This window comes from Podarcis cretensis, assembly GCF_951804945.1.
Source record: "Podarcis cretensis genome assembly, chromosome: 8".
Taxonomy (NCBI): Eukaryota; Metazoa; Chordata; class Lepidosauria; order Squamata; family Lacertidae; genus Podarcis; species Podarcis cretensis.
In genome coordinates this window covers 54,510,395-54,582,483 of record NC_137177.1, presented here as the reverse complement: position 1 = coordinate 54,582,483, position 72,089 = coordinate 54,510,395, and the positions used below count along the sequence as shown (strand labels likewise).

General features: G+C 42.5%; 1 long non-coding RNA gene across 3 annotated transcripts; it reads left to right on the top strand.

Moving 5' to 3' along the window:
* Positions 1 to 24,738: 24,738 nt before the first annotated feature.
* On the top strand, positions 24,739 to 56,243 carry LOC307223137. 3 transcript variants are annotated; one of them, XR_013841978.1, is made up of 4 exons: positions 24,739 to 24,895; positions 48,927 to 48,986; positions 54,251 to 54,307; positions 54,583 to 56,243. It is a non-coding gene; the product is annotated as an uncharacterized lncRNA (long non-coding RNA). The 3 variants fall into 3 exon arrangements; XR_013841979.1 differs by having other exon boundaries at positions 48,927 to 48,990; XR_013841980.1 differs by lacking the exon at positions 48,927 to 48,986 and having other exon boundaries at positions 24,739 to 25,145.
* Positions 56,244 to 72,089: the final 15,846 nt, after the last annotated feature.

The window sequence follows — 72,089 nt, the reverse complement described above, 5'->3', positions numbered from 1 at the left end:
AGACGCAAAATGTGTGAATGGGGTGTGTCTGTGTGTCTCTAATTTGTAGTATAGATGCATTGGCAGTGCAAAGGAAGAGGGACACATTTTAATTTAGAAAACACAACACCACAAAACAAGGAGGCAACGCATTTAAGGTTTGTCTCCTTGCAGTTTTTAATAGTAACACTCACCAGGATCAGAAACCCAAATAAACCAAGCCGAATCAATGAAAAAGGAATTGTGTGCCTGTTTAATATAACAAGCATACGGAAGCCAGGAATGAACTCAGCTCAGTGCCAGATAGTGAAGGGACGAAAACAAAACAACAAAGAGAGGTCCAGTCCTATGAGCTACTGTCAGTGGCCAGGTTGCTTAGCGGGGCAAGACAGTTTGAGCCAATCCTGGTCCGACTGCACTGGCAGCCAATTAATTTCCAAGCCTAATTCAAAGTGCTAGTTTCAACCTATAAAGCCAAAAACCGCTCAGGACTGCAATACCTTAAGGGAGGGTGTAATTGTTTGCTTTTTATTATGTATTTTGTGTTCTCATTTTGTATTTTTATGTTGTAAACTGCCTTGTAATCTTTGGATCAAGGGTGGGATGCAAATTTATATATTATTATTATTATTATTATTATTATTATTATTATTATTATTACTCATAGAATCATGGAATGGTAAAAATGATAAAGTTGGAAAGGACCACGAGGCTCATCTAATCCAACTTCCTGCAATGCAGGAATATTTTGCCCAATAAACCCATGACTCTGAGATTAAGAGTCTCATACTTTACCCAATTTCAGTGTCTCTGAGGCCACATTCATTCACCACATACATTCAAAGCATCATGTTACCACAGTTATGGCTTCCCCTAAAGAATTCTGGGAGCTGCCATTGGTTGAGGATGCTGACAGTTCTTAGGCGACCCCTATTCTCCTCACAGAACTACTGTTTCCAGAGTTCTGTGGGAAGAAGAATAGACAGTTGAACAACTCTGGGAATTGCAGCTGTCTGAGGAGAATAGGTGACTCCTAATACCTCTCAGCACCCTTGACAAACTTGAGCTCCCAGAATTGTTTGCAGGAAGCCATGGCTGTTTAAAGCGGCTTCATAGTGCCTTAAATGTATAGTGGGAATGTGGCCTGGCAGCATAGACTGCAACTCTGTAACAGCTGCAGGCTTACCCAAGGACTTCCCCAAGACGAACCCCACCCAGCTATACTAAAATCTTGGATTTCTCCATTGGCTTCAACAGGCAGCTTCCAACATCTATTTCTGGAGACATTTAAAAACAACATCAGGAAAATTACGTGTCCAGAGAATGGCACCCACCTCCTCTTCTCAAGCCACACCCTTCAATGATCAGCAATACAGCTGCAAATAAAACATTTTAAGTGTGTTTTAAGTGCAATATACAATGTGACTTTAGATGGCAATGGTGAGCCTTATGGAAAATTCAACGTGTTTTTTTCTTTTCTTTTCAGAATGGCTTTTATATATGTGTAGATTCCACCTGAGTGTTGCACGCTTCTTGAGTGTTTTTGTGTGGCTAGATGTGTCCTCAAATGCCAATAATGTCTATTCTTTGCCTGGATGGATGGATGGATGAAAGAGCGTGAGGGTGCATATAGAAACTAGCCTACTGTACAAAGATAATGTTTACATTAATTGCTCCACCCATTTTTGCCTCCATCCACACCCAATACTGACCTGTGGCCCCCAGCAAGTTGTCTAGATGGAACTGTGGCCCTCAGGCTGAAAACTGTTCCTCACCCCGATATAGATGAGCTGATCCAGCTGGGCTCCTCTTACATTCTTGTATCCCTTGTTGGATCACAGTCTAGTTTCCGCCCTGTCCTGCTCTGTATGTGGGTTGTTTACGCATGCAGCCCCTTTCTTATGTTTTGCAAGAAGATGCCATTTAGCTGCAGGCAGAGTCTACCTCATACCTATCTGGGCAGATGGCAGGGTGGAAAATGATTCACAATAGCAAGAGAGTTGGAAGACAGCAGAAAAGAGGAAGTTGCTTGGTCCGTGGTGCTCTTTGGTCTTCTGGTCTAAGATTTCAAAGTTCCCCTTGCTTTGAAATTATTAGACCACCAAAAAAGTGACAGGCTGCCAAAAATGACTGTAAAAGGTAATAATTGTTAATAACTTGGCAACCCCTTGCTCATTTGAGCAGCGGGGGTTTGGCATCCAGTAAAGACAACATTGTAAGCAAACAGAAGAGCAAAATGCCTGGTGTGTAATATTGTTAACCACATCATAACTAAATATTAAACTGGAGGCTGCAGCGCAGTTTACACTCTAAATAAGGCTCTCTGCAGCCGCTTTGCAGGGATTAACATGAGTCAGCCTCAGAAGTTGCTAATTATAACAGGGGGAGATGGAGAATTTGGAGAGATCAGAAGTGCATCTCTGACCTTATTTTAAAGCTATTTTTTACTTCAGAAATTTAATTGAGAGTTAAAACAAGCTTTAAGCTTGGATTCATAATGGCATGTATTTAAAGATACATTACCCTGTTTTCTTCTGTTGTAGGCTTTCCCTGGTCCCGGGGAAGACATGTATGATCTCAGTAAAGACTGGGAGAAATATTTAGGGTTCTTCCCTTTTCTTTTAACTTTATGTTCTTGCAGTGGGGAGTCTTGGTGTGAGGAAGAAAGCACTGATTTCTTTTCTGACCTTCACACCCCCCTCTAGTTAATGCTTCCTTCATTAGGAAAGCCAAACTGCCCTCAGCTGATCTTCTAAGAACATTAGGAAGTTGTCTTACACCAAGTCACACCATTGGTCTATTTATCTCAGTATTGTCTGCACTGGCAGCAGCTCTCCAGGTTTTCAGGCAGGGGATATTCCCAGTCTTACCTGGAGATGTTAAGGCTTGAACCTGGGACCACCAGAATGCAAAGCAGAGGCTCTATTCTTGGGCCATGGTCATTATCTTCTTCTGGCATTGGTCTTTTCTTCCTGCAACTACTTTTGTTTTTGTTTTTGGGTGAGTCCCTGATTTGCCCTTCCATCCACGCAGGTGCCATTTCTCTCCATCCAGCTAAACTAGCAGCCACCAGCAAGCGATGCTCATTTAACCATCATCCTCTAGTAATCGGTGCCAATGGAGGAAGCATCTTTTTGTACACCCACGTAGAAGGGGAGAGAGGTAAATTTATTGCCTGCTTCCTCAATTCTTTGTAACAAAGTGGATGGACTTCTGTGGCAGAGTAAAGAATAGGGAAATGGGGGTGGTATCCAAGAAAGACATCTCTTTCAAAAGGAAACACACAGACACACACACACACAGAGAGAGAGAGAGAGAGAGAGAGAGAGAGAGAGAGAAATCAGTTTCTGCTTTCAGCTCAAATGGGAGAGGAGAGCTTATTCACTGGCTTTTGTTTTTATAAGTGGAGCATGCTAAACTGTTTTTCCAAGGCTTGCCAACCAGTGTTAAAACATAATGCCATTAAATTTGAGGTCCTACTGGGAAAAGTAATGCAAACTTCATTAATGCTAACCAGGGTTTCCTCCCTCCCTCTCCACCCTGTCCCCACCCCACCCCCCCAGCTCTGTTTTCTACAAGGGCTTTTTTTTTTTTTTGCTTATAAAGCACTCACTCAGTCAACAAAGTGGCTGGAGCCAGGATGGAAAAAAGGTCAGCCCAGCCCAGCAAGGGCTCAGGAAAACAGCAGGCAGCAGTACAGACACCACAAGCGCAGCATAGGTGCAGAACGGGACACACACAATCACACGGCAAGAGACCCTAAAATAGAATGTTTTGATTTCACTTTCATTTCCCCTGATTAGTTTCCCCTGATTGGAAGGAGTCTCTTCCAGCCCTACCTGGAGATGCCAGAGACTGAACCTGAGACTTTCTGCATGCAAGGCAGATGCCCTGAATGTAATAGCAGCAATATGGCTGAAAATCCAGACAAAAAAAGTTGTTGAGCTTTTTTTACTTTTGCCCAAAGTTTTGCAAAATCTAATGGCCGAAGCCCAAAGGCAGAAGGGCAGGCTTCCCATATTTCCCCATATTTACATCAGGTCTGGCCAATAAAAAGGCTTTATGGTGCCTGCCACTTCTGCAGGCTGATGTTATGCACTCCTAATCCCTTTCTCTGTCTGAAGAGGGCACCAAAACTTGAGTGTGTCCAACCTTAAGTACCTCATTTGACACACAACAACAAACAAGCAAACCACCTGAAACCATGGAATCTCTCACAGAGAGACCAGTTCTGTGCTGAATTTTTGCCCGTGAAGATGCTGGGGTGAAAAGTGGGATTCCTAAATGCCCCCCCCCCCAACGTGCAATTACTTGGAGGCTGGGTTAGATTCAAGTTGTGTCCCTCTCTCCTCCCAACCTTGATCCAGGCACTATTTTCTTCTTCTTTGTAATGTGAACCCAGATAGTCAGGGAACACAGCATGGATGCGATTATGTTGTAACCAATCAGCTTTAGTATGTGCCAACAATATATGAGGGCAAGTGACGGCAACTGCTTTTCAGCATTCCCACATTCTGACTGAGGAGGGAAGGGAATACGTTGATGCAGCCTGCCTTCCAAAACCAAAGCAAATGCAAAATCAGCACAATTTGGCAAAGGCAAATTAGGTAGGTTCACATTAACATCTGAACCAAACCAAATTTATCTCCTCACTCCCTATTCTCCCTGCCCCCAAACTAGCTGGAATTACATGATGGAGAAGAAAAGCACCAAGAATACCATAAATGCAACCTTCCCGAGCTGCCGGCACCAATGAATTTTGTTAGTTAATTAATTAAATTTATATTCCATACTTCCCCTTTAAGGTGTCCAGGGTGGTCAACAACAATCAATAAGATAATTTTTAAAATCTTTAAAACAATTGCAATACAGATGCAGACTGGAAAATATCTCAACTTGTTGCCTATCTGATATTCAAGGGGATGGAATTAGGTGCCACAATACTAAAGGCCCAATTCCTACACTGTGGGGAACTGGCTTTCTGGTAAAATGGTATTTGCAGAAGGCCCTCACCTCCAGAGTGCAATGATCAACTGGGTGTGTAAGGGGCAAGACAATCTCACACTTATCCTTGTCCCAAGCTGTGTAGGACGTCATGCACCAAAACCAGCACCTTCAGCTTTGCCAGGGAGATAATTGGCAGCTATGTGTTAGTTTACACATATGTTTATGATAAATCAATAAAAATGATAACCAAAAAAGTGGGGCAACCCTTTGGTGATACCCTGCCCCTGTGAGCAATCATTTTGCAACAGCTGTAGCTTCTTGATCAGCCTCAAGGGTAGCACATAGGGTTGAACCTCGAACCTTCTACCCCAAGAATGTATGACCTGGCAGTTGCACTGCCTGGCGTAATTGCATTTGACATTGTCCTTCCAGCAAACAGTTGAACAAGTTCGACATCTGAGCTTGCCATTTCTTCCAGGCACTGGGCTGACGTTGGCCTCAAGTGTTTGCTTGCATTTAAGAAGCCCTATCAGGACAGAGTACCCAAGCCTCGTTGGCTGCTACCGTCTGTGCTAAATCCTCTCTACCAGTCATTGTTTCCCCCACAAAAAACCCTTTTGTTATTCAGCATGTGAGTCCCATAGTGTTCTCCCTGCGGTGTCTGCGTTTTGATAAGAGGCACCAGAATAGAATTATCAGTCCGCGGAGAATTCGTATTTGTCTAAAATTCAACAGGTTCATTACCCAGACACTGTTCCCCACCCCCAAACCCTCTCTATTGCAAATGTGAGCTTGATCTAGCTCTGTGATTACTAAAAAGCTATGAGTCTCCCTTCTGTAAGGGCATTTCCGGAGCAAAAATCAGCAGTGTGACATCTCTTTCTTTCCAGTACCCCAGGAGTATAAGTGTGTGTGTGTGTGTGTGTGTGTGTGTATTAAGTGAACTACGCCTACATGGAAAGTTCCCATTTCCTCCTCTAAACAACACACACACAAACACACATACATACAGAAAGGGTCTTTCGACTGCCTTGTTCTACAATTGTGGCAGGTTCCCGCCGGAGCTACACTATAGGCCAGCTTTGGCACCATGCCGAAAACTCTCGTCTGTTTTCCAGACAGGAAATATGAATCAAAATAACATGACAGAAAAAAACAGTAATTAGCTTTTGTGTGAGACTGCTAAGGCCTTAATGAGGAACAGGCCTGCAATAAAAATGTTGGCTTCTCCCTCTCCCTCTTTCTCTCTGTTCGCATATGTGTGCGTGCGCATGTCTCTGCGCGCTTCTGAAATGCACATGCTTTGAAAAAGCAGCCATTTGCTTGTAAAATGAGATGGCTCCCCAATGAGGGCGGCAGCTTTTTGCATCACCAAAACAGAGGGAATGCACTGTCCAAAAAGTACAGAGTTGCATGAAGTTTACATATGCTAACTTATAGATGCAAATTTAGAAACAATTTAAATAGAAATTCAATGGGCCCTTCTGTAGTGTGGGAGACTGCAGAAGGGAGTCCAAGAATCTTAGGAACACAAGAAGAGCCTTTCTGGTTGAGGTCAAAGGTATACCCTCCAACATTTCTCCAGTGGATGTCTTAAGGAAAAGCGAGACATGCCGGGATCAAATCAGAATCCGGGACGGCTTCTGTAAATCTGGGACTGTCCCTAGAAAATAGGCACACTTGGAGGATCTGCAAAGGTTCGTCCAGTTCAGTAGCCTATTCTCACAGTGGTCCAGTGGCATAGCGTGGGGGGTGCAGGGGGGGCCGGCCACACCGGGCGCAACATGGGGGGGGGGCGCTCGCACTCGCAGCTCTCTGCCCCTACCTGGCTCACTCAGGGTTAGGGGGCACAAATTACTTGCCTTGCCCCGGGTGCTGACAACCCACGCTACGCCACTGCAGTGGTCAACCAGATACTTATGGGAAGCCTGCAAGCAGAACCTGAGCACACTCCCCACTTGCAACCCACAGCAACTGGAATTCAGAGACATGATTGGACAGAGGCTATATCCCTTGATAGCCTTACGGCCCCTGAATTTGTCCAATCCTCTTTTAAAGACTTCCAAGTTGATGGCATGTTGTGGTGAGATGTCTGCTATCCAGGCACTAACTGTTGATGGACAACTTCAGGGCCTATGCTCCCCTTTTCTTCTGTTTCTTTATCCTTAAACTTGTCACGGGCCCCTCAGTGCCATCAGGAACTGGCATGGTTTGGCAGCCGCAGGCCAAAGAGGCGGTGGTGGAAGGAGAAGAAACAGAAATCACACTCTCTCGGCCTAACTACCTCCCAGAGTGATTGTGGGGCATGAACTAGTGAAGCAGGAGAACTGTGTATACCACCTTGAGTGTCTTGTAGGAAATGTGAGATATAAATGTAATCATAAACTTAAAAACAAAGGTCCTTGGTCCAATCTCTGGCACCTCTGCTCATCAGAGAACCTGGACAGCTACTGCCAGTCAAACAGAAGAGACCATTGTGGACTAGATGATAATAAGGCAACTTGTTGTTCTCCTGACATGGTAAAAAAAATGCCAGATCTTGCTGTGTGAGGGTGAATTCCAATGGCCCAGGACCGCAATACCTCAAGGACTGCCTCTCCCCATATGAACCAACCTAGTCTCTGCGATCATCATCTGAGGCCCCTCGTCGTGTGTCCACTCCACAAGAGATCTGTTTCGAGAGAATAGGGCCATAATAAAAAGTGGAAACTCTGACAGAATTTGTTGGTTTATTTTCTAAATTAATGGACTCATTATCAGGTATGGCGATAACTTCTCATTGTATCAGAAGGACACCAGCTTTTGCCCACATCTATGGTTTGGCACCTGGAAAGTACCAAGCTGAGAATAGCTGCATAGCAGTCGTATTGTTCTTTCTTCCCTTCTTGCCACTACATCAGTCCCAAATCTTACCATTTCCCCTCTGACGTCATTTGAAACATTTCATCATAGCTGATGTTCTCTTCTCAGACTTCTTGTCCACATGGACTCCTAAGAGATATTCCTACTGACAGCCACAATTTGGACAGGAAACATGGGAGGCAGGGAAGCATGAGGGATGGTGGCGGTGACTATTATCAGTTGACAAGCACTGGCTGAACATATCCTGAATGGAAAGTGAGCCAAGGTTAAAGTTGATACCTTTCCCAGCTTTCAAATTTAAAATTGGAAGCAAAATATTTTTGGATTGAAAGTCTGCAGGAAAGCTTGTCCTGCTGGCGACTTTCTTTCTATAACCTGGTTCAATGGGCCTGGGCACAACTTTGCACAACCTTGCTAACTTTAAAATTTAAAGTGCAGGAACAGGTGATGACACCCTACCTGACCCCACCCCCTTGGCCAAAGGACAGTCCACAGCTACATTCCCAAGGAGACTCCAAACATGCAGGCAGGTCCGTACAATCTTGTGCCCAAGTATTGCCATTGTGATACTGCTATGAAGTAGGAACCCAGACAAAGGAAAGGAAAGAAGAATCTAGCCTCTCTTTGTTTCCCTCATCGTCTGACCTGAACACTATACTGCCACAAGCAAATGCAGAGCTTCATTATTTTGCTAGAGCAAGGCAGCTTCCTCATTTACCAGGGATATTCATACCATTTCATTCAACAAGTGTGCAATCTGTTTACCTGTGTACACAGATGGACCACTTGTTGAATGCACCTCTCTAGTACTGAAGGTGAGAATGAGGCTTAAGCTGTCTTCAGTCAGGAGATGCCATAGCCCTGTTTGAAAAGGATTTTTTTTACCTGTGTTGGGATCCCAGGGCCTATGTACATCAGCTCTGCCCCAAACATCTCCACATGAACCAGCTTCACCCACTCTGTTTCCAGCCTTCCCAGGGAGCAGGGATACCTGTGTTTGCTTGGACTAGAACCTTCTGTGCAGCTGGTAACCTTGATAAATAGGGGTTTCCAATCTCACAAAGGATGCTACTCCTACTCAAGCGAAGGTGCATTGAAACCTCCTCCAGATCTTCACTGCTAAGCAAGGGAAGGTCTGGAACTAAGCAGGTGAGGATGGGACATTTAAACCAAGGTCAGCATGTGTGGTTAGGAATGGAGGACAAATCCAATTCAGTTCTCATTCAGAGGCAAAACTATCAAATTTGCACCATCTGAAACAATTTGAGAATTGAAACAGCCATCCTTCAAAATTCACACTTCTCTAAATTTAGCAATGTCATTCTCCAACCAAACAACGCTTACAAAAATGTGATTATTAGGGGAAAGTGTCATTTCAATGCATATATTAGGGGAAAGTGCGTATTTTAATGCAAATATTAGGGAAGATCACATATAAAAATACATTATGTTATGCTCGCAAAAATTCATCAAAACTGCACACAAAAGCATTTTTATTCAGAGAAATTCAGAAAAAAATGTACTAAAATACTGGTGAATTTTCATGAAGATTCTAGCATTATTATTAAAAACAAAGTTGCAAATTGCTACAGAGATGCAGAGAACTGGATTTAAGATTGGAAAATGATGGAAATGGAAATTTCCTTCCATCCCTGCTCCCAACACAGATCTTGTACCCAAGACTAGTTAGAGGAGACCTACCAAAACTAGTGGACATGGCTAATTGTAGGTCCATTGATTTCAATGGCTCTGCTCAGCATAGAGTTTAGTTTGATGCAACCCAATATTTCCTGATGCTTGAACAGCTGCTGGAGAGGGGGAATCGGTTGTGCTTGGACTTTGATGAAACTCCAGGGGAAGCTTTCATTGAAGTGATCTCAGAGAGCTAGTTGAAAGAGGAGAGGGGAGAGCAACGGGCAGGGCAGATTAAGAGAGAAAGCGGTTTGGTGAATCCTAACGAGGAAGGACTCCCCCAAGCATTTGCAGATGACAGCACAAATTGCATTGGACCCGTAGGACGTGTTCCGCAGCAGCGACTGGTGTTACCACCCATTGAAGGGGAACTGATTTGGGAAGCCTGCCTAGTCTAAGTAGAGAAGGGAGGTGAAAGGAGGGAAAAGCTCTTCTCAGAAAACATTTAAATTGATGTAGACATTTATGACTTGTGAAAGTTGTAAAAGCATCACACAGCGTTCTCATAAAAAGCAATAAACCCTATTTACAGCCTCAGCATTATTGGCCCAGTAACTCAAACCAGAGCTGCCTCCTCCTCCTCCTCCTCTATGCCTTTGAATGGATTGATATGCATTCAAGAAGGCCCTTCTCAACTCGCTTGGAAGCATAGAGAGGAGCCCTACTGTTCTGGGGACAGGCGGAGGGAGGATGAAGAAAGAGAAGGAGGAACAGGGGTGAGATAGAGATTGCTACATTTGCATTTCTTCATGTTGTTTGTTCTGCAGTCACATGGGCACTGTTCTTTTGAAGCTGAGAGGTAGAGTCTTTGCCATTTTGCATGCATGAAATCAGGCCAATCAGAGGCCAATCAGAGGCCAATCCCAGAATGCAATGGGAAGACATAGTCCTGATTTGTCCATAGTTACAGAAAAAACATATTCACAAGCCACACGTTTAAAGCACTATTGTGCCACATTTGTTTACTGAGATCCTGTTAAACAAACAAATCCACCTTAGCCCCATCTGCACTATACATTTAAAGAAGATTCACACCATGGTAAACAGCCAAGGCTTTCCTCAAAGAATTCTGGAAACTGTAGTTTGTTTAGAGTGATGGGAGTTGTCGGGAGACCTCTCTTTACAGAGCAACAATTCCCAGAATTCCCTGGGAAGAGGGATGGACTGTTAAATCACTGAGAATGTAGCTCCATCAACCATCAAATACTATTCCCAAGGTTCTTTAAGGGAAGCCTTGACTGTTTCAAGTGGTATCACGGTGCTTTAAATATATGGTGCAGATGGGGCCCAAGGACGTGCCCTACAGGGAGCCGGGTTCAGGCACCAAAACAGAAGACTTACCCCTGAGTGCTCTTCAAATAGAGGACTGGGCTGGGTGAGGTAGGACAAGAAGGGCAGTAATTGACTGGCAAAGCAATTGCTCTGAATGCAGAAAGTCCTAGGTTCAATCCCTGCCATCTTTAGGTAGATCTGGGAACCCCCAGAGAGTCACTGCCATTCAGCATAGACAGTATTGCACTAGATGGGCCTATGATTGAGTACAAAGAAGCTTCTTAAGTTCCTCTGATGCACAACCACTCTCATTCAATACTTAGAACCTTAAACTGAGCTTGGAAGCAAATTGATGCCAAATCTCAATGATACAGGGCAGCCACAACATTCTGGGCCAGTTGCAGGTTCTGAGCAGCTTTAGGTCAATCTGGAGGTACCTGGACTTTCTAGGGAACTGAAACTGACATTGAGGCATAGATCAGGGCTGACTGTTGGGAAGGGGCATAGCTCAGTGGTAGATCATCTGCTCTGCATGCTGAAGGTCCCAGGTTCAAACCTCAACATTTCCAGGTTGGGCTGAGCCACTGGAGAGCCACTGCAGGTCAAGCTGTCACTCAGAGGAAGCCAGCTCCTTATTTTTCTGTGTAGGTCTACTCTGTTGTGTTCATTCTGTATAAAGAAAAACACCATATATCTTCAGCACTCTCTCATTCAAAATGGAAGAGAGCCCCCTCATGCCTGCTCCTGGATCTTCCCACCAGCCAGGGAAATGAGGAACTAGGAACATAAGAAGCTGCCCATCAGTCCATCAAAACCAGTATTGTCTACACAGACTGGTAGCGGCTCCCTCCAGGATTTTGGACAGGGGACATTCCCAGCCTGACCTGGCGATGCCAGGGTTTGAAGTTGGGCCCTTCTGCATGCAAGGGCTCTTCTGCTCTACCTCTAAGCTATGGCCCTTCCTCAACACAGTCAGATGTTTTAGCGACAATGGCGTATCCCAACATTACAGATGTTAAAGGGGAAAGAGAGCGGGTGGGTGAATTCAGGGGAGCTAGCCTGGTCCAGAGAGTATGAGAGCCATTGATGGAGGTGGTGGGAGTGGGGGAAGGAAAACCATCCAGTCACTTAATTGGGCCATCAATCAGCCTCAGCATCTGTCTGATCCAAGACGTGAGAAAGGGCCGTTCAGGAAGATTTGTTTATAATTCAACTTTCTCAGCATAGCCAAATATATGAAAAGAGGCTACCCCGTGGAGATAGCTGGGGTGTCAAGTTACCGTTGGTGGAAAGCCCACCCCTCCCATTGGCTGCAATCAAATTGTATCTGACTGTTGTCATCGTCCAAATGAACAGAGCTGAGCCTTTAAACCTCTGCCAGAGCATCTACTACTGACTGTATATGTCAAGGAATTATTGATTGATTTATTTTTTTAGCAGCGCCTGTAAAAAATGAACAAGTTCAAAGTAAGTAGCACAGAAAGGCAGCCATCTGGAGGGGAGGGGGGCTCACTCTCAGGATTTTTTTAAAAGACTAGGATTCTAAACAGAGTTAAATTTCAGGATTGTGGACTCCTTGGACGCTGCGTCTAACATGGCAAACTTCCTTAGGTTCCTTTAAGGGTGCCTCCACTATTTGATGTGAAGGCTTCAAGCACATACGAGAACTTTAGGTTTGGAGAGTTAATGCAGTTTCAAGGGCTCTGTTGCCCTAGGGCACCAAATCTGCTTTTAAGACAAAAATCAGACTTTTTTGCTGTAAGGAAAGTGATGGGGAAATGCATTGAAAAGTATGGGGCAAATGAATGGCTAATGGGGAGCTGTGTAAACACCCCACAAACAAACCAGGACGAAAGCAGATGAATGAAATGCTCAGTAAATACCAGATATAATCTGACTTCCACAGAAGCTTTGTGCAAGCCAATCAGGATGAATGATCACCCCACATCACCTAGAGTGGGAGTATATGATTTCTGAAGCCAATGTCCAGAATCCAAAGAAATATTTCAGATGAGCCCAAGCTTTGATGTGCTCAGAGGGACTGATAACCACCTCCCTGGTTGTCATTCCACAAACTTTGCCAGCTTTCCAGGTGTAATGAGGTTGGGTTTGTTTGTTTTTAAAAAAGAGAGTGAGAAGAGGAAGAACTTATCACCATTATTAATTATATTTACACCCTGCCTTTCCTCCAATGAGTTTAAGGCAACACACACACTAACATTTACCGGTATATCATCACAACAATCCTGTGAAGTAGGTTAGACTGAGAAGTGGTGTCTAGCCAAAGGTTGCCCAATGAGCTTCATGGCTGAGTGAGGGATTTGGACCCAGTTAGTATAAGACCATAAGAAGAGCATGCTGGATCAGGCCAATGGCCCATCTAGCTCAAGCATCCTTTTCTCACAGTGGCCAACCAGATGCTTGTGGTAAAACTGCAAGCAGGAAACTGAGCACAGAGCACTCACCCCTTCTGTGGTTTCTAGGAACTGGCATTCAGAAGCATTACTATCTTCCTACAGCTAAATATGCAATGAATGTTTGCTCTTAATTGGGTGAGCTTCCAGCTCTGACATGGCAGACCCCAAACACAGGTCGACCACCACCTCTGCTGCTCATGAGAACTAAATCTTAAGCATTATGGTTAATTAAAAAAAAAAACTGAGTTTGAGGAAAGAGAATGGGGGGACTGCTGGAATAATAAATGGCAAGAATTTATGGTTCAGTCAGCTATTTCCTAGAGAAGACCTTGCCCTGGGAAAGAAACCTGAGTAGGCTTGTACCTTTGAATCAAGGTCTTTAAATAGCTCTTTTCCTTTAACTGCAAATCTCAGGGTGGGGAAGGAGGATTTTCCTTGCCTTTTGCATCAACTGTGTGCACACACAGCAACTGCATCTGTCTTTCGTTCCCAAAGAACAGGACATGAGGAAGCAATATTGTATTATAAAGCCAGAAGACAGGTCCAACCCGCACTGAATTTTCTTTTGACGGACAATTAACCCAGCCTAGTTCAGTTGGCCTTTGAAGCATTGCTTCTGTCTAAGGAATTTGCTTCATAAGAACATAAGAAGAGCCCTGCTGGATCAGACCAGCAGCTCATCTAGTCTGGCATCCTGTTTCCCACTGTGACCAACCAGATGCCTCTGGGAAGCCTATCCTCAGGATCAGCTCCCACAATTGATTCCCAGCAACGGCATTCATAGGCTCACTGCCGTAGATCCTAGAGGCAGCATATACAACCATGACCGGCAGCCATGGTTGTCATCATGACACCTTATGGGAGCAAATTCCATAGTATAATTATCAGCTGTGTGGAGAAGTCCTTTTGTCTGTCCTGACTCTTCCAACATTCAGTGTTATGAGAGAGGGAGAAAAACCTTTCTTTGTGCACTTCATCCATGCTATGCAAACTTTCCTAAACTTCTATCATGTCAGCTTTGGGTTACCTTTTCTCTAAACAAAAAAATCCAAATGCTGCAACATTTCCTCAAATTCCAGGGTTATGAGAAATGGATAGGGAGAGTCTCTCTGTCCACTTTCTCTTCCCTTTGCCTAATTTTATGCCTCTCTATCACGTCCCTCCTTATACTTTTCCCCCTCTTCTAAATCAAATAGCCCCTAATTTTGTAACGTTTCCATATAGCATTGCTTTACATGCGACATGTTGCCAAAGCACATTTGCTACCATATAGTAGCCCTATCACATCAGGGAGGACTGAGGCAGACCCACCTTGTACCTGTCCACATGGTGACAAACACAAGCACATCGCATGCATACGTTTTGGTTTACGAAAAAGATGTGACTTGATTGGGGGGAAATGGAGACAGTGAGAATAAGTGAGGCAAGGTATGGTGAATGATACACATTGTATGATGGGAGGATACCACTTCTCCCTTTTATACCACTTGAACTGGAACAGACAAAAATAAGTACTTTTTTACACCACCATCTTAAAGGCTGCATTCTTCTGTACATGATGCCTGGTATGGTCAACATCTGAGGGCGTTTTTCAGATGACCACTTTATAGGGCATTCATCCTGATTTATTTTCACAAAGTTCTAGTTACAGGTAGGTAGCTGTGTTGGTCTGCTGTAAAAAAAAAATTCCTACCAGTGGCACCTTAGAGACCAACTAAGTTTGTTATTGGTATGAGCATTAAGTGTGCATGCAGTTCTGCAGTTCTGTTTTTCTTAAGAGTATTTGCGAATTTTGTTATTCGCTAGGTTTAATGATAGAGATGGCAGAGAATTTCAGTTCACTTTGCCACCCTATTCCCCACCCCTCCGATGGACATATTTGAAAAGAAAAAATCATGAAAATTACTTGTACATAGGATGTAAGTGAGGATTTATCAGCTAAGTAGTAAATGAGCTGTTTTTGTGTGAGCTGTGTAGCAAACCATCATAGGCTACCATTATGATTTTTTAATGGAAGAAATTACTTTGAACTGTAGGGATGGGGGGGGAATAAATTTGATTCCTTTTGCATTTAAAGGTGGACTCACCTAATTCACACTTCCTGAAACAATACACAAATCAAAATACAGCCATCCTTTGAAATCCACTCCTCTGAATTTTGCAATGTAGTTCTCCATCCAAGAAATTAGTACAAAAATGCATGTATTTGTGAAAGCAGAATACCCTAGTGTTAGCAAAAGTTGCTTGCCAAAAAAATTGCATATATTGGGGAGAACTGCATACAAATATGTGTATATTAGAAGAAATCTGCTCTAAAGTGCTGATGAAAAATGGCAAAATTTGATAGAGAACCAAATTTAAGATTGGAAAAATGAGAAACTGAAAGAAACAAAAATTGACAGCTTTCCTCATTCATAATTTCTACCTGTTTTAACTATGGTATTTTTCTAAACTATACTGGAGCCATTCAGTAATGTATGGGTTATAATAACGAATAAATAAATACAAACATAGATTTGAGACAAGTCCATGGATATCTGTGGCTCATGTATGCTTCCCATAAGAATCCACTTCTATCAGCCTGGTGCCCTGGAGAATATACGTCAAGCTAATTCATGCAGTCATGCTATTTAGACCTTGTGCAATCTCTCGGCTACGGTTAGGTACCAATTCTAAATATTTGCTTTTTGAAGTGCAAATATGAATTTTCCCTTCTCTGTCCTGCCTCCACCCACCTCATCCACTAAAAGTCCAGGCACATTTTCTTGAAAAGATTGCAGAAAATAATGTCTTTAATTAGCACCATATTTTTAGGACACTCTTATTTTGAAGGGGACAAGCAACAACAACAAATATATCTTGGCTAGTGCAATCTTGTGTCCTTGCAGGGTTCTGAATGGGTAACTTGGAGGAATTTTTTTCTTGACGGGCATCACAACTTAATTTACAGTTCTCATTACAATAGTGATCTGAGACAGTGCGTTTCTCCACTCCTTTTTATCTGAAGTCCATAATTTGAACAACTTATAAAAATTGCCCCTTCTAGAATCCGCACGGCCTTTATTACCTTTCCTAGCTCACCATCCTGGACCATTGGTCATGTGGGCTGAGCTGATGGGAATTGAACTCCCAAACATCTGGAGGGCACCAGGTTGGCTACCCCGATCCATGAACTGACTGCACAGTACATTGTCTGCTTGGTCCCCTTTGAAGCCATGGCTTGGATGCATATTCCCAATGAACTTGTGGCCCTCCAGATGTTGTTGGAATCCAACTCCCATCATCCCCGAGACCATTGGACAACAACATCTGGAAGGCCACAGGTTTCTCATCCTTTGCCCCAAAGGCAGGGGCCTCGCTGTATTCTTGGCGGCGGCAGGATATACATTTTGCACTTTACATTTTATCTTCCTGATGTTTCATCTGCCACCTTCCCAGCCCTGCACATCTGATATTAATTCTGCACCTCCACAAAACCAGTGTGTTGTTATTTCCTATTTCATGGGGCGCTCGTAATATTTTTATCCAAGGCCCTGTCTTCACCCCACTACACTAACTCTTTTATGCTCCAGATAGTTTTAAAAAGGGGGAGAGGTGGAGAGGGAAAAAAAGAATAAAAAAGTGAAAACCAAAACCACAGATTAGAATTATTGCTACGAAGTTGCAGGCGCTTGACAGATGCTTTCATCCTGGATATTTAAATCCTCTAAAACAAAAATACCGCAGCTTCTACATAGCCTCCCCGCTCTTTCCTTTTTCAAACAAAAACCTCTCCATCTGTGTTTCAGGAAAGAAGGAAAGAAAGATCCACTTCTCTGTTCGATTTTCTTTTTAAGGTGTACAAACAGGTCTTTAAAGGCTACAGATGGTTTGAACAGGACAGTGCTACTTCATGCCCCCCCCCATCTCTCCATGTGCTAGAACAACAACAAAAAATGCAGAATCTGGCTTGTAGGCAGAGGCTTGCAGGAATCTAAAGGATAGCAAATTCCATGTCAGAAAGGGAGCAAGGCAGCCCTGTTTCTCTTGGCACAGTGCCCCCTCACTTATATGAACTTGTAGCCATTTCTCGCTCTGCGGGGCCAACCTCTGGAGGGAACATTTCAGAAGGAGATCTGTCTCAGCTTCAATGAAAACTGTCACACTTCCTCTCCTCCTCCGGCTCCCCCCCCTTGCAATTTACCTTGGGAATATATGGGGCATGTGAAAAAATGCAGCCGCCCACACAATGGGAACCCGCCCACCCGCCCAGGCTGCTGTGAAACATTGCTCAGGATCTGTCCAAGAGCACCCACTGGGTTAAAAAAAAAGTGGATTGTAGTCAGCTGTTATAAGCACAGTAGAGTCATTAAAATTAATGGGCCTAGGTTAGCTGTGCCCATTAATTTCAATGGGCCTACTCTGAGTAGAACAAACATTGGATGCATACCTGTTTCTCTGCACATTTTTTTAACCATCAGCAGATAAAAGGGAGACTGTGTACAATCAGGCACAAGCCATGAGAGCCATATTGCTGTTGAAACACCAACACTCCCTGCAGATGGAAAGCTAGCACACCAGGGAGATAGCAAGGTGAAGAACCAAACTTGATGCAGTGGCAGAAATGTGGCTGGCAAATGCATGAGATGCTTTTTTAAAATAAATCTCAGACATAGGGAACTTGATCAGTTAACCATGTGCCCCCACTATGGTCCTGATCCAGATCATGCACCCTGCAACTGCATTGGCAGTGAGGAAACCCTTTTGCTTCAGCTGCAAATTTGGCCCTCAAACACATTTTTAACATGTTAACCCCCCCTCCCCACAACACAGGTAAGTTATTGTGTTTCATTTCTTTTGTGGAATCATTCAAACATGTAATGCTTTCTCTACATGCTTGAATAGTGTAGGAGTGGCCACAGGTCTGCAACACAGCACATGATCTGCTTGAAGAAGTTTGTAGAGTCAGAATTAAGTGTGAACACACACACACACACACCAGAATTAGCTCATTCCAATCACTGGAGGCAGCCCAGGACATTTTGCCACCAGAGGCAGAGGACAAGTTCATCTCCACCTTCACATTTTATGTTCAGAAGTCTAGGGTTGCCATACATCCGGGAATTCCTGGACATGTCCTCTTTCGGGGGTCCTACATTGGGTGATAGCTTTTTTAAAAAGCTCCAGATTTTTACCTCTTGAAATATGGCAACCCTAAAGTCAACGAGATCAGTAGTTGGATCAATGCTGGCTGAGAGGCAGCATTGTGCAATACACCTGAAAGCTGTAAGCTAGCTTTCAGAGTGCAAGCTAGGCCAGGTGGCGCAGACACAGCTCTGTCCTACAACAGCTGCAAGGGCTGCCACTTGGCAAGTAAGAAGGCATCATCTTCTGTTCTGCCCTGTATTCATCTCATGCAGTGCTGCATCAGTTCCGCTGCAGTTCATCTTCCACCCAAAATGGCATTAGTCATATCACGGTCCACTGTGGCATAATGACGTAACTTACATGATTTATGTGTCATTGTTTTATCCCACCCCATTCATTTTGGTGCAAAGGAAACAAATGGAGCAGGGGGACGTATTATTCGCGAGCTATAAGCAACAACAACAGTGAATACCAATTGTATTCGCTGGATTGATTTCCATTCTGGACATGGGACAAATAAGCAAATGCCAGCAATTTCTGCTCCCGTTTCCATTTTCACTGGAATCTTCTGACATCCCTCATGGAGAGGTAGCTCAGTTGGTAGAGCATGAGACTCTTGATCTTGGGGTCATGGTTTCGAGCCCCACATTAGGTGAAAGATTCATGCATTGCAAGGAGTTGGACTAGATGATCCTCGTGGTTCCTCCCAACTATGATTCTTTGATCACTACCACTGCAGCCCCTTACAATCCCTCAACATCTGCTGCCTGAGGCAGCCATCTCACTCTATCTAATGGTAGGGCCGGTCCTGATCATTTAAAAAGATCCTGAGGATCACCAGTTCTTTCTTCTTGAAATCTTGGTGAGCTTCTCTCAGCCCATGAGTAGACAACACAAGCCATGAGATGGGCCAAGGGTCTGACTCAGTATATGGCAGCTTGGATTGAACAAATCGTCTTCAAGAGTCACTGGTGCAGAGTTACAGCATGTGGCTTCTTTCAAAGACACGAGTTATGGCGGCTTTTTGAAGACCACCAAGAAGCAACAAGATATTTTTAGGAGCATCTGAACATTTGCCGGTTCTTATTGGTTATTCCTCGTTTTCATCCAAGCCAAACCAATAAGAATATCAAGTGTTGCTTGGGTGGGTGGCCTTAATGATTTTACCATTATAGCCATCGTAACCAAAAAAGAGAGAGAGAGAGAGGCCCAGTGGATTGCCCTAGTTAATTTGGAATAGTTAAATTTGTTGCATATGAACAAACAGACAGCTAACCACGGAGTTGTTAGCGGCTTAGGGAACAATGTTGCAAAGGTAGTCATTGTGCCACTGATAGAGTGGTGGTCCTGGAACCCACCCAGCTTCTTGGGAGTCCAGAATCCTATGCTCCCTTTTTTTGTGGAAAAAAGGGCTAGGAATGTTGTGGACGCAGGCATAAGTCAGAGTCGGTTCTCAGACCTTCTACTCTTCAACAGAAATATTATAGCTATAAGAACACGGGCAGCTGCTTTGCAACAAGTCAGGTGGCTTGCTCCTTTGACTCAGTGCAGGAGTAGCTGATGTGGCAGGCCTCCAGATGTTGCTGGACAACAGCTCCAACAGCTCCAACTGTAAGGGATGATGGGAGTTGTAGTCCAGCAGCCTCTACAGGAAGCCGCTTTGGCTTCCCCAGAAGTACTGTCTCCTTCAAGCAGAAGGAGTTCTTTTGGATATCACATTGAAAGCAGGATTCCATAGTGTCTCCCTCAGGTTTTGTGTACATGCATAGGTGCATATGTACATATACTTATGTGAACATATTGTGGGATGTGAAACACAAGAGCAGTCAAGTACAACATTCCTAGAGTGGACATAAAAGGGGATGTCTGGACCAGCCAGTTGGAACTTCCTGTTTCTCCTAGGCTGGGACACATTTCCTCTGCATGTGACTAGAGGTGGGCATGACCTCACCTGCCCAGGTAACAAAAGAGCAGGACTGGTCAGTCATCTCTCTCTCTCTGACCACATTCGTCAAAGAAGTAACATCAGCCTAAGATACTCTCTTGGCTTGCAGCCAAGAGAGTACAAAGGGGCTATCTCCTTATGGGATAGTTTCCAGGTATATATTACTTTTGTAATTTAAGTCTGCCTTCTAGGATCCATCTGGAAACAGAATGTGAGTGAGTAAACTCTTTTTGTACTTTTATAGAAGACTCTGTCGTATCTATCTTTTTATGAGGGATTTAAGGGGAAATTAGGGACGTGGGTGGCGCTGTGGGTTAAACCACAGAGCCTAGGACTTGCCGATCAGAAGGCTGGCGGTTCAAATCCCCACGACGGGGTGAGCTCCCATTGCTCGGTCCCTGCTCCTGCCAACCTAGCAGTTCGAAAGCACAAAAGTGCAAGTAGATAAATAGGTACCGCTCCAGTGTGAAGGTAAACAGTGTTTCTGTGTGCTGCTCTGGTTCGCCAGAAGCTTAGTCATGCTGGCCACATTACCCGGAAGCTGTACGCTGGCTCCCTCGGCCAATAAAGTGAGATGAGCGCTGCAACCCCAGAGTCGGTCACGACTGGACCTAATGGTCAGGGGCACCTTTACCTTTTTAAAGGGGAAATTACCATCAAAACTTATTTTAGAGGCTTTAGCGAGCCTGAGCAAACGCATCCGCTGTGCAAGTTTAAAAGTGGAAAGGTACTCTGCTAAATTGTAGAACTTGTTAACACAAGTTGGAAAGGATATGATCAAACAATATATCCTCTCCTGCATCCCTGAACATTCCCACACATATTCCTCTACTGAAGGGGGTTGGAGTAGATGGCTCTTTGGGTCCCTTCCAACCCCATGATTCTATGATTCTACACATACATATACATATCGGTATATGTTTTGTGTTCATTCATATGTGTACATGCCCCTTAGGTAACTGTGCATAAATGGCATCCTTCTATCCCCTTCTCCCTCTCCCCCTCTCTTAAAAAAAAAAGCTTTGGGCATTTCAATACCATTATTGTAACCTTTCTTTGCAGTTTGTTAAGTGATTTACTCCCCCCCCCCCGGAAGGCGACCGCCCCAATGATTCTGGGATAACAGCAGCTCTCATTGTTAAAAGGCAAAGAGCAAACTGATGGATGGCAGGTAATCAAAGTGGCAGAGAGACCTTGGCCCCAGCAATAGTCACCTTACATCTGTCACTCAAGACATTTTACTGCCAATCAGCTTCCTTAAGAAGGCTGGCTGGAACAATAGAGGCCTTTCTGTTTCGTTCCCGCTATTGACGCGAGCTTGTGCCTACAAAGTTCACCCTTTATGTAATCCTCAAAGCATGTGTGCTGGCTTTCTCAGCCAAGTTTTGAGATATATATCCCCCAGTGTCAATGAACTGGTTCGTGGAGGGGAGGGGAGAGGCCTCTCCTCGCAGCCAAAACATTGAAGGTGGTCCTTTGCAACGGCGACTGGGATGAGCGTATGATCGGCTTTGTCCGAAGATGAGGTGTCAGAGTGATAGGAATTCATTCGGGACCCTCCCTGCAGCTGCCAGAGATGTTAGGGGCCTTTGATGGCTCAGCAGTGACCACTGTTCTCGGATCATTTCTAGCTGTGAAGACGCTCTGTCAAAACAAGCCCTTTCTGCATGCGGCTGTGTGCGTCACCCGGCCTTTGCCGGGAGACCAGCTTTTACAGGGTGACTCAGAAAAGCCCACAACTTAGGGTAGGATCCTGTGAATGTGGGAAGCCTAGAGAAAGTGTGGATTTCTTTCTCCTGTATTTCTCTGGTCACATTCACAGCTTACATTTAAAGCACTATGATACCACTTTAAAGAGTCTTGGCTTTCCCCAAATAATCATGGGAGCTGTAGTTTGTTCCAGGTGTGTAAGCAGATTCCATTCCTCTCACAGAGCTACACTTCCCAGAGTGGCTGAGCAAACATTACTTCTTCACAGGGAACTCTGGAAATTGTAGTTCTGTGAGGGAAATAAGGGGTCCCCTAACAACTCGATAGTGCAATATAAAACATTTCCAGCCCACACCAAAGTACATTCAGGGTGCAGAAGACATCAGGGTTAGTTAAGTCACTTAAATAATACAGAATTCCTGACCACACTTTACCAAGGAAATTGAACAAAAGCAGTATATAATTTGTGGAGAATGGAAAAGAGAGACTTCTTACTTCAAGCTTTGTACATAGCAGGGAGATATTTAATCACAGACACAGAGAAAAATCTCCCTCAGAACTACACAGCCAATCAGAGCATGTGCTACCTCAGCATGCATCATGATACTCTGCTTGCTTGGTATGCAACACTGCCACCACTCTCTCTCCATTAGCTGACTTTTTGATAACAGGATTAACCCTTAAGGTACGAAATTAATTATTCATGCCATTGCACTCCCAACACCAAGACTATCTAGTGCACTTGTGGGCAACCTGTGAACTTTAGACCATATGTCTAAAGCCCCTTGAAGGACCCTCCTCAGCCACCATGCGGCAGAAGGATTCTAACTAGTGTGGCATAATAATTAGAGTGTCAGACCAGGACTGGGAATAGATTTATATCCCAATCCAGCCTGGAGGTTCACTGCATGCTCTTGAGCCAGTCCCTACTTCTCAGCTTAGCCTACCTCACAGGAATGTTGTGAAGACAACGTGAGGAAGAAGAGAAGAGAATGATGCATGCTGCCTTAAGCTCCTTGGAAGAAGGATTTTTTTTAAAAGTAAGATATCATGACAGTGACAAATAGGGAGAGAGATATGGAGACTAGACAATTTCATTGTGAAGGTCACAGGAACCTTTCAAAAGAGAAAGTATGAGGACCACAGGGAAATGAAGGAGGGGGGTTTGGAATTGGGATTTTGCCAAAGTAACTAGCTGACTTCCAAGACACGTCTGTCAATGCATTTGCTCTGGAATTTCCTCTGCCTGTACTAGAGGGTTTAATTTTTCCACAAGCCTCAGTATTCTCCTCGATTGAGGATCATGTTATTAAGCAAGGGGCACTGACCAGCATTTCAACCTGGACTCTTCTAACCTGTTTTGCTTCTGACATTCTCAGAGGCCAAAGCAAGGATCATGTTCTTTTGACACTTCTGTAGGGGAGGCGATAAAAGATGGGCTGCCAGATTCCAAAGCAGGCTTGATTTGCCCAGGCGTGTTTCTGGAAAACAGACATTTCAGGGACATGGAATGGCCAAGCTGCAGAGGAACTGAGTTTGCATGAGACAGTCGCTTCCCACACTCCCAGCCTGGGAAAAGGAAAGTGCCACTTCCCCTTGGGCATCTCCACATCAGCTGTGGATCACTCACTGCCCCTCCTCTTATTGCTGAAGGCCATACATCTCTCTCCAGCTTACTGGGTCTTCGAGCTCAGACCCACTATTAACAACCCGGGTTCATGTATCTTATTCTGGATGGGCCATAGCTCAGTGGCAGAGCCTCTGTCTTACATACAGAAAGTCCCAGGTTTGATCCCTGGCATCTCCAGGTCAGGCTGGGAATGCCCTCTGTCTGAAAGCCTGGAAAGCCACTGCTAGTCAGAGCAGACAATACTGAGCTAGATAATACCTATGGTCTGACTCAATATGAGACAGCTTAACTGAGCTTAGATAGCTCAGTTGGTTAGAGCGTGGTACTGATAACACCAAGGTTGCAGGTTTGATTCCCACATGGGACAGCTGCATATTCCTGCATTGCAAGGGGCTGGACTAGCTGATCCTCAGGGTCCCTTCCAACTCTACAATTGTATGATTCTAACATTCCTATCTTCAATCTACTGGTCAGGGATTGCATGTTTCAAGGATCTTCCATATAAGAAAGTGCCAAGAACATGGAAATCTAGCATGTAGGGTGATGAGGGTGGTTCTAGCCCCGATATTCTTTGTGCAAAGAATACGTAACTCCCAATTTCTGGCAACACCAGTTGACCAAACCAATCAGTTTTACCAGAAAGGTTGCCAACTTTTGAGCTGGCCTCTGTAGCTGTTCCTTGAATTGTGACACAATGTACAAACAAGGGCAGGTGATAATGTTTACCTCCATATTGTGAAAGCTTCCCCTGCCAAGCTGTTATTAAAAGCAAGAGACCAATGCCTGTGGGTTTTTTTCTGCTGCTGCTGCTGCTGATTAGTTGGCAACCCTATTTGTCAGCCTCTTCAGGATATGGTCATTCTCCTGCAGTTCACACACGATGGCGCAGTCCTCTGAGAGTAATCAGGATTCTCAAGAGAGCAACCGTTCAGGTTCCAGGGCCATGCATAGGTGACCTTCACTGACCTTGAGGTAGGTTATTAAAGATATACTGGAAAGTGCTTCGTGCCTTGTTTAGCTGAACCCTTTTTAAACTGCAACCCGTACCCACTTCAAAAGAAGAGACTTATTTTGCTGTGGAGAAATCTACTAAGCCGGGTGGACAAATGGTCTGAGTCAGTACAAGGAAGCGTCCTCATATAAGTAAACTGGGAGGTCTTGGTGACGTAATTCAGAAGCAGCAGCGTGAGGAACGCAACACGGAACATTTTAAGCTCTTCTCCTCGTCCCTTTTGGAGACTCTTAATCCACCCATATCTGACCAACCTCGAGGAGGATGAAAGGGAGCTGCGTAATGCTACAGCTGTCGAAAAGGTAAAAGTTCAGAAGTGCACGCACAGGCACAATGAAGATATCAGACCTCCGCTTTGTAGAAATTTAAAGGAATATGGTTCTGAATCATGGCTTTGGAATGTGGCTCTGACTTAATAGCTGCAAGCGGGACAGATGACAAAATGGAAGGTTTGTGAGAGGGCATCGCACCACAGGCCATCTGAAAAACAAGACAAGGCGATGTTGAGAATGGGAGGAAATTCTATGCCGGCTGCTTTCACTAGGGGAGGAGGTAAGCTCATGTAACACGCCAAGATAGGTTATGTTCCAGCTCCCAGTGGTTTCAAGGGGAGATTTATGGGTTTCAGCTGGAGCCTTGGCTATTCCCATCCAGAGCTTCACAGAGCTCGCACACAATGATCTGTCACTGAGAGGGCCAAGGCCAAGACCCACCCAGCTGAGTCCAAGATTGCTGTGGATTAAGGCTTCATGAAAGAGTGAATGAGATAGGAGGAGAAATCATAGCCGCCTCTCCAGCCTCATAAAGAACAGGGAAGATGTTCCGATGGATTTCGGAGACGCAGAAAATAATGCCCAGCATATTTATTTTTAAAAACAAATGTATGAGCTTCGTGTTCAGTTTTTGTTGTTGTTGTTTAGTCGTTTAGTCGTGTCCGACTCTTCGTGACCCCATGGACCAGAGCACGCCAGGCACTCCTGTCTTCCACTGACTCCCGCAATTTGGTCAGACTCATGTTTGTAGCTTCGAGAACACTGTCCAGCCATCTCGTCCTCTGTCGTCCCCTTCTTCTTGTGCCCTCAATTTTTCGTGTTCAGTTTTAGCTACACACAATAATATATCAGGCACCAGTATAGGTAGTGGTTGTTGTTGTTAGGTGATATCCAATTCTAGTGCTATTTAACTTGCTGAAGTTAATAGGCACCAGTAGCTAAGGTTCATTAATGTCAATGGTTCCATCCGCATTCTGCTTTTGAATTCCCCAGAGGCATCTGACTGGCCACTGTGGAAAACAGGGTGATGCATTGGATGTGCCTGATCCAGCAGGACTCTTCTTATGTGTTGTATGCAGAAGGTTCAGTCCCTGGTATCTCTAGGTGGACTTTAAAAGAGCCCTGCCTGAAGCCCTGGAAAGCTACTGCCAGCCAGTGCAAACAACACTGAATTAGGTGGGCCAGTTGTCTGACTCAGCACCACAAGGCAGGTTCATATACTGACTGTGGTTGCAGCTCTCTAAAAGAAACTATAAATGGTTGCCGGCCACAGCCAGTTGAACGCCATCCTGCTGGTTGCTGGCTACTTCAATGCTACCCCTTTGAGGGCATGACGTTCAAAGGAAATTGTCAAACTGTGGTGCAGATGTAGATATATGCATATTAGCAGGGGACCAGTGGTTAGATGCGGCCAACGGTCAAGGAGATAATTCTTTCTCTTTTAGAAGATGAACCATACAGTGTTTCCATCAGAATAGTTCTTTTCTTTGTACCATCTCATGGGGCAGTTTCCATCCTTTGTGGTTTTCCCATCTTGCAAATTCTACAGAAAAAGAAAGAAAAATAAAAAACCAAGACCCCAAAGCCTGTTTGCCGCAGCCTTGAATCATGAGTTACAAGGGAACAGTATATCTCTGAATTAATATGGATTCTGGAGATAGGAAGCAGAGAGAGAGTTTGGTTGTCTATCTTTGTACCCAGCTTATTACTAAACAAACCTTTAGCAACAAGGGTCTCACTTTCAAGTTAGGCTGCAGATTTAGGCCAAAGGGGACACAAGTCATGATCATCAGGGAAGTGTCCAAATATTACTCTGTTTTGGACATTTTTTTAAAAAAATCCAACTAAGATTTTCCTTCAGCTGACAAAGTGGCATTGAGTCCATGAATACTTTTGTGCAAAGAAAATAATTTTGTCCGTCTTTAAGGTAGCACAAGAACGTAAGCCTGCTGGATCAGATCAAAGGCTCATCTAGTCCAGGATCCTGTTCTCACAGTGACCAACCAGATGCCTATGGGATTCCCACAAGCACAGGAGCCAACTCCCTTAGCCCCCCCCATTAAAATATTTGAGGGGGCTGCCTTCAAGATGATGGCCATTACCATTCATATGGCATGTGTGTGCCATGTCTTTTGATTATGTGGGGCAAGGCTTACCTGTCCCCCATATTTTATTCAAGTTGACACCCCTGCACACAAGCAGGACCCTGAGCACAACAGTACTTTCCCCACTTGTGATTCCCAGCAAGAAGACTCTTTGATGTTTTAACCACAAGAAACGGAAGATGGGCTACCCCTCTTAAATTTTTTGGCTTGGCAATTGCCTCTGTGGTGAGCTGGCTTCGGAAGCGGGTTCAGATTCCATTTGGTTGCGCTTTTACCGGTTATCATTTGGCTTTGAGCAACCACCCTCAATTCAATAAGGACAGGAATTAAAAAATTAGGCCTCTGTATCTTGAATGTTTAATTATTATCTGAAATCACTCTGACTGATTGAGGTCACCTATGTGAGTGATTTTTTAAAAAATGACCCTCCTTCTTATGGTCCCCAGTAGGGATGGGTGAACATGTCAATTTTATTTTCTCTGTTCTCATTTCCTTAATCTTAAGTTTCATTCTTCACATTTCCACACTGGCTTCCACTCTATCTATCTACCTATCATCTTCATGGAATTTTTTCTGATGCAAGCCAAAACACTCATTCTTGTGAAATTTGCACTTCTCTGAATTTTGCAATGCAGTTCTCCAGTCAAGTAATGGGTACAAAAATGCATAGAACTAGTGTAAAGCATGCCTCTTAATGCATATATTGGTGGAAATAACCAATTTAAATGCATTATGTTCAGGAAAACTGCTTTGCGAAACTGTATACCGTATATTAGGCAAAATCCTCACTAAAATGCTGGTGAATTTTCATGGTGACTTTTTTTAAAAAAACAACAACCAAGATTGTTGCAGAAATCTGGAAAATTCAAATTCAAAGTGGGGAAAATACGAAATGGGAAGAAATAGAAATCTCCATATTCTCTCATCTCTAATATTAGCTCATCTGAAGGCATTACTTTCAGCCAGAAAAGAATGGATGGAAGAATAGATTTTGCACACCCAGAGCCCATTGTTGGCTTTAAAGATGGTGGTCAGGAACCCAGGGTCTCCTGTAATGGAGCAGAAAATGTATCACATTCTAAAGTCGCAATTATACCCACTCCTATGGCTGTATAGACTCCTCACTCCGAGTGGATCAAGTGCTTGCTATAGACATAAGGGGGTACTATGGGAACTAGCATGCTTTGGAGGAGATGTCAAGCAGATGTGAGTGAGGCCTGCATGCACAATTCCTTTACTTTTGTTTCCTGTTTAAGGGCATCCTCTGGAGATGCCCATGGGTCTGGTCTGTATGCTGTGATTTTCCTATGGATCATCTCTCTTCAAAGAAGCCCCCATTTGTGACAACTGCTCTATGAATTAGCTACAATGTGTAGAATGGCTCCAAATTGGGAAAGGATATGATTATATGCTATTATGATTATATATTGTATATGATGGTGTTCATCACTATATTTGTCAGTGGTTTCACACTGGCTCTTTGAAGTATGTGATCCATGTAGTTCTGACTCTATAATGTGACAACGCCTTTTGGAAGATGGAACAATTTTGGTGCAAAAAAATGCCCCAAAGCCCAGCAAGTGATGTCATGAAAACCTTTCCTGGCCTATTTTGTCGCCCGCAGATGTTTTGAGAAGGAGTGTTGAGTTATTATTTGGACCTCCAATTGATTGATGGGCCTCCTGTTTTTGTTTTGTTTCGCTGAGGTGAAATATGTTTACTGTGGCGTGATGTGGGTTAGGAACATTTTTCTTGTAATATTGCCTAGCTGGGTCACTGGGCACAACCGGCTTTTTATGTCAACCTCTATAATTAAAAAGCTGGGAGGGGGGTTCAAATGTTAATTATAAGGCCTATTTTGGGCCTTGTTTGAAAAGCTTCCTCTGTGATGCCAAATGTCACCATAGGGGTCTTTCCAAAAAAACCTGCTCTCTATTTTGAATCACGACGACGTCAGGAATTTGTGGCTGACCAGTTGGAGGAAGTGGTCAACTGTATCCGCCTCGCCATTGAATCATGGCCCTTGGATTCCATTGGCTGTGACCACTTGAAAACGTAGAAGTAATGTACCCAAGCCAAATCAGGACAAAATATAGCACAAGAGTAGTTCACTTGGGACCTGTTTTCAACATGGCATTGGAGAATGAATGATGGGGAAGGGCCAGTTGGTCAGGCTCTGATATTTATTATGGTTTATTTGGTTTATTTGCTGCTTTCCTCTAAAGAAAAAAATATATATCAAAGGAAGGAAAGCCACACAAATACAATTCATACAAACACAACATTTAAAAGCAATATCAACACACTAAAAAGGACCGTCCACTAATAATTATATATATATATATATATATATATATATATATATATATAATATAATATCTTCCCACACTATGAAGGCATGATTGCCAGCTAATACGAACACAAGAGTCACAACACTGTTAGCACATGTCTGGGTTTATTCTATTTTTATTTTGTTATATTCCACTTTTCCTCCAAGGAGCTCAGGGTAGCGTACATTCCCCAGTTTTTATCCTCACAACACCCCTGTGAGGCAGGTTTGACTGAGAGGCAGTAAAGCGCACACGGTCACTGAGTGAGTTGTATCTGGCTGAGCGGGGAGCTGAACGCTGGTCTCCCATGTGCTTTTCTTAGAAACCAAAAACATGTCAATATATGCACCAGGTGAGCCTTTCTGGGTAGAACATTCCACAGACAGGGGGAGCCACTGAAATGGCCCATTTTTTTCATTGTCATTCTGCAGGGGGGGGGTCTTCTAACAACCCTCAGAACCATTGACAAACTACATTTCCCAGGATTCTTTGGAGGAAGCCATGACTGTTGACCATCATGTTGACCATCTGCTTTAAACATATGGTGCAGATGGGGGTTGAGGCGGCTTCCTTTGTTTACTAAGGAGAACTATCCACATCCATAATGCTGGTGTCAGGAGAATGGGGAATAAATACCTTCTGGATTACAGATGGAGAACTTGCAGCATCCCTAAATGGACCTAGTCCGACTGACTTCCATTAGTGGAAACTTTCAACTCCCGGCCAATCAAGACCAAGATTCCCAATCTGTCAACTTGAGTCTTGATACCTTGTTTCTGCTTCTGTAAGAAGGAAATCTGGATAAAGTTGTTTTTTAAACCTTAAACAGGCAGGCTTGGTCAAGGCATTGACCAGCCCACTGCAGTCCTGCCTTACCAGGTCATAGTGGGTGGGGTTACACAGGAACCTGCAAAGACATCATAGCTCAAGGAACCTTTCCCTCTGCAACCATAAACAGTTTGGCACAAAGGGTAGTAAAGGAAAGGTCCAGTGGCTTCCAGTTCGAGTCCTAATAATAACAATCTGTTTTATCCAAGAGATCTTGGAGTTGCACACCCTCAGGCTGCAACAGAGGGAAAGAGTGGGAGTAGGGCTATTCCAATACCTCTGCTTGAGAGACCAGGTGCCATTTGCTCTTCTCCTAGCAGCAGCCATTCACATCAGGCTGCTTCATCTGTCTCCAGCTGGTGATTATAAAAATGTTTGAAGAACTGATACTTGTCTGTGTGCTTTGTCCACCATCCTCATCACTTTCCCTTTTTCTGCCATGTATTTTAGACTGTAGAATTTAGGATTGGGACTGCCTTTTTTCATTACCAAACTGAAGGGCTGGATTTTTTTTTTTTTTAAAAAAACCTTTAACTAAAATGTTTGAAATGCTTTGAGTACTAACATCTCTTGCCATCTTTGGAGAACTTGGCCATTACATTCCAAAGAGCTAGAATGCTGGCCTTTGACTCTGTTTCTTCTTTACCAGAGTCTGCATGTTGCTCGCCAGGCGATTGCAGCTAGCTGTAAAAAGAGAGATTTCTGAAATTTTAACAGGTATTTTGTGGTTGCGCCTGGGCTGCTGCAACATTTCTCAAAGTCTCCAGCTCATACTTATTGCTAACCTTTTGCAGGTTTCTTTCATAGTATTGTTGTTGCAAGGTTTTCACTGGAAACCCTGGAGATGTGTATTTCATTTCCAAGGGAGAATCTTGGCAATGGCCCGGCAAGGGCGGCTTGCAATCTGGGAGGATGGGGTAGGCCCTGCCTGAGGCAGACGTGGTGTTGGCTGAGTCCTTTTGAAAGCAAGATTGAGACCCGTAAAACGGCCATGCATCATTCTGCTTCAGGACCACACAGTGCTATGAAGCTGGTTTCAGAAAATGGTGCCCTTTCTAGGGATGGAGGAAGTCTTTCATTCTGCTTGTGGCAGCAGTTTTAACAAATTCAATGCTCTTGGTTGGATTATACATTTCTCTGGATTCCAGTGCACAAACAGCACTCACAAAAGTATGCAATTTACAGGAAAAGATGCAGATGAAATGCATATTTCATAAATAAGGGAAAATGCATAGAGAAGCGTTGAAACATAATTTTTTAGGTTATTCAAAATGTGTGTAAGGTGCATACGTAATAAAATATGGACATTTCATACATTGTCTCTCTCAAAAAAAGTGCATGGAAGAGGATGGAACAGACCTAGGATAACCACCAGTGGAATTGAAGTGGGATAAAGTTAGGCTGCTCATTCCATTATTAGCTTGTCTTCATGCGCGCACACACAAATATATACACACACACGTGTGTGTGCAATACTTATTTGGTGTTGAAGACTATATAATTGCTATTCTTCACTAGGGATGAGAGAGAAATTTGATTTAGTTTGCCTATCAAGTGGAAAGTATTTAATTTGCACTTTCTAAAACAATAAACAAATTGAGACATTGTTAATTAATTAACACACATATATTATTCAGTGGAGCATGAGACTCTTAATCTCAGGGTTGTGGATTTGTGCCCTCCGTTGGGCAAAGGATTCTTGCATTCCACGGGGTTGGGATAGATGACCCGCATGGTCCCTTCCAACTCTACGATTCTATGATCTTAAGGCAATATACAGGATACACTAAAAACAGTACAAAATAACAAACAAACAACAAATGAAATGGCCCCCACAGCAAAGACCTATTCATATAGCTGGGAAAACCCATGGAAACAAAAATGCCTCCAGCTATTTCTGGAAAGTGGAGATAGTGGGACACCACCCATCTCTCAACAGGAAAGCAATTCCACAGAACCCGGACAGCCACAACGGGTGCCATGTGGCAGTGAAATTACCGTACTTTTCCGTGTATAAGCTTTTTTCTTTTTCTTTTCTTAATTTGGAGTGGGCATGTTATACATGAAAAAAAAAACGGTAACTTTGAAATTCACACTTTTCCAAATGTTGCAATGTGGTTCTCCCCTAAGTGTGCAGAAATACATCTGCTTGGTCAAGTGTGGATATGTTAGTGAAAATAACATACAAAACACATTTATATCAGGGAAATGTAGCAGTGTTCATATTAGGGGAAATTGCATGCAAAAATATGTGCATTGTCAGGAGAGAAAAAATTGGTGGATTTTCACGAAGACTCCCCTACTCCAATAAATAAATATCAAACTGATCTGGATAACTAAATTTAAGATAGGAAGAATCAGAAATGAAGAGAAATTGAAATGGACATACCCACCCATCCCTATTCTCTACCCACCGGATTGCACCCATAATACAGTGGTTTTTTAAATCTGTGTCTGTGGTGTATATTTGGACATCAGAATACCAAATACATTGTCTTCATGCATCTAGTATTTTTTTTTTTTTAGCAATAGCAATAATAACAATAGGCCCCAGTGCCTTTTTATAACAAGGCCTCATGCTGAGCACAATTAAACCTACTGTTTCCAATCAGGTTTAATGCGAGGATAAAGTGAGCGCTCCCTGAGATTTGAGAGGAGGATAATTTGTCAGTAATAATAAGTGAAGACAAACAGGATGTACTCCAGTGAATGTAGCCTGATTAGAACCAAATGTGTTCTTAGGGATCATTGCTAAACTCCTTAAAACGAAGGGATTGGCCAAGCCTAGTAATGTGCATTCTTCATCTCTCCAACTCTCCCCACTTTTCAGGCCTGCTTTGCAGCCAATAAATGTAGAGGGTAGAAATTATGTGAGTAACTAGGTTGTGGGGTTGTCATCAACCCAGTCTGTGCTTTTTAATACATTTTCTCCAAATTCAGCTTTGTAACCTGCCTAGGGGAAAGCATTTTAACAAGAAACGAGGGGGAACTGCTGGATTTCCCTACCCCCACCCCATTTGCCAGCAAAAAGCCAGCACACAGTATTTTGTACATGTCTGGTCAGAATTTGGACCTACACCTAGGAAACCTGGGTTCAAATCACTCAGCTCTCTGCCACCGATTTGTTGTGTAACCTGCATATCCTCAGTCTCGCCCTGTAAAATAGAAACATAGAACAAACAGTTGCAAAGCCCTCTGCAATGTTTGGAAAGGGCCTATTAGACGATTATAATAATTAAAAAAATAGTCATAGCCAATAATAGCAGGATAGGAAACCAGAGACTTGTTGGGTAAAGATTTTTCTTTCCTTCTTTTTATTTGGTTCAAAGCGTTGCGGAAGTAGAGGTTGAAGTCCTGCATCCAGAAGGCTTTCTCCTTGGCTGAAGAAGAATTTCCATAACCCAACATAACAGCACAACTAACAGACTGGCAAAGCCACTAATTAACCAACTGCGTAGATGCAGACAGACTGCCTGTTTCCAGGCAAAATGCAGCTCTAATTCACCATTGCTCAGTCTGTGTAGGATAGCCCAGCGGAGGGTGTAAAATTGACTGGCTAAGGAAGAAGCAACTATAACATCGGAGGCATTGTAGACATAAAATATGCCTCATGGAGCTATGCTTGGGGTTTTAGACAGGCATCTGGTTGGCCACTCTGAGAGCAGGATGTTGGATTGGGTGGGCCATTGGCCTGATCCAGCTAAGCTCTCCTTACAGTCTTGCTATTAGTACTATCTTTATTATTATTATTTAGGGCTGTTTATATTGGGACGCAGGTGGCGCTGTGGGTTAAAGCCTCAGCGCCTAGGACTTGCCGATCGAAAGGTCGGCGGTTCGAATCCCTGCGGCGGGGTGCGCTCCCGCTGCTCGGTCCCAGCGCCTGCCAACCTAGCAGTTCGAAAGCACCTCCGGGTGCAAGTAGATAAATAGGGACCGCTTACCAGCGGGAAGGTAAACGGCGTTTCCGTGTGCGGCTCTGGCTCGCCAGAGCAGCGATGTCACGCTGGCCACGTGACCTGGAAGTGTCTCCGGACAGCGCTGGCCCCTGGCCTCTTGAGTGAGATGGGCGCACAACCCCAGAGTCTGTCAAGACTGGCCCGTACGGGCAGGGGTACCTTTACCTTTACCTTTAGGGCTGTTTATTTCTTTTTTGTGTGATTTTCCAGGGGGCATTTCAAATCCCTTTTCTTAAAATTTCTTAAAATTCTGCTGATGAATTTCCTTTTCTTTCTCAGCTGCTTAGAGCAATATTCTGTTGAAGAGGGGGGAATATAAATATTCTCACAGTACCCAGAACTAAGCCCAATTGAGCACTATAAATAAATGGCTGCCTTGGGTTGATCAAGTATCGGTTTATCTAAGTCTCAGTACCAGCTAGACTGACTGGCTCCGAATCTCTGGGGTTTTAGGGTTAGGGTTAGGGTTACTGAACCAGACTAAAAGGTCTATCTCAGCCGGGATCCTGTTGTCTAGATGCCTCTAGGACGTCCACAAACCAGACCTCAGGGAGTGCAGCAGGACTTGTGCCACTTCTGATTTCCAGTGACTGGAAGTCACATAACACATCGCAGCAGTAGCCACTGATAGCCTTATCCTTCAAGAATGTGTCTATATGAAAATACTATTTCTCCTGTTCAATAGACTGGGCGTAAGAAGAAAGAATGAATATTATGGTGAACCACTGCCTCCACCACCTGCCATTCTCAAGGTGGTCATTTGAGGGTCTCCTGAGACATGATTCCCTGGACTTCAGCCCTGAGGTCCAGGTCTAACTGCACCACTGACTAATTTATCAACTAAAATCTGATGGATGGCTCCCTCTCTGTATCCCACCTATGGTGGAAACCTGGTGGCTTAGGCAGGAGTTAAAGCCACACCTAAACAGTGGAATACCTTGCTACATGAAGTTTGCATGATCTCCTCCTTAACCATCTTCTATTAGTACAGTGGTACCTCGGGTTACAGACCCTTCAGGTTACAGACTCCGCTAACCCAGAAATAGTACCTCAGGTTAAGAACTTTGCTTCAGGATGAGAACAGAAATCGTATGGTGGTGGCAGGGCAGCAGTGGGAGGCCCCATTAGCTAAAGTGGTACCTCAGGTTAAGAACAGTTTCAGGTTAAGAATGGACCTCCAGAACGAATTAAGTTCTTAACCTGAGGTACCACTGTAACTATGCTGCTGCTGCTGCAGGCTTTTGCCTTGCTAGTTACAATGTTTTTTAATCAAATAATTTATCTGTTATGCCAGCCTCCACAGTAGGGATGAACCTAAGAGTTGACTTCTGCCCCATTTCCATTTTGTCCTGTTCCATGCAGATATTTTGAGAGAATGCATGAAAAGTCTGCACTTAATTTGTGTGCATTTTATGTGCACTTTTTGATGTAAAAATAAACATTTTCTCAATGTTTTTCAGTATATTTTGTATGCTTTTATTATGTAAAAAGTATGTATCTTTGTGTGTGTTGTTTGTACACAAGAATTGCGTTGCAAAAATCCAAAAAAAGTGCTTAATTTGACTGAGGACTGCTTTATGATCTGCAAGCAAGTTTAGGAGCTTTAGATTGGATTCGTCAGCTGTGAAAAGCAGACCAAATGAATTCCTCTCTATCCTGCCTTGTTAATGTTGTCATTTTGTTGTAATTTTACCTGTTGTGGTGCATTTGCAGGATAAACATTCCTGAATGATTATTATTATTATTTTTTTTAAGTTTGCCCAAGATAGGCAGGAAAACCAAACTATGAGCTGGGCAAAATGGGAGGAAGAGAAATATATGAGATCAAATACTCAGATTATCCCATCAAGACTGACAATGTTTCACAATAAAAATGTGATTGCTTGGGATGAATTGGTTTTTAAGTGTTTCATTTTGTTTTGCCATTTCTCAGAACATAAAGGAGAAATGACAGACACAACACAATGGAACGACTGCATAAAAGAAAATAATTTACGGGAAGTGGACAAGGAGCTTTCAGCCTGCTTCAGAAGGCTGTTCAGAATATGGGCATCAGAATCTGACAATGAAGTAACAGCACACTGTCTATGTAGAGAGATAATCAGCACTGGGATGAATAGGTACAATAAACAGAGGGGTTTGGGGGGGGGGCGGAGCACCGAAGCTCATGAAATCCACGCGTTTATCTGAGTGCGCATTCCTTGGCCATTTTATTTATTGGATTTCATTTCCAAAACCGCTTCCTATGGAAGATCTCAAAGTGATGTAAGAATAAAAACACCAACAAGAAAACCTATGCAAAAGAATTCTGTATTGCAAAACAATTGAAAACAACTTCATATATAAAGACAATTAAAAGCTACACACACACACACACACACACACACACACACAATTCCTTACCCAGTGCAATGGCAGACCGGTATAAAAATTTCCGCTTAAAGGCTTGTTGAAAAAGAAATGTCTTCAATAGGGTCCACAAAAGACAAAAAAGTACATTTCCAACTTCATATGGAACAGACATCCCAATTATCCTATTCTAGCAGCACCATCTAAATATATGGAAATTTGCTTTGGTAGTTAATTGAATCACGCACATGTAATTCAGGGAATCTGTACTAAACTGCTAAAAATCGTGCACCCCCAAAAGCTATCAAGCTGTTGACAGTTACACCTTATGTTTAAAAATACAAGCTGGTCTGTTCTAAGATTTTCAGGGGGCAATCCTGCTAATTCCCACTGTGCAGGGCATAAGCCTCACTGAGTTCCATGGCACTTATGCGAGAATAACTGAGTTCAGGTTTGCATCATGAACTTATGGAATACTACTGTTTCTTTACTTTCCAGGTCAGCAAAAGCAACTAGATCTGATTGTCAAATTTAAGCAAATCTTTTAGGAATTAATAGAATGCTTTAAAAAAGAGAAAACACCTCATATAAAATTGCAGCAACCACCATCTATGACATACACACTCCAAAATAAAACAACAATTTCATTGATGTAATATTTGTGAGACCGAAATAACACGCCCCATAATTCCTCTAACAATCTCAGACAAACACCTGCACTTATTTTCTCTGTCTTTCTACGTCTTTCTTCTCTTTCAGCTGAATGCAACAATACCTTAATCTTACAGAACCCATAGTGCTCCCAGTGCTTCCCAGTTTAGCTTCCACCGGTCAATGATTTCCATTGCCATATTGAAGATTAAGATGCTCCTTTTCCTTTGTCCTGACTAATGACATCTTTGCCACTGTTAATAAAATAAATACTAATTCATTCTCACCCTTGGATCATATGTTTTATCCAAATAGCCTTTTTAAAAAAAATCATAAAAAGCACCATCACAACCTTAATTCTTGCGATGCTTAAGAAATTCAATGTTCATTTTAAGCTTTACTTTTCAAAATATGTCCAGGGAGACAATTAGAAATGTTTTGCTTTCGGTACATCAAACCCAAGCAACTCTTGGGTGTGTATTTGTATTACAACATTTGATCATTTTAAAATAATAAACGTAAACTGAACATGGCAAAACAAAGCATGTCAGAATGCCTTTCTCCCCCCTCCCTTTCTTTAGAAAGTGTATGTTTTCACTGGGAAATTATCTGCTTGTAATAACCGTTTTATGGAAGGAGACAAACTCATGCTAACATTTTGTCCATAAAAATGGGTTATATTGCTTGCGTCCTGATGGAAAAGGCAGATGATAAAAACAGCGAACAGCAATTATGGAGGGGGGTACAGCAGATCTTGCGAGTATGGAAAGATCTCTTTTAAATTGAGCAAAATACTGCCAATTAAAAAAAACACCCAAATGAACGAAGGCTTAAATGGCATTTGAACAAACATCCACACACTGGATTTCCACCTCTTTCTGCCTCTCAGACTAGGATTCTTAAGTGCCATCACCATTTCCTAGTCATGCAGTGCATGTGGGTATTTTATTAGGAATAATAAACCCCCGTTTTCATACTTGGGTGCTGTCTTGGGGCCCTAGGAGTTTGACCATCAGATGCATCAAACAGACAATGAAGGAACCAGGGAACTTTCTCAAGGGTTCAAAGGAGCAATTTACTGTGTCTCATAAAGGTAATTGCCTCCCATTTTAACTGCAATCTGTTTTCTTAGTTGGAGAGGATCCTACAGGCAAATGGCCCTTCTTCCAACCACCCCACTCTTTCTTTCTCCTCTTTCTACATGAACAAATATATATTAGCAGTGGCACTTCAGAATGCAGACTTCTAAAAGAGATTTGGAAAGAGTTCACATGCATAGAAGAAATTCATACCCTGAAGGGAAAACAATGAGCCCTATAAGGACTGAGGGTAAGTAAAATGATCCAAAGGAGCGGTGCGGGAAAGAATTGTTAACCAAGGAAGCTTTCTATTTAAAGATCTTGGGGACTTTGGGGGGCGTTATATATTGGAGGGTTGTTTTGATTTGAATGTATTTTGGGATAAAGTAAATACTCCGTTCTGGAGTTTCAGGTTTTCTGTGGTGCAAGAAAGGTGACGGTGAAGAATGTGAATTAGTCTGTGGTAGGTCCAGCATATGAAAGGATTTTAGCCAGTGGGTATCGAATCCCTGGAGCTTCCTAAATTCTCTGCACATTTTTTTTTTTAAATCTGATAATTGTGCCTTCACCCCAAAGAGGGGTTTGATCCTGTTGAGATAAATGATCCAAATCTGCGAAAGTTGCCATCAAACAAACAGAAGCAAATCTGATTTACTATATATGAAACTTTTCTTGTCGACATGTATATCATGGGCAGCGTTACTATGTGCATTACAAGTTAAAATAAGTGAATCAAAATGATGGATCCGAATTAGATTCAGCTAGCATCAGCATCATGCAGGTTACTAGACTTTACAAAGGTGCAGAGCCACACTGTCCATTTACAGCACATTAGGCACACATTTAAAGCCCATGACTTTCCCCCAAAGAATCTTGAGAAATGTAGTTTTCTCCACACAGAGCTATAATTCCCAGCACCCATACAAACTGCAGTTCCCACGATTCTTTGAGGGAAGCCATATGCTTTAAATTATGATGATGATGATGATTTTCATTTTCATTTACATCCTATCCTTACTCGCAAAATAGGTGGACGGCAAAGTGACTCACAATTTAAAAACAAAAAGAAATCACTGTGAAACCGTTAAAGGTATCTAAAGAACATTTATGGTTCAAAACACCTAAAAAGCAGTTTTTCAAAAAACAACATCATCCAATCCAGGGACAGTATCCTACCAAATGCCTTGGTAAACAGGAATCCTTTCAGATTGTTCCTGAAAGTGAATAATAATGGACACAGGCACACCTTACTAGGGAGAGCTTTTTGCAAGTGGGGAACCACCACTGAAAAGGCCCTGTTGTGGGTCAACACCAGCCAGGCAGCCCCCGATGGTGGCATCACCTGCCTGCTGATGATTGGTAAATGTGCTTTAAATGACTCTGCCCTCTCATGAGCAATAAAAAAACTTAGGTCTCTGCCCCAAGAAGCTTGCCTGCTAAATTTAGAGAGAACGGGAAAAGAACACAGGATTAGCCAAGGAAAGGAATTGGTTGCATAGTCTGGCCACTGTTGTCAAAACCAATGTTTTTGGCAAATATCCTCCCCTTCTCCCCTATAACTAGGCCTTTGTAAACATTAGCTGAATTCTCTTGTACTGTATTAACTGCCTGTAATACTATTCTATTTGTTCCTGCCATTTTTAATTTGCTTTGATTTGCTATTTTTCACGACTGTTTTAGTAGGCTGCCATGGAAAATGTAAGTGGAAAGGTTGGGTAATATTTTTTTTTAAAATATATTTATTAAAATTTTTAAACATAAATGCAGAAATAAAAACAATGAAACATATATCATAACATATTTTCTTAACTTCATTGGACTCCCTCACGTCTCCCGCTCCCACTTGCATCATTGTCAATTCTTACCCGCAATTTATCATCTTGTTTACATTCTTATATCCCACTCATTTAAAATATAATCTAATAATCCTCCCAAAGGTTTATGTTTTTTCCTCAATCTCACTTGTCATCCTAATTCCATCTAGTTTAGTGGTGCACAATTATTTATGATCTAGCATCCTTCTTAACATTCAACCAAATTACAATGCTTTTTAAAATAAATCTTAAATTTCTTCCAGTCTTCTTCAACCTTCTCTTCTCCCAGGTCTCGGATTCTGCCAGTCATCTCGGCTAGTTCCATATAGTCTATCAGCTGCATCTGCCACTCTTCCAGTGTGGGTAGATCTTGGGTTTTCCAGTGCTTAGCGATAAGTATCCTTGCTGCTGTTGTTGCATACATAAAAAAATGTTCGGTCCTTCCTTAACACCTTCTGGCCGACAATACCCAAAAGGAAGGCCTCTGGTTTCTTAGTGAAGGTATACTTAAATACCTTTTTCAGCTCATTATATATCATTTCCCAGAAAGCCTTCACTCTAGGGCAAGTCCACCAGAGGTGAAAGAATGTTCCTTCATTTTCTTTACATTTCCAACATTTATTATCAGACAAATGGTATATTTTGGCAAGTTTAACTGGGGTCATGTACCATCTATATATCATTTTCATTACATTTTCCTTCAAAGCATTACATGCAGTGAAGTTCAACCCAATGGTCCACAACCTTTCCCAGTCCTCAAACATAATGTTATGCCCAATGTCCTGTGCCCACTTTATCATAGCCGATTTAACCATTTCATCTTGTGTGTTCCATTTTAACAGCAAGTTATACATTCTTGAAAGTACCTTAGTCTTAGGCTCTAACAGTTCTGTTTCCAACTTCGATTTCTCCACCTGGAACCCTAGCTTTTTGTCATTTTTAAAAACTTCTTTAATCTGAGCGTAGTGTAGCCAGTCTCGCACTTTATCCTTCATTTTCTCCAAACTCTGCAATTTCCAATTGTCTCCATCTTTTTCTAGTATTTCCCAATATTTTGGCCATTTGGCCTCCATATTGGGTCTTTTTTGGGCCTTAGCTTCCAGCGGTGAAAGCCACCTTGGAGTTTTATTTTCCAATAAGTCTTTATATTTTGTCCAGACATTAAACACTGCTTTTCTGACAATATGATTCTTAAAGGCCTTATTGATCTTAACCTTGTCATACCATAAGTATGCATGCCAACCAAAAGCATTGTTAAAACCTTCCAGATCCAGAACGTCAGTGTCCTCGAGAAGTAGCCAGTCTTTTAGCCAGCAGAAAGCTGCGGCCTCATAGTACAACTTTAGGTCTGGCAGGGCAAAGCCCCCTCTTTCTTTCGCATCAGTTAATATCTTAAACTTAATTCTGGGCTTTTTGCCCTGCCAGACAAACTTAGAGATGTCTCTCTGCCACTTCCGGAAGCACTCCGTCTTGTCCACAATCTGTAGTGTTTGAAACAAAAACAACATTTTTGGCAATACATTCATCTTAACAGCAGCAATTCGGCCTAACAAAGAAAGTTTCAGTTTTGTCCAACTGTCTAAGTCTCTTTTAATTTCAGACCAACATTTTTCATAGTTATCCTTAAAAAGACTCAGATTTTTTGCTGTTATGTTAACCCCTAGGTACTTTACTTTTTTAACCACAGTTAGTTCTGTCTCTCTCTGAAACCGTTCTGACTCTGTATCTGTCAAATTTTTTCCCAGCACCTTAGTTTTCTGTTTGTTTAATTTGAATCCCGCCACCCGACCAAAGTCTTGAATCAATTGTAACACTCTTTTCGTACTAGATTCTGGCTCCTGCAGGGTCAAAACTAAGTCATCTGCAAAAGCTTTAAGTTTGTATTGTTTCGCTCCGACCTGGATTCCTTCCACCAACCGGTCCCCTCTGATCATGTTCAAGAGCACCTCCAGAACCGAAATAAATAGCAGAGGGGAAATGGGGCAGCCTTGTCGTGTTCCTTTTTCAATTTTAAACTCTTCTGTAACCACATTGTTAACTATCAATTTAGCTTTTTGTTCTGAATATATTGCATCAATCCCATTCTCAAAACCCCGTCCCACTCCCATTTCTTTTAAATTTCCCTTCATAAATTTCCAAGAGATATTATCAAAGGCCTTCTCCGCATCTATAAAAATTAACACTGCTTTTGTATTTATGTCTGTTTGCAAAAGTTCCAAAATGTCAATGATATTCCTTGTGTTAGCAAACAAATGTCTACCTGGGAGAAAGTCTGCCTGGTCTTTATGAATTACTTCATTTAATACTTTTTTGAGTCTACTTGCCAAAACGTCTGCAAATATTTTGTAATCCACATTTAAAAGGGAGATGGGACGATAGTTCTTAAGTTGTGTCTTTTCATCTTCCGATTTTGGTATCAATGTGATAAAAGCTTCTTTCCACGATTCCGGCGCCTTCTTCCCCTCCATAATTTCATTGCTGACCTCCATCAGTGGTTGTATCAGATAGTCTTTTAATGTCTTGTAGTACTTGGAGGTCAGCCCATCTGGCCCTGGGGATTTGCCCAATTGCATGTTCTGAATGGCTTGTTCAATCTCTTGTCGTGTTATTTTGCAATTCAGGATTGATCTATTTTCTTGTGACAATTTTGTTAGTCCATTTTTTTCCAAAAATTGTTTAATCTCAACCTCATCTTGCGGCCCTTGAGTATATAATCTTTTGAAATATCTCTGGAAGCACTTTCTGATCTCCACAGGGTTCTGAATATTTCTTCCTTCAATTTCTAAATTTGTAACTGTATTTAGTTTTTGTCTCCTCTTCAACTGCCAAGCTAGCAGTTTCCCACATTTATTTGCCGATTCAAAAGTTTTTTGTTTCATTAATTTAATCTTCCACTCTATTTCCTGGTTTATCAATTTAGAATATTGTGCTTGATGAAGTTTAATTTCTCTCAGGGTCGGCTGTGACTTCGGATTTGATCTTAACTTCTTCTCCAATTCTTTGATTTTCTCCAGTATCTTGTCTTTCCTCTCATTTTGTCTCCTTTTCCTTACAGCATTCTGTTGTATCAAGAACCCCCTCATTACAGCCTTACTTGCGTCCCAGATAGTTCTTTTTTCCACCGTAGTGTTCATGTTTATCTCAAAATAGTCCTTCAAGGCTTTTTGGGCCTTCTCAACAATCTCCTGATCTCTAAACAAATTGTCATTCATCTTCCATCTAAAGGAGCCGGTTGGTAGTAGTGTCATGTCCATCTTCGTTGCAGGTTGGGTAAATTTTAACTAACTAAATATTAAGAGAACAGATACAATTTAAATTTAAATGGTGAGCAGTGAAGTTTGCCATTCTCAGGCTTAGTTGTGGCTGGGGGATTTTGGCTGCTATTTATTTAAAGCATTTTAATGCCACTTTTCCAAGAAGCTAAAAAAGGAAGAAGAAGAAAGTTCAGAACACATGCGCACACACTGAAACCGGGAAGTCAAATCAAATAATAGAAATAGAATAGGTGTCATTTAGAAATTCACAAAAACTGCCTGACAAAAATACATAAAGTACAACCTGCTAGACCAAAAGTTGTTCACTATTGGTCCACATTTTCTGGAGGTAATTAAATATATTCTTCAGCCTGGAGGCCACCACTATAAAGGACCTGCTTCTGCTGTCTAGAGCTCTAACCTCACACTGATGGGCTGCAACCAGACTCTGATTCAAAGGGTATGGCTGGCGGAGGAGTTTTTTTGGGGGGAGAGCTTTATCTTCTGTGGATTTCAGGCTTTGAGGAGGTTAGAGAGAAAGGTGACAATTTGTTCTGGGAGAAAAATCCAATCTTAAGGGGGCACTTAGGGAGAAGCAGCAGACTAGTTTAGGAGAGAGACAAATCTGTCAGTATTGATTTTTCTCAGTTTGTCATTTTCCCAAGCTTAAGTGCAAATCTTCACATTTCCAGATCAGTTCACACTTATAAAAAGTTCACATGAAAATTCATCAGCACTTGAGCACACCTTTCTCCTAATGTACACGTTTTCCTATGTAATTTCCCCTAATAGACTCATTTTTTGCCAGCCAACTTTCCCTAATATAACAGGTAGCATCCCGCTCAACGGAGACCCATTGAATTCAATGCACCCATGTCATGCCCATCAATTTCAACAGGTCTCCTCTAAGTAGGACTAATGTGGGATACAACCCAATGCATTACTGCATGGCATTTTCAACAACACATGCCTTTTTATTTATGCTTTACCCTGGCATATGCATTTTTAGACACATCACTTGGTGGCAGAACTGCATTGCAAAATTCAGAAAAGTGCCACTTCCAAAGGATGGCTGTTTTTCGGTTCGTATATTAGTTCAGAGCCTGCGAATTAGGTGGGCTCACCTTTAAATGCAAACTGAAACACATTCCAACACCCTCATCCCTAGTGTGAGATCATCAGGCAGTTAAGAGTGGCAGAAGTGGAGGAGTAAAACCTCCTGGGGGGGGGGAGGCATCAGGAGATGAGGTCAAAGAGATAAGGGGTGGGGTGCTGCCTCTGATTCATAAATCAATAGCCTTTTAGAACCAGATCTAAATAATGAATTGTTCTGTCTGTTGATTCCCCCACTCCCCGCTTTTAAAGAAATATAAACTTGCAAGTTACAATGCTAGTGGGTCTCTCTCTTTCTGTATCTCTTTCTCTCTCACACACAAAAACACACAGTGTCTGCTAGGAAATCCTCCTTGGCAGTCGCCAGCTCACATTTGTTAGGCTGCCCAGCCTAACTGCCAAGCGTAAAGGCATCATCCATTAAAAAGCTGGCTGGATTTTTGGAATGGTTCCTCCAGATAGCTTTGACACCCATCTCTGACTTGTTAACTCCCCCACACAAGGGGGAGGGAGAGAGTGGGGAGGATAGTAAGAGGTGACAAGCTTCTTTGCCCAGCACATTTCAAGGGTAAATCACAGTGGGAGACAACAGGGTCAGCTCGGATCTGCAATTCCAGTGGTTCAGTCCTTCCCTAAAAAAAAAAAAAACAAAAACAAAAAAACCCCGAAAAGGGCATTGTGAACCACATCAGATTGCCAGTGGCCAAACCATCTCCAAGGCCCAGATCTCTATATGAGGTTAGAACAGCAGTGCTAATCTCCTATCCAGTGTTTATAGAGCCTTCTCATCACTGGGAGGGAATGGAAGGCAGCCAAGTTGCAAGAAAACATTCATTATTTCATATATATATATATATATATATATATATATATATATATGCGTGCTACTGTCAACAGTGACATTCAAACTCTCGGCACAACCCATCGTTAGAAATCTATGAACCAATCTGATAATCCTGGCACAAGGTCAGTTCACACCCTGCAACCCCAAAGCATCTGAGTTCAGCACTGTGGAAATCCAAAAATTATATGTCAGAGAAGGTCGAATTCTATGCTGAAATTTCTGCAAACCAGAAAATAGCATGTATGAAAAGTTGGCTCATTTCAAATCATGTTACCCTTCTTTCTCTCTCTCTCTCTAATATTCTGAACTGTATCAGTGGTGAAAGCAGGCAGCTACAGTGTGCTGGCAAAATATTGAGAGCGCTTGCTGCATCATTTCACCCAATTTCAGTGCTGAGTACCAGAAAAAGCAGCAAGAGAGTTCTAACCATTTCGCCGCCGAATCAGAAGTGTATGTTTTTGCAGAAAGGTCCATTGCTTTTGCAAGAAACATCAGGCACCTGCCATAATCCCATGTGTTTTGACTTTTACATTTCCCTAAAGATGCCCAGGATGCAATGGATCTCCAAGAAAAACGTATTTCACATTTGCAGGGAAGCCACTGTGAAGACCCTTGTGCATGCGTATGATCTTCTGAGTAGGGACTCAGTCGGTACCACAGAGACAGCACCATCGCTTGAGGAAGGGATGTAAGTGCAATGTTAGAGCATATGCTTTGCCTGGCAAAGGGCCCAGTTTCAATCCCCAGAAGAAAGCGCTGGGAAGATTGACCAAAAGTCTTACTCGAGTGGAGAACCTGTGACCCTCCAGATGTTGTAGACTTCACCTCCCATCATCCCCTCCCATTGACTATGCTGGCTGTCAACGATGTGGAGTTGGAGTCCCAACAATATCTGGAGGGTTCTTCATCTCTGTTGCAAATCGATATGCCAACGTTGCATGGTTGATCGTGGAGAAATGAGAGAAGATGTGACTGAATGTAACTCAGAAGCTGTGGTGCTTGATGCCCAAGTGTTATCCATACATTAGCTGTACTAAAAAGGAACTGCTGTCTTCATTAGCATGGACCATACTCATATCATCCCTGGTCATTGGTCATGCTGGCTGGGGCTGCTATATACCACCCTAGATTTGCATAGCGCTGACCTTCCTACCACTTTGCTCTCCCCCTCTTCCTCCTGGGAAGCGACAGTGACCCACCTGCCAGGAAGCTATTGTAGTGATTTTGTCACTCCTAGTAAGCTGCTTCTGACTGGTGTGTGTGTACACACATATACCTTCACTTTAGAGAATTATCCCCAGTGTCACACTAAGGTAAGAATTAGCATGACAACTATATAAACTGTGTGTGGGGAGCTTTTGGGCATCCAGATGCTGTTGAATTTCCTTCCTTCCAGTTGAAGTCAATGGGAGCTTTCTTCCCACCTGGAGCCAATGAGTTTTCCTTCCATTGCAAACAGCGGGCATGTGGGGATTTGAATCGGATCATAGCAGAGACAAGGATTAAAGCTCACCTTCCCCATGTCACAGTTCCAGTCTGTTTATCAATCAACACTGCAAGGGCAAAGCTTACTTCTAATTTTGTTATCGGATGACTTTTTATTTTTATTTTTAAAGTGATTTGAAAGTTTTGCTTCTTATGGTGTGCACACATAGTGCTTTTGTGTCACTGTCACTTGGGAAAAAAGGGGTCTTGAAACATTGCAAAAACTGTTCAACAGAAACCAAAGTGAGTTTAGTATATCACTCGCAAACATTCCTCCCCCTTTCAAACTGCCTCCATTTTTCTGAAAAAGTTATTGTCACCAGTACAAATGGTGAGAGGTGCTTTTTATTAAGGAATAAAGCTCTTAAGACTATTTTGTTACTGCTTAGGGGTGTGTTTTTTAACTTACCATAACTCAAACTTTAATGAAATGATAGTAGATATATTTTTCTTATATGCAATTAGATGCATTCTACCATGATGTCTTTTGATCCCATGTTGAGTTGCGGAACTTTTAATTTTATGTGGTGCATTTCATTGTTATCTTTTGCCGTGATATACATCTTGATCTTTTAGATGCCCCAATTTTCTTTGCTACACACATTGAGTGGCGTCAAGACAGTTGGCCGTATCCACTCAATGTAACCCCAAACATATTTGTGTAAAATTAGTACACAGGATTTGCTAGAAAGTATATACACTTTGTTTATAGAAAGTATATACAATGAGTATTGGATTTGGTGACTTAAAATTGCAGTTTTTCAAAAATGTTTGCATGAAATGGAGAAAAGTAACTCAGTTTAAAGGGATTTTGCTATGTTTTTAACTGCTTCAAACAACCTTTCTTTTCTGGTCTCTTTATCATTTTTAAAAGTTGGCAAATCTGCCTATATTCCTAGACAGTGAGCTCTTTGTCATAGTGGCTTCCTGGTGTTCCGATGAGCAAATTAAAAATAAACAAAGTTTTGCCTTCAGTTTGGAGAAACGATAAAAGAGGCAAGATTTGTTTCTACTGGCAATACAAAAGGTTTTGGACAACCTTTACTCAACATCAGAGAAGTGAAAGGAAATTCAGAATCGTGCCCTCTAAAAGCAATCCACTGACACAGATTTCGCTTGTGGGGCCAGAATTTATCTCAAGAGGCATCTGTCTTACATTTATCTGCATAAATTGAAACTTGCACCATTTAATCCTGCGCTATGGGCTAGCCCCATATCAAGCTTTAACCAATTTCTCAATGACTGATTATGGCTGATTGTGGGGATGGTCAAATATATCAATTTCAGTTTCTAAAATTCTAATCATAAAATCAGTCACCCCCTTTTCTGCACCAGATAGCAATTTAAAAATTGTGCAGAGCTTTTGTGTGTGTGCATTTATACTAATGCACATACTTTTGATGTAACTTGGCCCAATATTTACCATTTTCCCAGGGAATTTTGCGAATAGAATGCATTACGGTTAAGCTGGAGAAGTGCCTTGCAAAACCTGAGGATGTGCAGCTTTCAAAAGACAGCTAGTGTTGCAGTCTGCATTCTGATTTGGGAAATGCAAATGAGGGAGGTTCCTATCAAAATGCAAACCAATCAAATGCACCCCCCCATCCCTGTGCTAGTGACTGTGGAACTAAATAGTGACAAGAATCCAGAATTTATTAGCATTGACGCGAGCTTGTGTACATGGTCTGGAAGCAAACAGATTAAAATGAATTCCGCTTAGCTGTTATTCTTGAGTGTAATTTGGTTTCTGGTTTCTTAAAATTGGTCTGAGATGCTAACAATATAATGTCTACAAATCCACATGAAAATACATTGTAAGTGACATAATTCTGTCTTGTTCTCTCTTACTTTGTGCGAGGAAATACTCCAGTCTAAATTTCTGGAGGAGCAAGGAAATTATGAAATGCTGTGTAAATGTTTTAGGAGCATGGATTGCTTTAAGTTCATGGAAAATTGCTCCGGTCTTTTATGAAGTACAGTTTCTTTTAATTTTACTGTCTTTCAGGCCAGGGAGGTGGGGAGGAAAAGGCCCGTCTCTCCTACTGACATGTCCGGCCGTCAGATTTGTAATCTGTTTGTTTCAGAGTTTCTGTGCAATTCTGCCTTCCAAGGCAGCCTCAGGAAAACGAGTAGCCTTTATGCATTTGTTGTGTTTCCTTAAATGATTGTTTAGTCGGGAGATGTTGCCAACTTCCTGATGGGTTATTTCTGAAGCTATGCTAGAGAGACATGCTTCCTTTTTTTTTACTTAAGGAAAGGGAGACGGGCAGACGAGAAGCAACCGGCTTGGGAGAGAGGTGGACTCTTCAATCTGTAGGTACCGGATCTTTCTCTTTCAATGCTTTGCCCATCTTCCCACCCTTCCTCCACTTTCCCAAGACTGAAATGCACACACTTTCTCAGGAATCATATAAGACCTTCCAGTTTCAGTGTGTTTGGAACCCTTCTGGAGAAACCTCAGTAATCTATCACCCTATTAAGAAAACTTGTTGGGTAAATACCGGTTGCTGTTGAAAGTTACTTCAGATGTCTGCATGCCCTTTATTCACTGTAACTTTTGTTTTTATAACATATTTTGCCCTACATGCTTCAGATTTTCTTTTCAAAAGCTGCTAGCTCTTTTTCCTCGCTGCAGATTTATTGCAAGCCGATTAGAGGTTTCATTAACAGATATAGCATTCCATCTTATGCATCTCTCCACTGAATGCGTACATCTCTACATCTGTCAGTCAGTTTTTAATTTGTCTCGCTCCCGGAAGATTTTGGGCAGGCAACAATATTTTTTAAAAACCACACATTCAGAATCTGGGGAGGTTTATACAAAGAAAAAGCAGCTTTAAAAAAATTCACATGGCTCACACTATTTAACTTGGTTTTATTTTACTCTTTCAATGCAATTGTTCTATCCGTATTTTCTTCTTGCGAGCAGGATTGTAGACATTTGTACATTAGTATTTTGTCAAAATGTAGCTTGCTGCATTAAATCCTTAGGATTTCAATTTTATTTCTGCGTTATAAATATGTTTACCTTAATCCCATTAACACTGGATAAATAGAAAGGCAGGTAGGCACCAGCTTTAACAACAGATTTTAAAAGACGCCACTAGCGATATGATAAAAATCTATAGGACAGTATGTCTTGTTTGCAGATGGTTGAAATGAGCGGGGAAACAACTAGTTTCACCCTCTGTATGAAGTACAGAAAGAAAGATTTTGCTTAATGGAGCTGGAGGGTGGGGTGACCTCTGTGTATGTTACTATTTTGTGAAGAGTCATAGGAATTATTTCAGAATCTGTTGACAGGTAACATATATGCAGGGAGTGGGATGTGCAGATTATATGTGCTGACATAATGAAATCTCAAATCCTGGAAAGTTTTTCAAAGTACATACAACAGAGCCACAGCCCCCAAATTCACAGATTATTATTTTTTAAGCCATGCTCCAGAACATCAATGGCCCCACATCAAAGTCAATGAGTTGTTCTTTAAATATAAATGAAACCAATGACACTTGGTAATGATGACTAGCTTGCAGCACAAGCCTACTCAGAAGCAAGCCCCATTGAGCTCGACAGGACTTGCATGCAGGTAAATGTATTATACCCGGGATTTCAGCACAATAAACTTTCTTTGAATCGAGGCCACTGTGGTTATGCGAGTTCAAATTCAGGCAAAGGGAGAATTTCTTTGTGTGCAGAGGCTTCCACAACTGGAGTGGAAGGGGGAGATAGATCTGTGAGCACATCAGAGCAGGTTTAGAGTCCACGTGTCTTAATAAGACTAAGATCCAAGTCATGGCACCAAAAAGAAAAGAAAAGAGACTATGGAGACACATTTATGATACTCATGTCGAAGTAGAGATAGCTACAACAAATAGGAAGGTTTTTTTTAAAAAAAAACACACACCCACAATTTTGATAAACATTACAAAATTCAAAGATTTTGACAAACAAAAGCAAAGTTTTATGAGTGCAAACCATGTATCACTTTTATAAAATGTTACTTGTATATTCAGGAAGGATTCTGGCAACATTTCAATTTTCCCAGTCACAAGCAACAGATTTCCATGGAAAATTCATTTAGCAATCTGGAATTTGTCCAGATCAGGATGTGTGCCCATCACTTTCTGTTTTTGGAATTACTCTGGTTAGTGTTAGTCCACGAATGGCAACCCAATACATCCACTGCCACTCCAAGTTACACTATCATCCCACTGTGTGCGTACTCCTCAAGCTACACAAACCCTTAGCCCTTCTCATTAAGTGTGTATTTCACTGGCAGTTGCATTGCCTCATTGATTATGTAGTCTTTAAATGTTTTGTTCTGTGGATGAAATGGAACAGGTGTTAATCTGTAGAACAAATGTCCACAGTTTTAAAAGAGTTCCCAGTTTTAAAAAAATACACCGTGCATAATTGACAAAAAAGGGTTAACCTATTGTCTGGGTGCTTGTAAGTGCTGCTTTGAAAGTGCTTAAATACTTCCCAAATGAATGGGCATGAATTTTCAGATCAAAACTGAAAACCGCAGAATTCAACTTGAATTTTGGTGTTGCTGAAATTCGGGAGCCACCCTCTTTCAAGTACTGGCGTGCAGCAAAGAAATCCAAATATTTTTCAAGCCTCCACCTCAGCATTTTGTTATTCTTCCAGATAAACTTTTGCTTTGTAAATCTGTTTTAAAGGATTTAAAGTCTGGGTAAAGATCTTTATCAGGAGGAAGCCTGCTGAGCTGGTTAGGAAAGGAGTTCCATCTTCATCCATTAGGGGGCATTGCTACTTCTGCAGATCAAACCAGGGGAGGAAAAAACCTTCAAGATTCCAAGAACCTGACAATTTAAAGCAGATTCGACCTCATCATCTCTATTTAGCTGCTCAGAACACTAATTTGGTGTAAAACCATCGTTTAACAGTTAAAAGGAGCCGTTCTTGTTGCTATTTGTGGCTTCAAGCGTTAAAATCTTGGTGCATCAAAGGTTGTTCAGACTTCCAGTATGGAAAGAGGAAAACTGGCTATTTGCAAACCATAATTAATTAGTCTAGCAGGGCGCAATTCAAGGTTTTTTCTTGTTCCTTTCTTTTTGACTGATCCACATTTTCCTCCGGTGATTCATTTAATACAGCATTTATCCCGTATTAAAAGGTTAAGGTGTTTAATGATTAGATTTCTAGGGGAAGTGGGAAGCACTGGCTCTCAGGGATGAAGTTAATGGGGCAACATCAGTTTGTTCAAGGAGCGTATTGTGGACCAATGAATGGCAAACACTGTTATTCCAAATTCTTACTAATGAAATATTTTATTTTTATTTTTGTAAAAATTTCTACCACATCCGTCTAGTGTCAATGCATCACTCAGGTCAGATGACAGCATTTTAAAATCACAGTATATTAAATATACATTACAATACAAAGAATAAAACAAGGTAAAATTCACAAAATATAAAGTACACAACTTTTAAAAAAAGAAATCTATTCAGAAGCAACAATGACAGAGATCACGATAAAAATAACCTCCTTTTTTTAAACCTTAGCAGGCAAAAGCCTACTAGAATAAAATGCCAGCAAATGCCAGCTAGAGTGGCTACAATCTTATACCCATTTACCTTGGAGTAGGTGTTATTGAATTCAATGGGACATCCTTCTGAATAGATTTCTGGAAAGAGCCAGTCTGGTGTAGTGGTTAGAGCGTAGAACCAGTACCCAAGAGACTTAGGGTTAAAAATTTTACTGAGTGATTTTGAAAACTAGTTTCTCATCCTAACCTACCTCACAGGGGTGTTGTGAGGATAGATTAAGGAGGGGGATAACCTTGTATGCCACCTGGAGACTACATATATTTGATAATAAAATGAAAATAAATATTTTATTGCAAATTGTCCACTTGTTAGGGTTTCAGTCTTGTTTTAAATGTATTTGTTGCTGTGCTTTTACCTTTTTTTTTTACCTGTTATGTAAATCACCTTGAGATGGTGGCTGAGGAGATGAATAAATTGATGACGATTATGATGATAAATGACTTTGAACATATTTTAAAGAGGAAGGGTGGTCATTTTGGTCATCCTTTATATATCAACCTGATTCTCTTGGCCATTGTATGTGACCTTCCACAGAGGTGAGCAAGGTAGTTTAGAAACTGGAAATAAAACCCAAGAAAGAAAAAAGAAATTTCTGCCCCCCTCTGAGCTTTCAGTCCTTGACGTAATCTCGGCTGTGGAGATGTTTTAAATTGCAGATAGGTTACTGAGTTTATCCTGGGCTTTTTGACTGTTTTGGAGCTGATTTTTTTAGATCATTACAAAGCGTGGCTGTTTTAGAGCTGTGGTAACATGGCCCTCCAGATCCTGCAGGACTCTAGAACCCATCAGTCCCAGGCAAGATGGACAATGTTCAGGGATGCTGGGAGATGTAGTCCAGCAACATCTGAATAACAGGACTGTGCTGGCTTACTCTTCTTTTAGTGCATTTCAATGGTATTTGCATTGGTCATTTTTATTACCGAGAGCCAATGTGCTGTAGTGGTTAGAGGGTTGGATTAGGACCTGAGAGACCAGGGTTCAGATCCCCACTTGGACATCAAGCTCATCGGGTGACCTGGTGCTAGTCACTGCCTTTCAGCCAATGCTTCCTTACAGGGTTGTTGTAAGGATTAAATGCGCGCGGGGGGGGGGGGAGAGATAGAGAACCCTGTATGCCACCTTGAGCTCCTTGGAGGAAAAGGTGCAGTCAAAAAATAATACTGCATATGACTTTGTCAAGAATGTTTTCTGAAAAAAAGAGTTTGTAAATTTATTAGGCTTGAATTTAACAACCAAAGCACCAGGCACACCTCTCATTGCTCAGGGAAGCAATGTAAGTGTCAAACAGCTAGACTTCCCATCTCTAATGGAAGCTTAACACAGTTTGTAAAACAACCAAAATTTAGGGTTGTGTCCAGTGTTAGCCCTGCTCAAGAGTAGACCCGCCAAAATCAATGCTCTTGACTAACAGGTTCATTAATTCAAATGAGTTTACTCTGAACGGTATTTAGACTGATGCAACCCATAGGAATTTCATTCGATTCCCTATCAATATTACATCAGGTAAAAAGAATATTGAACGTATTACTGGAGGAAAACAGGGATCATTACTCACTTATTAAATCAGTTCAGCACTGCAACAATAGATTGATCAGTTATGTGATCCTAGACATGTCTACTCAGAAGTAATCCTCATTAAGTTCCACGACATTTCTTCCCAGAGGAAGGGAGTGTAGGATTGCAGCCCAAGTATATCACCTCAGACTGTAAATAATTCTTCTAAATATGTTCAACAATTTTCCCTTAGGGGAAATGTTTAAACTTGCAGCAGTCCCATAAACCCTAAGCATGTTCACTCGGAAGCTAGTTCCCTTGAAATAAAAGCGACTTAGACTCATGTAAATATTGCACAATCATAACAGAGCATATTAAAATGAAAGAAACATAAAATTTGCTACGTGTAATGGTAATAAAAGAGATCTTTCTACCCCCATGCCAGATTAGCAAACAGATACCTATGAATGTGAAATGTATTCATTTCGTGTTTTGTTCTTTCTGAAGCAGGGAGAGTTAAGTCTTGTGGGCTGCATAACTAAATTCCCAGAGTGATTTTCATAGGTATGATACAATTTCTTTTCATATGCACATATTCGCTGCATTAACTTTTTAATTTTTGTGTGTGTTTTTTTAAAAAAAGTCCAAATTTCTTCTTTGGTTGGTATTAGATTGCTTAAATCAGCAACAAATGAGATTGCCAGATAAAACTTGTTCAGATTCACATCTTAACAAGCAGTTAATTATTCTCTGGCTAATTCAGCTTCACAACTTGATCTTTAACTGATACATTGTCTTCTCTCCACTAATCACGACCTATTCCTCTTCATTCACCACAGATTTCCCTTCCTATTTCCTGACAGGTTTGGGATCGCTGGTGTCAGCAGGGGGAATAACAAGTCAAATGAGCGGCAGAAACACCAACAGACTTACACTGTGTTGCTATATGACCCCGACTACAAACAGCAACTTAAATATTTAAAAGGAACAAATTTAGCCTAGTGTTTTACCCAAGGTGTATATTGCTGAGCTCTGCCACAAAATGTCAAATCTTGTGGCATTTTCAGTTGCGGGATTATTATTCGTAGACCTGTAAAGATTTCTAACTTACGTTGTTTCAAAGGTCGCAGCCAACTTAAATCAAAGTCTTGCTGTCTTTTATTTATCCTAGTGCCATTCTGCGGAATGGAGAGTTTCTGTTCATGATTGACGTCTTAGGGGCAAATTAGCCCTAACGCTAAATCTCGTATTTGCACCGAGGCGGCAGGGTTTTTTTAAAATAAAAAAACCCCGCACATGAGATGCAAAGATTTATCTGCTTATATTATTTATATCTTCTTGTTTGCCCAAAGACCTCAGGGTGGGTTACAGCAATTAAACATTGTCATAATCAAATATTAAATCGGGTAAAAGCCACCACCAACTGACTGTATTCTGTGTCATGTGTGTTTTCCTTTAGAGGAGCTCTCAATATATAACTTTCCCTCTTCATTCATGGACTTACGTTATTTTCTCAAAAGTCTGGTTATTATATCTATATCTATATATACCAGTTAGTTTTTCCAATGCAGTTTCTGAAGTGTCTTGAGTTCATACCCCACCCCCACCCATTCAGCGAAAACTAATTTTGGAAGAAACTCTTCGGTAAGTCAAATAATAGGGTTGTCTGTGAGTTGGCACATTCTGTTTTGTTTGGTTAAGGTGGAGGAGATTTACGAGAAGCAACTGGCACTTCTGACTTCTGCTTTTGACCATCCCTTATTAAATAAAGGAGAACAAACGGGTTCTCAAATATACAAACGAAAGCATTTCCCCAAATAACACATCATTCACGTGTGGAATTTTCTGCCAAAAGAAGCATCAGTGGTCATTTACTTTACATGGAATTAAATGGAGAATATGTTTATTGGTGCTTATTGACCCTGACAGTTAAATAGAGCCTCCATGTTCATAAGCAGTTTACCCAATGGTGCCTTTATAGATACACTCAGTATATGTAGAAGGGCCCATGCAGCTGAGAGACCCCTCCCTGAGTTGTAATATCTTTCAAGAGCATTTCATGAGTTCGGCAATTTAAAGTCATTTAGAAAGCTAGAGTACTGCAAAGGTTAGAGTGTTGGACTAAGTCCTGGGAGGCCAGGGTTTGAATCGACTCTGCCATGGGTGACCCTGGTCAGTTACTCACTTCCCAGCCTAGCCTATTACGCAGGGTTGCTGTGGGAATTAAATGAGGAGGGAGAGCACCACGTAAGTAAACCTTGAGTTCACTGGAGAAAAGGTTGGCTGTAAATGTAATAAATAAAACAAATAATAAACTTCAGCCCTCTAAAGTTCTGCATGGCAAGACGTAAATTACGGCAAGTTCCTCGACCGGTTTGTGCAAAAGGAAATGCCAGAAAAACACACACATATATTTTGTGACTACCTGTGAATAGTTTACAAAAGTCTTTTAATTTTCATCCATTTTGTTCCCTTAAATAAAATTCATTTTCTGACAGAAGGTGGTGTTTTCTTTTTATAGCTCTCTATGTATACATATCATTAATAGGAAACAAAAAGCACAGTTTAATAATATAATAGTAAAGAAAGATAACTTGTGTTATTAACTCATTCTTATGCATTTAGCTCTGACCTAGTTTCAGACACATTCATGCTTACTTGGGTGAAGGAATTACCCCCCCCCCCATGCACACACAAAAAGAGGGCTGTGTTCAGGGCCCCACAGACCATAAATCCACCATTGAATATACCCGTGAACACCAAAGGGCAGTGGGGGGAACAATCAGTTTATGAAAAATACTCCTCTAAGTTTTGCTTGTGGTATTCCCAGAGCTTCTGGTTGGCCACTGTAGGGAACAGGCTATCAGAATTAGGGATGGGAAGAAATTTTGTTTTCATTTCACGTGATCCCATTTTATTCACACTTCCCAGAACAATGTTCAAATGGAAACACAGGCCACCTTCGAAATTCACGCTGTTCTGAATTTTGAGATTCAGTTGCCCGAGCAAAATAGTTTGCAGAAGTCTGCATATTAGGGGAAATGGTGCGGGGGAGGGGAATGCACACATATTTTTGCAAAAATAATATCCCTAAGTGCATTATAACAGAGAAGATTGCTTATAAAAAGGAAAAATACTAAAAAAGGAGAAATACTAAAAAGCTGATAAAGTTTTGTAAGGGTTTTTTTTTGGGGGGGGGGTGTCACAAGCTGATGCAGAAATGTGGAGAACTGAATTTAAGACTGAAAGCAGGGAAATGAGAAACTGAGAGGCACTATCATTTACAGGCTTGCCCATCTCTGAACTAGATGAACCGGTGTGATCCAGAAGAATCTTATGCATTGAAAATACATAGAAATATACATAAATGTTAGACAACAAACAGGAGAGGGGGAGACCAGAACTTAATGGCAACAGACAATACGCTGAGAAATATGCTGCATACAAATCAACACGTTTATTAATTTGACGGCAAGTGTTCCGATTTAGTAGCAAATAGGCTTAAAAAAAGAGAGATCTGTTTAAAAAAGAAATAAAGATCTGATCCCGTGTCAAGGGGAAAGGGCATAGCTCTGTATCAGAGCGTGCTCTTTGCACACACACAGAAGGTCCCTGGCAGAATTGCCAGTTCTCGTTGTTGTTTCAATTTCTTACCCACCCTTCGCTGTAAGATTCCAGAGCAGGTTACAGCCATTAAAAGTTTTAGCATTAAAAACAGCTTAAAACAAATTACAGCTGCAATAGCAGGGTGGGTGCTACAAACATATCTTCCAGGTGTCAAAGGCCAGGGTAAAGAGGTCCATCCTCAGAAACTTCAGCACTACAGGTTTAAAGAAGTATCATGCCATTTTAAACAGTCATGCCCCCCCCCCAAGAATCCTGGGAAGTTTAGTGTGCTAAGAGTTGTAAAGAGACCATTACTCCCCTCATGGAGCTACAGTTTCCAGAGTTCCCTGGGAAGAGGGATTGGTTGTTAAACTGCTCTGAGAATTATAGAAGGGAATAGGAATCTCCTAACAATTTTCAGGGGATGCAGGTGGCGCTGTGGGTTAAACCACAGAGACTAGGACTTGCCAATCAGAAGGTTGGCGGTTCGAATCCCCACGATGGGGTGAACTCCCGTTGTTCGGTCCCTGCTCCTGCCAACCTAGCAGTTTGAAAGCACGTCAAAGTGCAAGTAGATAAATAGGTACCGCTCCGGCGGGAAGGTAAACGGCGTTTCCGTGTGCTTCTCTGGTTCACCAGAAGTGGCTTAGTCATGCTGGCCACATGACCCGGAAGCTGTAAGCTGGCTCCCTCGGCCAATAAAGCGAGATGAGCGCCGCAACCCCAGAGTCGGTCACGACTGGACCTAATGGTCAGGGGTCCCTTTACCTTTACTTTAACAAATTCTCAGCCAACCCTGACCTGCGTGCCTTCTTGCTTACATCCATGTTGTCCTCCTAGAACTCAGCAGGGAGCAGGTTGGGGACAAAACTGGGATTACTTGGCTCTACTTATCATTTGCTCTGGCTCCCCCTACTGTTGACCTCCTTGTCTTCTGCCCTACCAGTCCCATTGGGCCTCAGCTATCACTGGGTGGAAGATAGCCCTCTCTGGAGCTTTTCAAACAAGAGCTGGGTGGTCATCTGCTGGAGATACACTAACTCTGGACTACTTGCTTCAAGTCCAGGGGTGCCCTTGATGACTTTCAACCACGCCTCTGACTCTCTGATTCTACTGCCACATTTTTAGAAGAAGGTTTCGCAGGAACTGCTCCCAAGCCAAACCACAAACAACAATTAGGGTCAGGAATTTTGGTGTTCTATCTGATGCTACACAGAGTAGAACCACTGAAATATTCATTTCAATGGGTCTACTCCGAGTAGGAGTAGCATTGTCCTACAACTCTTTTTTCCCTCTCTTTTAAGGTACGGCCTATTCTTTAGCCCATTGTACAAATAAGGAATTAATATGTATTATCTTAATAGTGGCATTTCATGTAAGCATCTAATATCAGTTACATTCAATGTGTTTCTGATCATGTATTTGCTGCTGAACCCCTTCCAAGCCTATGAAACTGAAACGCACTTTCCATTGTGCTGCTGCCCTTTATAACCCAACTGCAATGATTCCCCCACCCCTTCAAAATCTTTGCCTACAGTAAGATTTTGTTATTAATATGTTGAGGAATTTGCAAACGTTTCAAAGAGCAAGGGCAAACCCAACGAAAACTGTTTTGGCTGGAGGTGCTGGGCGCGACCCTTTACGATCTCGCCTAAATTCATTTGTCCGTGATTAAATCCAGCCCACAGAGTGAAATGTTAGGCATGTTACTTAAGAGCCCCACACCCCTCGAGTGGCAAGACAGAGGATCACCTGGCCCCTCCTTTGGCATAAGCTAAGAAAGTACGGAGATAAAAGCTGAGCATGACCTGGTACCTTCTTTCTTTTTGGCAGAACACCAACCAGAATGTAAATGCATTTTTTTAAAAAAATAAGTAAATCTGTGAACTGCCCCAGAAGTCATCACCAGCACTATTCACGTGCTACTCCTGCTGCATACAACAAATGGAGACAAGAGGGGTTTGGTCTTCACTGGGTAGAACCCCCGTCCCCCAATCCCTGACCTTGCACATGCTGAGATTTTATTGCTTTGGGGTAGAGTGGTGGGGAGCAACCATTTTTGGACTGAGAGCTGCATTGACCCATGGTCAGCCCTTGGGTAGGGGGACACATGCCAAGGTGGGTGTGGCCAAAGTTTAAAAGGTCGTTCGCACCACGCAGTGGAACTCACCGCCACAAGATGCAGGGATGGCCACAAACTGAGGTGATTTTAAGTCAGACAAATTCATAAAGATTGGCCTAGCAATGGATAGCCTATTAACAAATAGCCTATCTATGATTAATAGTCCTGATAGTTGGACCTGAAATGGAACGTTGTAGCATGGAATTCCTCCTGTTCAGTGTTCAGTCTGCCATGCTCTCTTTCAAAATATTCCATTCCAACCTCCTCCAACCTGGACTTTCCATGCGTCCACCAGCCGTGTGACAGGTAGGCAGCAGTCCTCGACCACCAAACATCCTCATTGGAGTGGTTAGAGAGTCCCTGACCCCATTGCAAGCCACAGTTAGGTATTACCCCGCTCTCTAAAAATAATAGAATCATAGACACCCCAAGGGTGTCTAGTCCAACTCCCTGCAATGCAGAATTTATTTATATTTTTTTATTTTGTCTAATGTGGGGCTTGAACCCACAACCCTGAGATCAAGAGTCACGTGCTCTACTAACTGGACTAATGAGTGAGGGTTGTTGTTTTTTAATACTGGTAACTTATGAAAGTAATATAATAATAATAATAATAATTTATTATTTATACCCCGCCCATCTGGCTGAGTTTCCCCAGCCACTCTGGGCGGCTCCCAATCAGTGTTAAAAACAGTACAGCATTACATATTAAAAACTTCCCTGAACAGGGCTGCCTTAAGATGTCTTCTGAATGTCAGGTAATTCTTTATCTCTTTGACATCTGATGGGAGAGCGTTCCACAGGGCGGGCGCCACTACCGAGAAGGCCCTCTGTCTGGTTCCCTGTAGCCTCACTTCTCGCAATGAGGGAACCGCCAGAAGGCCCTCGGCGCTGGATCTCAGTGTAATTATGGCATGGTAATTATTTTCTGTGATTTATGCTGTAGCTGCAATGTTCTGTTATGCTTTGTTATGTTATTGCTATTTCTTGTTTGCAAGCTGCTTTGAGGTTCGTTTGAATGAAAAGTGGCATAAAGGTAAAAGGTAAAGGGACCCCTGACCATTAGGTCCAGTCATGACCGACTCTGGGGCTGTGGCGCTCATCTCACTTTATTGGCCGAGGGAGCCGGCGTACAGCTTCCAGGTCATGTGGCCAGCATGACTAAGCTGCTTCTGGCGAACCAGAGCAGCGCACAGAAACGCCGTTTACCTTCCTGCCGGAGCGGTACCTATTTATCTACTTGCACTTTGACGTGCTTTCAAACTGCTAGGTTGGCAGGAGCAGGGACTGAGCAACGGGAGCTCACCCCGTCGCAGGGATTCGAACCGCCAACCTTCTGATCGGCAAGTCCTAGGCTCTGTGGTTTAACCCACAGTGCCACCTGTATCCCAAAAAGTGGCATAGAAATGCAATAAATGAAAGCAAATGGGGGCAGAATGCTCAGCTATATTGTACCTTTGGTCCGATTCAGCATGACTCTAACACTGGATCATTTCAGCTGCAGGACTAGGTTCTATCCGTCAGATTTGTTTCACCTGTTGCTTGTTAAAAGCATTTATCACCAGAATAGAATAGAATAGAATAGAATAGAATAGAATAGAATAGAATAGAATAGAATAGAATAGATACCAAACCTTTAACACACATTTCCCCTCCCCCAAAGAATCCTAGGAACTGTAAATTGTTAAGGATGCTCAGAATTGTAGCTCTTCAAAGGTAAACTGCAGTTCCCTGGATTCTCTGGGGAAAGGTGTGTGCTTTGAACGTGCTTTACAGGTATGGTGTGTATTCAACCCAAAATAGAACAGAGTGAGTGGACAAAACTTAGACAGAGACATTGTGGAGGATATGAGTTTCTTTCCAAAAGTCAGCACTTCTTGCCTTGGGAATTCTTCACTTGTGGTAATTGCTTTCTTTCCTCCTCACCAGATACTAAAACTGGCAGTTTCTCTCAGCCAGTTAGTTCCACCTCCTTCCCAACCCTGCTTCCACCCTTTTCCTGCAAATAAAATAAAATAAAATAAAATAAAATAAAATAAAATAAAATAAAATAAAATAAAATAAAATAAAATAAAATAAAATAAAATTCCATCTTGCCTGCAACAGAGCACAGTTTTAGCTTGGACATTATTTATGCCTTGTCCTATGTGTGTGTGTGTTTTTATATATATATCCTTTAATATTCCTGGCTTGTTAATGCAAATCCCTCTCTGATGTTATGATCTGAAATGTTTCGTCTCGCAATGTTTTTGTTTAAACACATTCTCACTCATGCCTTGCCAACACAACCATAAATGCAGAGTGAATGCTGAACGTCAGATTGAGTAGCTCGGTGCTATTTCGAGGTCATACCCCAATTTGAAAGGGGATTGGTGTTAATCTTGTCTCCCAACCAAATTCCAGGAATCTGGGTAATTTAATTGGACTGATCTGATTTCCCTGACAGCTACAGCTGGCAATGACATTTTCCGTGAGAGCCTGACCTGCAGGGGTGTAATGCTGCAAGCTCTTAAGTAGCTGATGGATCTCACCCCAGAGGCAGCTGCATTTAAGAGAGACAGGTGGGTGGGGGTGGAAGGGGATTCAAGGTGTACACCTGGTCAAATAATATGAGTGAACTGAACAATCACGGTGATCATTTTGTGATCTGCAGCAGTTTCCCTACAGCCACTTGATAGACAAACTACACAATCAGAAATATCACATGGTAAATTCATGCTGGGATTGCAGAATCAAATAAGGGGTGTTTGTTTAAATGTTCCTACATATTTTTTAAAAAACCCTCCATGTAAAAAAAAAGTAAATATTATGGAGAAGGGCAACAGCCAAGTTTGCTCCTTCATACACTAGATTTCTACGCACAGGGCCATAGATTTTAACTAGGTTTCTGCTTATGGAAGCACCCCCTGAACAGGGTTCCACATAGGACGTTTACTAGAGTGGAAAGGGGGTATGTTTTTCCCCATCAATTTCCCCTTCCCTCTGCAGTCTCTTGTACCCCCTCCCCCCAAAAAAACCAACAACAACCCCACAACCAATCTGTTCTTAGGACTGGGGGACCCCCTGGAGCAGCTTGAAAAACTGTGCAAGGGGTTGCAGGGAAAACTGGTGAAAATTGACTCCCTTCTTTCTGCTGGCAGAATCCTCCACTGGACCTCAGTCTTCCTGACCACGAACAAAAGGAACCTGCCCATTTGTGGATGCTTAAGATGCATGCCACACTTTGGCTGTGGGGGAAGCATGTCAAAGGTTAATTGCCACACCATACATTTGATGTGAGGGAGCTCCGTAATAACTGACTCTAAAAACCAGTCCAGACATGATGATAATAATATAGTGCTTTGGAATGTTCATATACATTATAGAGTTGCACTCTCACAAGAGCCCTGTAAGGCAGGCCACTATTATTATCTATATACTGCAGACGTTGCTAACAGAGAGTGATTTGACTAAGGCCACACAGAGAATGCATGGCAAAGGCAATATTTGAAACTGAGCCTTTCTTATTTGTAGCTCATCCCTCCAGACAATTGCAAAGTCCATTTTGGGGGCATAATCTGGTTCGCCAGTCGGTTTAATCTGGCCCCTGTGGCAGTTTAATTCCTGGGGTAAAATCCTAAACAAAGCTCAACAACTTTGGAGTAAAATAATAAAAACAGCTCAACAACCTCATGGCCCTTCACTTCATCAAATCTGGCCCTCTTTGAAAAAAGTTTGGACACCACTTTGCCCATAGATATCCAATATGGCAACTCTCCAGATGTCGCTGGACTCCAGATCCCATCATCCCTGACCACTTACCACTCACTGGGGCTGATGGGAGTTGGAGTCCAGCAGTATCTGCAGGGCACCAGGTTGACTCCCTCTGCCTTAACCACTCCACCTTCTCCAGCCCTCATGATCTTTGAAAAGCTACAGATAAAAACAGACACCATTCCCAATGGTCTCATACAAGCAACTTCCTCCCTTATTCAGAGGGAGCTTTCTGTGGCTCCAAGTGTCTTTCTTTTCTTTTGGATCTGTTTTCTGCAGTTCACCCAAGGGTGCTCGAAGGGTTAATCCTAGGGGGTTGTCCAACTGGAGACCTCCAGCATCTCCTGCTGACATGATGGAGGGCTCACATTTCACACTTAATTACTTGCTCGCCAATCACGCCTCCAAGAGATCGATGTGTTTCTCTGTTTGGTCCCTGTGCAGCTGTGAACTGTTTATTTACTTATCATTAGGCCGGGAATGGCTGTAATTTAAAGGTTCAGATCTTGACTCCCCCCACCCCCATGTGCCAGCCCTTTCCCTTTAAACACTTCCATATTGCTTTGATGGAATGTCACTTGCAAAAAACCCCTCTTTGCCTGCCTCCTTTTCTGCCAATTTGTCTAAGGGACAACAAGTGCTTGGGGGCTGCAATAGCCTGACTTGTTAAACCCTTCAGAAGGACTACACGCACGCACGCATATATACCCCCTGAAAGAAGCTACCAAAAAAAGCTCAAAATGCTTAAGGGATGGAACACCTCTGGGTGTTGCTTTTCACAAGCATTGCACCGTTGCTGCCCTGACTGCCTCTCCCCCCCCCACAAAGGCCAAATGGTCTCATTAGGGTGCATGCCACCTCATGAGAACCAAATGGTACTAACTCCAGTGTAATACAGTCATAGGTGTGAGCTCCCTTGTTAAGGAGAGCCCAGCATCATCCAGCATCCTATTCTCATTGTGTTGAACCAGTTGCCCCAAATGGAAGCCTGCAAGCAAGTCATGAGCTAAATGGTTGGGAGATGCTGTCAAATAACATCTGTAGAGCACCAGTTTAGGGATGACTGGTGTAGACAATGTTGAGCTCGATGGACCAATGGCCTGACCAGGTAGACAGCAGCTTCGAATGGTCCATATGCATGGAACATGATCCAGAGGGCTATAGTTTCTATCTGCTGAGGTTTCAGTTCACTTGCGAAAGCTAGAAACCAGTGTGCATCCCCCCACAGCTAAACTTTTGGGTATACCTTGCCATCTTACAAAGTCAAGCTTGAATGGACCAGTAAGGAACTTGCCACTATACAAATCTCGAATTGAAATTTGAATTTTGAACTTTTGCTTCCCCAATAAACAAGAAAACTTGCTGCTCATTGGGGGGAAGAATGGCTAAAATTCTGACAGAGTCACAAGGCTTCTATGCCATCATGTGAGATATTAAACATGAGCATGTCATTTCAGTGCAGTAGTTCTCACCAAGATTGTCAAGTTGAGTCTGGGCAGTCAAAGTGCTTTTACTGTTAATTAATTTTTGTTTATTTATTTCATAAAATTTATACACCACTTGATATTTTTTAAAAAATACACACTTCAAAGTGGTTTACAAAAGATAAAACAGTAAAACCAAGGGGGGGGACTACAACCTTACTTTAAAACTTATAAAAGTTAAAATAAGAAAACAGATTGAAATTACGGTACCTAAACTTTCTAAGCATCTGTGTAGACTTTTCTTAACAAGAATGCTTTTAACAGGTGCCGGGGGAAAATACAGTGAAGGCCCCTAAATGCTCAGCCGAAATCTACTCTGTTCTCTAGGGCAGTAGGGGACAAGACTTTGCCTTCTTCTGGGTGACACTCATTTATAATCAACAGAAAATATGGGGTCATCTGAAGCTGGGGCCATCAGCTTCTACATTGAACTTCTGCTAGAAAAAGAAAGGTTTTGTAAATACAATCCAGCATTCTTTCCAATCAATGTCAGCTACTGTATGGAGTTAGCGTTTTTGGTGAAAACTCCATTGACCCTGGAATTAAAACCAATACAATAAGCATATTACTAAATACCATTGGGAAATTCCAAACTGGAGTGTAAAATCCAGAAGCATTAAAGGATTTACTACTTGGCATTGGGAAGGAGTGCAACTTTTGGATTGGTCTTTAATTACCAAACGCCCTGGCTTTCAATCTTAGCTTCATGGCTAGGCAGCGAAAACTTGTGAAACGAAAACAAGCAGCGACACAATGAGTGAATCAAATATCTTATTACTGAGAAGTTGAAGTGGATTCTCATGGAAAATTCATTTCCCATTCACAGCAACCTCTTTTCCTTTCTCCAAGTCCCACCCATGGCTGGCTTGAGAAGCCAGCTAAGCCAGATTTGGAAAAAGAGAGAGGGAGAGCTGGAAGGGGAAGGGGGGCTCCAGGTCAGAACATAAGAAGAGCCTGTTGGATCAGAGCAATGACCCTCTAATCCAGCCTCCTGTTCTCACAGTGGCCACCCAGTTGTCTGTGGGGAGCCCTCAAGCAGGACGCGAGTACAACAGTAGTCTGCCCACCTGTGATTTCCAGCAACTGGTATTCAGAGGCATAATGCCTCTGAGACCGGAGACAGAGCATAGCCATCATGGCTAGTAGTCATTGATGGTCTCCTCCTCCATGTATTTGTCCCATCCTCTTTTAAAGTCACCCCAGTTGAAATCCCTGTGGGAATGAGTTCCATAGTTTAACTATGAGGTGCGTGAAGAAATTCTTTCTTTTATCTGCTCCGAATCTGCCAACATTCAGCTTCTTTTGGGTGCCCACTCTAATGTTAGGAGAGGGGGAGAAAACTATTCTCTAGTCACTCTTCCCATGCCATGCATAATTTTATAAACTTCTATCATCTCATCTCTTACTTGCCTTTTCTTTAAACTAGAAACTCCCAAACACTGCAGCGTTTTCCTCACAGGGGAGTCTCTCCATCCTCTGTCATTTGGCCTGTCCTTTTGTGAAACCTTTCTGAAACCAGGTTTTCATTTGAGACCGGACCCAGCTCCAGGATCTGTTGGATCCCTTGATCAACACTAGCTCTAGTGTTGGGGAGAAGCACCACCTAAGGCAGGGGTCAGCAAACTTTTTTCAGCAGGAGACCGGTCCACTATCTCTCAGACCTTGTGGGCTCGGACTATATTTTGGTAGAAAGAAAAAGAAATTCCTATGCCCCACAAATAACCCAGAGATGCATTTTAAATAAAAGAACACATTCTACTCATGTAAAAACATGCTGATTCCCGGACCGTCCGTGGGCCAGATTTAGAAGGTGATTGGGCCGTATCCGGCTCCTGGGCCTTAGTTTGCATACCCATGACCTAAGGGAGCAGCCTAAGGGCTGGGCAAGTGCGCTTTGCGTCCCCTTCAGCATGCCATAGATAACAATAAGAGCATGCCTGTAGCACCCCTGTTGCAGCAAAGATCACCATGGAATCCTATGCTCATCTGCTCAGAATTAGGGAATGACCCACTTATGTCCCAGGGCTAAGAGGAGAGACAGGAGCGAATGGCAAGATTAGCATGGCTAATTGCAGTCTGACTGTGACATGCTCTGCCCCTTAGCTAATCAGCTCAGTGCTAGTTGACTGGGTGTATTTGTGGCGGGGGGGGGGGTGTCGATGGACCAGACTTCTCTGATGCATTCTGCTCCTGGGGGCTAAACAGCACTCACATCTCTGCTCAGCAAGCCTCTGTCCAGCAAGTTCACCCATTGCTTATAGTTAGTGCAGCTAACCTTTGTTATGTACTTTGGCGGCTTACCACAAATGCAAAGGAGACAACTCTGTTTGCATAGGCTCATTTGGGGAAGGACCATAGCTCAGCAGCAGAGCATCTCCTTTGCATGCAGAAGGCACCTGATTTAATCCTCAACATCTGCAGGTAGGGCTGGGAGGGATGCCTGCCTGACACCCCAGAGAGCCACTGCCAGTCCCTACTGAGCTAGATGGACCAATGTTCTTTCAGTACAAGGCAGCAAAGCCTCCTAATTTGTATAGCTATGTCTTGTTTAGCTCCAGCAAGGAATGAAGGAGAATTTCATGAGCTCTGCCTGGTGCCCCGTCCAACATTCTCTTGGCACCAGGTAAAAGCTTACCTTTCCCCCACAGGCTTTAGATGAACTATGATAATGTTCTTTTGCTGCTATATTGGGTGCACCAAAACTTTCTGCTGCTATAATGGGCTGAGTTGCTTTGCGGCTTTTTTATGGATTGCCTGTGTTGTTGTGTGTGCTTCATTATTATGTGCTTTTACTTAACGTTTATTTTTAAAATATATTGTAAGTCACTTGGAGACCTTTCTGGGTCTGTTTTAAAATAACAGCTGAGTTTTAAAATAACAACATTCATTTATTATTAGGGGTGAGCATTGGTTGTGGACTAATATTGGGGGTGTATTCTGGGTGTGCCCCAAATTATGAGATGAATTTGGATGATTCAGGAAAGTTTTTCACCTTTCCAGATCAGGTTGTAACATCTACAAGGTGCTTCAAGGCATCTCAGGGACCTTAGGCTTCTGAGTAGTGCTGTGACTTCAGCTCTCCAAACAAAGCAGATTTGTTAGATCCTCACCATAAGAACTGAAATCAACCTGTCTGGGGAAACACTCAGAGCTTGAGAGGGGAGGGGATCTTTTGTTTTGATGGGCAGGTCTAGCTTTTAAACAGAGTTAATTGTTTTCCCAGGGCATTCCAATCACAGCGCCTTGGGAGAAGACGTAAAAATGGTGCTTGTATGGTCTAGTGTTGGGGTCCTCAAAATGAAGATTGTGGGTGCCATGCAAATTGAGGCCCCTTGTCCTTCCCATTTTTTAAGAAGTACATCTGGGTGTTGTTGTTTTTCTTTTACCTTTGTGTCCGGCAGCCTGAATTGCGTGGCGAGTTCCCGCCTCCTCCCAGTGGAAATAAAGACACATGACACAAATATTTAGGTTAATGGGCAAAAAATGGCCGCAACTTTATTGGTTACAGGAATGAGCGGTATTGGCTTAGGCATTGGTCCTAACCGACTATCCGGCTTCAGCCCGATTGCTTGAAGACTGGGAAGGGATAACCACCAGTAGGGGGAGTCCTGCTGATGCACATCAACTAGGAACTCCCCCGGGGTCACCGCTCGGGGGCGTGCCTTAGGCCCTCACCTCCATAGGCTTCAGACAGGGCCACGCCCCCCGGAATCCTTTACCAGACTACCCTTCGATATTCGGGGGAGGTGATGGCACTTCCTCCCCCCCTTCATCTACATGACAATACCCCTACCAATGCCTAATTGCCAATGCCGAGGAAGCTGTGACGATTTGCTATGAGGTAGGTGAAAAACCAAGTGGCTGGTGCCAATTTGCCAAGAGGAAAAATTCCTACCAGTCCTCTTAACGGCGACCAACCTAGGTCCATAGCAAGGTCAAAAGGAAAACCTAAAGGGTGGGAAACCCGATGAGCTGAGGCGGCAAAAGAGGGAGATCCCTGGCCGTGCCAGTGTGATATCATGCAAGCCACGCCCCCCCTAGGCCAGCTGATTGGCTGGCCAGGGAATGACGCAGCCAGGGATCCCCTCAATCACGCGGAGGCTGAGAGCCAGCCCCCGCGCAAGTGGGGAGGGTGTGAAGCCCGCAACTCCACCTCCTCTCGAGTTCAGAAGTGGTTTTGATTTAAATAAATATAATTCAAACCATTCTTTTAAACCAACAGGAAAAGAGGCTTATCATTGAGCCATTTTGTAGTGGTGCCCACAACAGATTTCAAAATGTGTCCCTGGGTCTGAAAAGGCCGGAGACCCCTGGGATGCAGCACTCTGGGTTTGTTGCGTCCCTAGTGAGAGATGAGCTGGAATGGGAAGGTCACCAGGCAAAGGTCTTCCCCACTGACCTTTGAAAACCACAATTGAGCTCAAGAGCAAATGATTTCCCCCTTCGGTATGTTGAGCTAAATAACTTCTCCTTTCCTCCTCACCTCACATGCTGAAAGTCCAAGAAGCATTTCCTTTTCAATTTACTCCTCTGCACATAATGCTGACTCCTAACAAATTATTTGACAATGCAAAAATAAAAATCTCTTCAGCCCCCAACAAAAGGCATTTCCAGTGAGACTGCCTAGCCCTTTCCAAATAACAATGACATGACTTCCAAATGGGAAGATTTGGTAACGTCATAGACATAATGTGGTTCTTTGAATAGCTGAGGTAGGGAGGCCATAAAGCTGTCAACACAACCATTGCTACTCTGCTCAGCTTCCGATGGATTGAGCTATCGAATATGGATGGTGGCTCCGCTACCATGAGACCTCCTTGAACAAACACATCAATACCCAATTACCTCTTGGGCAGGCTATAGAGAGTGCTGTATTTGTGCCAATGATATTTCCAGGTCAGCTCCTCCTAGGATAATAAAACAGCTCTTTTGCAATGTATAGTTATGGTGAAGGCCTTACATGACTGACAGAACCCTAGTAAAATGAGTTGATGTCATGGGTGAGATTGTGTGGGGATAGAACAATTGGCTGGCAAGAAAACTTCCACAGACACGTATAGGGATTGTTTGTTCTAGGGGTTAACAGAAGGTTATCCAAGTTTTCTTTTCAGCAAGGAAGCCGTGTTTGGAAGACACACACCTACTCCCAAAAAACCACCACAAAATCCTTCTGTTCACAGTACCTTTTCTCCCTTCAGGGCTTCTTTGGTGACTATTGTTTTAATCCAACCCACTCAAAATCAAATACTGGATGTGATGATGTCATAACACTATGCAACAAAACTGGTTTGTGGGTGTCACTGGGATTGGATTGGATCAGATTGGGCATAGGGAATCTCAGGCCTGGAAGCTGAATGTAGCCATCCAAGCCTCTTAGTTTGGTCCTCAGGACTTTTCCCAAGCAATTCCCCTCTTTCCCCCTTCAAACCCTCACTTTCACCCTTGTCAAAAGTCTGGCTTAACTCCAATAAACCAAACACCACACAGATAATAACAAGATGCTCTCTGCTGTAGAGAACAGGGCATATGAGGGGTGAAGCAATTTTGTGATCTTTTCCCTTCCCCAGCTGGTCATTAGAACAACTTGCAACTAAGAACTTGAATCTAAGTTTGCTTGTTTCCTCCTCCTTCACAGTCCATTTTCCTTTTGTGTTGGGTCTTTTTAGATTGTAAAGCTAAGGGCAGGGACTTTTATGTTTCTATGACTTGTTAGTCACTCTGGGAGCCTTCTTCTATTTTTGGCTGAAAAGTGTGATTTAAAAAATGTTTTTAGATAAGTTAACAACGAAGAGCAAAAAAACCCCAATATTATCTTAGTGTATAAATGAATATTATAAAAGTGCTGTAGCTCCTTCTTCTGTTCTGCCCCCCCCCCATATGGTGGCAAATTGATGCTTGTGTTCTGCCTTGGGCCAATATTCTCTTTGGATTCAGAACACAATGAACACAGAAATGGGGTGCAGGCTAAAGATTCTATTAACTGGACTAAAAGAAAACTACAAAGCAGTACAGTTATGCTTATATCCCTGTGGTCACAGGGGACCCCATCAGCAACAGACATGACTCCTAAAGCTTCAGGGAGAGCTTGGCTGCTGTGCAGCATTTTCTGCAGTCTAGGGTGTACATTGAGGTCCTGTCTAGCAGAGCTGATCTCAAAGCTTAGATGTTGTTGGGGTTGCATAAGCCATATTGAGTGCTGGGTGACACGTATCTTCCAATGTGGAAGACAGGAGTGCCTGGCGTGCTCTGGTCCATGGGGTCACGAAGAGTCGGACACGACTAAACGACTAAACAACAACAAAAATCTTCCAATTTAAGTGAAAGACTGCTTCATGTTTGCCAGGCAACCCATACAGATAACTTTTAAGACTAGCCAGTACTCCTTATTCCAGGTGCCAGTGTGAGATCAACAGGAGTTTATCTCAGATATTAAGATTTCCATGCAGTGGTATCTCAACATATAACTAGCTGTGAGAAATTAATAGTGTGTGTGTGTGTGTGTGTGTGTGTGAGAGAGAGAGAGAGAGAGAGAGAGAGAGAGAGAGACTGACTGATCCTTTAAAGCCCCCCAGATTTCTTATCCTCAAAGGAGCATAGCTGGACAACACCTGAAACTCCCCAAAATCACAATAGTCTTCCACAGTTTGACAATGCAGCTTATCTATGGATGATCCTTCCTCCAGGATGCTCAGTTTTTTTTTTTAATGTACTTTTGAAAATGTTGATGTTGACTCCTGAAGTGTTCTGCTTAAGCTTACAGCCAGCAACAGAAGTAGAAACTATATCAGAGAGAGGCAATTTCTGACACTTAATTTTTTTTGGAAAAGAACATAAATCTCTCTGAGGAGAAACACTTGCTTTTCTTGCAAGATTTTCTGCCCAATGAAAGCTTTAAATTCTCTGCTATTTTTTTTTTAAGTGAGAGATGGAGACACATGTCCAAACCTTTTGAGGTCTGCCCCGTCACCCACTCTCCTGATTGCCCTCTTCAGGTTTCAGCTAATGGTCTATGTAGGTGATGTGAACGTTGAAGCAATCAAGCTATTTAACAAGGCAATTCCACAAGTTTTCATTCCATTTATGGATGCTGGTGGGTCTATTTGATGGAAACCAGAAATCGGGAGAATTAAAAATTCAGGTTTCTCTTCCCCCTCCACCCTTTAATTTCCTAGCTATGCTTGGAATCTTTCAAATTGAGATTGCAGGTTTCGGTAGATTATCTGAAGGTCTTCTGTCTTAGCTCCTTTCAGGAAAAAAAACCCAAAACCCAGGATCCCGTTTATGCTGACTGCCACAAAAAGAAAGACGGGTGAAGGCTGCTGTTGGTCGTTCACCATCACACTATAGCCCTGTTCGTGCTATTCAAAGAGTATTCAGTGAA